Source organism: Coenobita brevimanus, chromosome 28, assembly GCF_032717465.1.
Source record: "Coenobita brevimanus isolate Jiangsu-jjx chromosome 28, ASM3271746v2, whole genome shotgun sequence".
Classification (NCBI taxonomy): domain Eukaryota; kingdom Metazoa; phylum Arthropoda; class Malacostraca; order Decapoda; family Coenobitidae; genus Coenobita; species Coenobita brevimanus.
In genome coordinates, this window is record NC_136981.1 from 36,647,878 (window position 1) to 36,708,845 (window position 60,968).

Sequence of the window (60,968 nt, forward strand, 5' to 3'; positions counted from 1 at the left end):
CCCGGAGAAATGAACAGGAATGGAGAAATGAGAGAGTGAGAGAAAGAGAAGGGGATAACAGAAGGCCAGCTGTCATATGCATAGGGCTGTCTGACATCATTGTCGGCTAGCTACCTGTTCACAAACTGACCTTATATTTACCTAGGCCTTGATCAGCCTGGTTCCACTTATCACGTCAGATTCCAGGTTTAGAATTGGATGTCTGTGATGCATAACACTGATTTGTTAGAGGTTCACCTAAGAACAAGTAGCTCTTTTTGTGTACCTATAAATTGTCCATATTCAAAAAATAATTCATTACCTGCTTTCCTATGAAGTTTATGCACCTTTTTTGCAATTTCCCAGTTCTGTTTTCAGGCCAACAATTTTAAGAAAGAAGAACACAACTCCCATAGACTTTCTTCATTAAATATGCCCCATTTTCTACGTATTCACCCACATTACTGTATTTTCAGCGCCACGCAATTGCGTGGCTTTGACAAACAAGACCCGAATATCTCCTTTCTCTACCTCTAAAATGTCCTTTTTTTTTTTTTTTTAATAACCCATAACCTATTTGCTTATGGAGGTTTCGTTATGAGATCTGCTTGCCTGTCAGTCTGTCTCTTTGCCTATCTGCTTACCATCCTGCCTGCCTGTCTGTCATCCTTTCTGCTTGGTTGTCAATGTCTGCTTGTCCCTCTGCCTACCATCCTGCCTGCCTGCTTGTCGACCTTCTTGGTTGTCTAACCTTCCTGCCTGCCTACCATCCTGTTTGCTCAGTGTTTGGTTACCCTCTTGTCTGCCAGTCTGCTGCCCGACTGCCAGAATACTTGCCAGCTTTCCTGTCAGACAAACAAGTTGGCAGACTTGAAGGATGGAAGGCCGTAAGATAAATGGGTAAGTAGTCCAGTAGACATGCCTTTAAACAGGCAGATAGTGAGATTAGTGTAGTGGTGGTGGTAGTAGTGGTAGTAGTAGTAGTAATAGCTGTGTTAGCAGTAGTGGTAGTAGTAGGTCCATGTTCATGTGGAATGTGAACTAGTGAACTACGTAGACTGCAGGCATGTGTGGTAAATTCTTTTATTATAAAAGCAGACTCAGCATGTACTAATTAATTCAAGTGTGTGTGTGTGTGTGTGTGTGTGTGTGTGTGTGTGTGTGTGTGTGTGTACGCGCGCGCGCGCGTCCGTGCGTGTATGTGCGTGCATAAGAACAAAAACCCTACCCAGCTCAAACAAATAAGGAGTGAAGGTGAAAAGTGCAATACATGTGGTAACTGTTTGGCAGGAAATGCTACCTACCGGTAATAAACATTAATTATGAAGCCCCTAGTATGGTGATGAGTGGTAATGGTGGTAGGTGGTGAAAGTAATGGTGGTAGTTCATGGCTGTAATGGTAGAATGTGTTGGTGGTTGGTGGTGGTGGTGGTGGTGGTAGCGGCGGCGGCAGGACAGGGCATGGATGGCAGGGTAAGGCTAAAAGAGCAGGACAAGGTAGGGATGGCAGGGCAGGGCAGGATAAGGATGGTAGGACAAGGCAAGGCAGGGGAGAGATGAAAGGACAGTAGGGCAGGGCAGTGCAAATCTGGGATGGCAGGACAGGGCAGGGCATGGATGGCAAGGTAAAGTGGGGCTGGAAGGACACGGCAGGGATGGGATGGGATGGCTGGACAAGACGGGGCAGGGATGGGATGGCTGGACAAGACGGGGCAGGGATGGGATGGCTGGACAAGACGGGGCAGGGATGGGATGGCAGGACAAGACAGGGCAGAGATGCCAAGACAGGGCTGGGCAGGGCACAAAATGGTAAGGCAGGGCTGGGCAGGACAGGGACGGCAAGGCAGGGCAGGGCAGGGACAACAGGGCAAGGCAGGGGTAGCAAGGCAGTTCAGGACAGGCCAGGGGAGGGATAGCAAAGCAGAGCAGAGCAGGGATAGTAGGGCAGGGGTAGCAGGGTAGTGCAGGGATACCAAGGCATGGCAGGGCAGGAGTAGCAGGCCAGGGTAGGGGTTGCAGGGAAGAGTAGGGGTAGCAGGGCGGGGCAGGGGTAGCAGGCAGGAACAGCAGGGCAGTGCAGGGGAAGCAGGGCAGGGCAGGGCAGGGGAAGCTGGGCAGGGCAGGGCAGGGAAAGCTGGACAGGGCAGGGCAGGGCAGGGAAAGCTGGACAGGGCAGGGCAGGGCAGGGCAGGGGTAGCAGGGCAGGGCAGGGGTAGCTGGGCAAGGCAGGGGTAGCAGGGCGGGGCAGGGATAGCAGAGCAGGGCAGGACAGGGGTACCAGGGCAGGGCAGGGGTAGCAGGGCGGGGCAGGGATAGCAGAGCAGGGCAGGACAGGGGTACCAGGGCAGGGCAGGGGTAGCAGGCAGGGATAGTAGGGCAGGGCAGGGGTAGCTGGGCATGGCAGGGGTAGCCGGGCATGGCAGGGGTAGCTGGCAGGGCAGGGGTAGCTGGGCAGGGCAGGGGTAGCTGGGCAGGGCAGGGGTAGCTGGGCAGGGCAGGGGTAGCTGGGCAGGGCAGGGGTAGCTGGGCAGGGCAGGGGTAGCTGGGCATGGCAGGGGTAGCTGGGCAGGGTAGGGGTAGAAGGGCAGGGCAGGGGTAGCAGAGGAGGCCAGGGCAGTGCAGGTCAGGGCAGGGGTACCAGTGCAGGGCAGGAGCAGAAGGGAATGGCAGGGGTAGCAGGGCAAGACAGGGGTACCAGGGCTGGGCACAGGTAGCAGGGCAGGGGTAGCGGGGCTGGGCTGCGTAAGGGTAGAAGGACAGGGCAGGAGTAGCAGGGCAGGGCAGGGATAGCAGGGCAGGACGGTAGCAGGGCAGGCCAGGGGTAACTAGGGAGGGCAGGACAAAGGTAGCAGGGCACGGCAGGTCAGGGCAGCTGGGCAGGGGTAGGGGGCAGGGCAGGGTAGCTTGGGAATGCAGGGTAGCAGGGCAGGGCAGGGGTAGAAGGGTAGGGCGGGGGTAGTAGAGCAGGGCAGTGCAGGGGAAGCAGGGCAGGGTGGGGTAGCAAGGCAGCGGCAGTATGGCAAGGGTAGCAGGGCAGGGGAAGCAGGCCAGGGGTAGCAGGGCAGAGGCAGTAGGGCAGGGGAAGATGGGCAAGAGTAGCAGGGCAGGGGCAGAAGGGAAGGGGTAGCAGGGCAGGGGTATCAGGGCAGGGCAGGGGTATCAGGGCAGGGCAGGGAAGAAGTAGCAGGGCTGAGCAGGGGTAGCAGGGCAGGGGGAGTAGGGCAGGGTAGGGATACCAGGGCGGGGCAGGACTAGACAAAGTAGCAAGGCAGGGCAGGACAGGGTAGCAGAGCAGAGGTAGCAGTGCAGGGCAGAGGTAGAAGGGTAGGGCGGGGGTAGCCGGGCAGGGCACTGCAGGGGTAGCAGGGCAGGGGCAGTAGGGCAAGGCTAGCAAGGCAGGGGTAGCAGGGCAGGAGAAGCAGGGTAGGGGTAGCAAGGCAGGGGTAGAAGGGCAGGGCAGGGGTAGCAGAGGAGGCCAGGGCAGGGCAGGGGAAGAAGGGCATGGCAGGGGGTAGCAGGGCATGGCAGGCAAGGCAGGGGTCCCAGGGCAGGGCAGGGGTCCCAGGGCTGGGCAAGGGTAACAGGGCTGGGCAAGGGCAACAGGGCTGGGCAGGGATAGCAGGGCAGGGCAGGAATAGCAGGGCAGGGCAGGGCACGGGCAGCAGGGCAGGGCACGGGCAGCAGGGCAAGGCAGGGGTAGCTGGGCAGGTCAGGGGTAGTTGGGCAAGGCAGGGGTAACAGAGCAGGGCAAGGATAGCAGAGGAGGGCAGGGGTAGCAGGGCAGGGCAGGGCAGGGATAGCAGGGCAGGGCAGGGATAGCAGGGCAGGGCAGGGGTAGCAGGGCAGGGCAGGGGAAGCAGGGCACGACAGGGATAGCAAGGCAGGGCAGGGCAGGGGTAGCTGGGCAGGGTAGGGGTAGCTGGGCAGGGCAGGGGTTGCAGGGTAGGGCAGGGGTAGCAGGCAGGCCAGGGGTAGCAGGCAGGCCAGGGGTAGCAGGGCAAGGCAGGGGTAGCAAGGCACGGCAGGGGTAGCAGGGCAGGGCAGGGGTAGTAGGGCAGGGCAGGGGTAGCAGGGCACGGCAGGGGAAGCAGGGAACGACAGGGATAGCAGGGCACGGCAGGGCAGGGGTAGTTTGGCAGGGCAGGGGTAGCTGGGCAGGGCGGGGGTAGCAGGGTAGGGATAGCAGGGCAGGGCAGGGGTAGCTGGGCAGGCCAGGTGTAGCAGGGCAGGGCATGGGCAGCACGGCAGGGATAGCAGGGCAGGGCATGGGCAGCACGGCAAGGATAGCAGGGCAGGGCATGGGCAGCACGGCAGGGATAGCAGGGCAGGGCAGGGGCAGCACGGCAGGGATAGCAGGGCAGAGGTAGCAGACGAGGCCAGGGCAGGGATAACAGGGCAGGGAAGGGGTAGCAAGGCAGGGCAGGGGTAGCATGGTAGGGCAGGAGTAGCAGGGCAGGGCAGGGATAGCAGGGCAGGGCAGAGGCAGCACGGCAGGGATAGCAGGGCAGGGGTAGCAGACGAGGCCAGGGCAGGGAAGGGGTAGCAAGGCAGGGCAGGGGTAACATGGTAGGGCAGGGGTAGCAGGGCAGGGCAGGGGTAGCAGGCAGGGATAAAAGGGAAGGGCAGGGGTAGCAGGCAGGGATAGAAGGGCAGGGCAGGGGTAGCTGGCAGGGATGGAAGGGCAGGGCAGGGGTAGCAGGCAGGGATAGAAGGACAGGGCAGGGGTAGCAGGGCATAGCAGGGGTGGCAGGGCAGGGGTAGCAAGGCAGAGGTAGAAGGGCAGGGCAGGGGTAAAAGGGCAGGGCAGGGGTAGCAGGGCAGGGCAGGGATAGTAGGGCAGGGCAGGGATAGTAGGGCAGGGCATGCGTAGCAGGGCAGGGCATGGGTAGAAAGGCAGCACAGAGGTAGAAGGGCAGGGCAGGGCAGGGCAGGGGTAGCCAGGCAGGGCAAGGGTAGCCAGGCATGGCAAGGGTAGCCGGGCAGGGCAGGGGTAGCAGACAGGTACAGCAGGGCAGGGCAGGGGTAGCTGGGCAGGGCAGGGGTATAAGGGCAGGGCAGGGGTAGCTGGGCAGGGCAGGGGTATAAGGGCAGAGCAGGGGTATAAGGGCAGGGAAAGGGTAGCAGGGCAGGGAAAGGGTAGCAGGGCAGGGCAGGGGTAGCTGGGCATGCAGAGGTAGCTGGGCAAGGGAGGGGTACCAGGGCAGGGCAGGGGTAACAGGGCAGGGCAGAGGTAGCACAGCAGGGCAGGGGTAGTAGTGCAGGGCAGAGGTAGCATGGAAGGGCAGGAGCAGCTGTACAGGGCAGGGGTAGCAGGGCAGGGCAAGGGTAGCAGGGCAGGGCAGTGGTGGCAGGGCAGGGCAGGGCAGGGGTAGCAAGGCAGGGAAGGGCAGCAGGGTAGGGCAGGGCAGGGCAGGGGCAGCAGGGTAGGGCAGGGGCATAAGGGCAGGGCAGGGATAGCAATGCAGGGCAGGAGTAGCAGGGCAGGGCAGGGATAACAAGGTAGGGCAGGGATAGCAAGGCAGGGCAGGGGTAGCAAGGCAAGGCAGGGGTAGCTGGGCAGGGCAGGGGTAGCTGGGCAGGGCAGGGATAGCAGGGCAGGGCAGGGAAGGGGTAGCAGGGCAGGGCAGGGAAGGAGTAACAGGGCAGGGTAGGGGTAGCAGGGCAGGGCAGGGCAGGGCAGGGGTATCAGGCCAGGGCAGGGGTAGCAGAGCGAGGCAGGGGTAGCAGAGCAGGGCAGTGCAGGGGTAGCAGGGCAGGGGTAGCAGGGAGGTGCAGGGGTAGCAGGGAAGGGCAGGGTAGGGGTAGCAGGGCAGGGCAGGGCAGGGGCAGCAGGGCAGGGCAGGAGCATAAGGGCAGAGCAGGGGCAGAAGGGTAAGGCAGGGGTAGCAGGGTAGGGCAGGGGTAGCAGGGCAGGGCAGGAGTAGTAGGGCAGGGCAGGGGTAGAAGGGCAGGGCAGGGGTAGCAGAGCAGGGCAGGAGCAGAAGGACAGGGCAGCGGTAGCAGGGCAGGGCAGGGCTAACACTGCATGGCAGGAGTAGCTGGGCAAGGCAGGGGTACCAGGGCAAGGCAAGGGTAGTAGGGCAGGGGTAACAGGGCAGGGCAGGGGGAGCAGAGCTGGGCAGGGATAGCAGGCAGGGCAGGGGTGGCAGGGCAGGGCAGGAATATCAGGGCGGGGCAGGGGTAGCAGGGCAGTGCAGGGGTAACAGGGCAGGGCAGGGATAGCATGGCAGGGCAGGGGGAGCAGGGCAGGGCAGGGATAGCAGGCAGGGCAGGGGGAGCAGGGCAGGGCAGGGATAGCAGGCAGGGCAGGGGGAGCAGGGCAGGGCAGGGATAGCAGGCAGGGCAGGGGTAGCAGGGCAGGGCAGGGGTAGCAGGGCAGGACAGGGGTTGTAGGGCAGCGTATGGAAAGTTGGGGAGGGCAGGGGTAGAAGGGCAAGGCAGGGGTAGCAGGGCAGAGCAGGGATAGCAGGGCAGGGCAGGAGTTGCAGAGCAAGGCAGGGGTAGCAGGGCAGGGGTAGCTGGGAAGGGCAGGGATAGCACGGCAGGGCAAGGATAGTAGGGCAAGGCAGGGGTAGCAGGGCAGGGTAGCAGTAGCAAGGCAGGGCAGGGGTAGTAGGGCAGGCAGGGATAGCAGGGCAGGGCAGGGGTAGCAGGGCAGGGCAGGGCAGGGGTAGCAGGGCAGGGCAGGGATAGAAGGGCAGGGCAGGGGTAGCAGAGGTGGTCAGGGGTAGCCGAGGAGGTCAGGGCAGGGCAGGGCAGGGTAGGGGTACCAGAGCAGGGCAGGGGTACCAGTGCAGGGTCGGGCAGGGGTGTCAGGCCAGGGCAGGGGTATCAGGGCATGGCAGGGTAGCAGGGCATGGCAGGGGTAGCAGGGTAAGGCAGGGATACCAGGGCAGGGCAGGGGTAGCAGGGCAGGGCAGGGATAGCAAGGAAGGGCAGGGGTAGCAGGGCAGGGCAGGGGTAGCAGGGCAGGGCAGGGGTACCAGGGCAGGGCAGGGGTACCAGGGCAGGGCAGAGGTACTAGGGCAGGGCAGAGGTACTAGGGCAGGGCTCGGGTAGCTGGGCTGGGCAGGGATAGCAGGGCAGGGCAAGGGTAGCGGGGCTGGGCTGGGCAAGGGTAGAAGGACAGGGCAGGGGTAGCAGGGCAGGGCAGGGGTGGCAGGGCAGGGATAGCAGAGTAGGACAAGGTAGCAGGGCAGGGCAAAGGTAGAAGGGCAGGGCAGGGATAGCAGGGTAGGACAGGGTAGCAGGGCAGGTTTAGCAGTGCAGGCCAGGGGTAACTGGGGAGGGTAGGACAGGGGTAACTGGGGAGGGTAGGACAGGGGTAGCAGGGCATGGCAGGGCAGGGTAGCTGGGCAGGGGTAGGGGGCAGGGCAGGGGTAGCTGGGGAAGGCAGGGTAGCAGGGCAGGGCAGGGGTAAAAGGGTGGGGCGGGGGCAGTAGGGCAGGGCAGAGCAGGGTTAGCAAGGAAGGGTAGGGGTAGCAGGCAGGGGTAGCAGGGCAGGGGCAGTAAGACAAGGGTAGCAGGGCAGCGGCAGTAGGGCAGGGGTAGCAGGGCAGGATCAGAAGGGCAGGGGTAGCACGGCAGGGCAAGGGTATCAGGGCAAGGAAGGGGTAGCAGGGCAGGGGTAGCAGGGAAGGGCAGGGGTAGCATGGCAGGGCAGGGGTAGCAGGGCAGGGCAGGGATAGCAGGGCAGGGCAGGGGTAGCAGGGCAGGGCAGGGGTAGCAGGGCAGGACAGGGTAGCAGGGCAGGACAGGGGTAACTGGGGAGGGCAGGACAGGGGTAGCAGGGCAGGGCAGGGGTAACTGGGAAGGGCAGGACAGGGGTAGCAGGGCAGGGCAGGGGTAACTGGGGAGGGCAGGACAGGGGTAGCAGGGCAGGGCAGGGGTAGCAGGGCAGGGCAGGGGTAACTGGGGAGGGCAGGACAGGGGTAGCAGGGCAGGGCAGGGTAGCTGGGCAGGGGTATCAATGCAGGGCAGGGGTATCAGGGCAGGGCAGGGGTAGCTGGGGAATGCAGGGTATCAGGGCAGGGCAGGGGTAGAAGGATGGGGTGGGGGAAGCAGGGCAGGGCACTGCAGGGGTAGCAGGGCAGGGTGGGGGTAGCAGGGTGGGGGTAGCAGGGCAGGGGTAGCAGGGCAGAGCAGGGGTAGCAGGGCAGGGACAGCAGGCAGGGGCAGTAGGGCATGGGTGGCAGGGCAGAGACAGTAGGGCAGGGGTAGCCGGGCTGGGGTAGCAGGGTTGGGGAAGCAGGGTAGGGGTAGCAGGGCAGTGGCAGTAGGGCAGGGGCAGAAGGAAAGAGGTAGCCGGGCAGGGCAGGGGCAGAAGGAAAGGGGTTGCCGGGCAGGGCAGGGGCAGAAGGAAAGGGGTTGCCGGGCAGGGCAGGGGTAGCAAGGATGGGGTAGCCAGGCAGGGAAGGGGGAGCAGAGGAGGCCAGGGCAGGGGTAGCAGGGCAGGGCAGGGGTAGCAAGGAAGGGCAGGGGTAGCAGGGAAGGGCAGGGGTAGCAGGGCAGGGCAGGGGTAGCAGGGCAGGGCGGGGGTGGCAGGGCAGGGGTAGCAGGGCTGGGACGGGGTAGCAGGTCAGGACATGGGTAGTTGCACAGGGCAGGAGCAGAAGGGCAGGGCAGGGGTAGCCAGGCAGGGTAAAGCTAGCAGGGCAGGGCAGGGGTAACAGGGCAGGGCAGGGGTAGCAGAGCAGGGCAAGGGTATCATGGCAGGGATAGCAGGGCAGGGCAGTGGTAGCAGGGCATGACATGGGTAGCAGGGCAGGGCAGTGGTAGTAGGGCAGGGGTAGCAGAGCAGGGGTAGCAGGGCAGGGCAGGGGTAGCAGGGAAGGGGTAGCAGGGCAGGCAGGGGTAGTATGGCACAGCAGGGGTAGTAAGGGAGGGCAAAGGTACCAGGGCAAGGGTAGCAAGGCAGGGGTAGCAGAGCAAGGGTAGCAGGTCAGGGCAGGGGTAGCAGGGGAGGACAGGGGTAGCATGGCACAACAGGGGTAGTAAGGGAGGGCAAGGGTGCCAGGGCAGAGGTAGCAGGGCAGGGGTAGCAGAGCAGGGGTATCAGGTCAGGGCAGGGGTAGCAGGGAAGGGGTAGCAGGGCAGGGGTAGCAGGGAAGGGCAGGGGTAGCAGGGAAGGGGTAGCAGGGCAGGGCAGGGGTAGCAGGGCACAGAAGGAGTAGTAAGGAAGGTCAGGGATAGCAGAACTGTGGTAGAAGAGCAGTGCAGGGGTAGCAGGGCAGGCCAGAGGTAGCAGGGCCGGGATGGCAGATCAGGGCAGGGCCGGGATGGCAGATCAGGGCCGGGATGGCAGATCAAGGCATGGCAGGAATGGTAGATCAGGGCAGGGCAGGAATGGTAGATCAGGGCAGGGCAGGAATGGTAGATCAGGGCAGGGCAGGGATGGCAGATCAGGGCAGGGCAGGAATGGCAGATCAGGGCAGGGCAGGGATGGCAGATCAGGGCAGGACAGGGATGGCAGATCAGGGCAGGGCAGGGATGGCAGATCAGGGCAGGACAGGGATGGCAGATCAGGGCAGGACAGGGATGGCAGATCAGGGCAGGACAGGGATTGCAGATCAGGGCAGGACAGGGATTGCAGATCAGGGCAGGGATTGCAGATCAGGGCAGGACAGGGATTGCAGATCAGGGCAGGACAGGGATTGCAGATCAGGGCAGGACAGGGATTGCAGATCAGGGCAGGACAGGGATTGCAGATCAGGGCAGGACAGGGATTGCAGATCAGGGCAGGACAGGGATTGCAGATCAGGGCAGGACAGGGATTGCAGATCAGGGCAGGGCAGGGATTGCAGATCAGGGCAGGGCAGGGATTGCAGATCAGGGCAGGGCAGGGATTGCAGATCAGGGCAGGACAGGGATTGCAGATCAGGGCAGGACAGGGATTGCAGATCAGGGCAGGACAGGGATTGCAGATCAGGGCAGGGCAGGGATTGCAGATCAGGGCAGGGCAGGGATTGCATATCAGGGCAGGACAGGGATTGCAGATCAGGGCAGGGATTGCAGATCAGGACAGGGATGGCAGATCAGGGCAGGACAGGGATTGCAGATCAGGGCAGGACAGGGATGGCAGATCAGGGCAGGGATTGCAGATCAGGGCAGGGATTGCAGATCAGGGCAGGATAGGGATTGCAGATTAGGGCAGGACAGGGATTGCAGATCAGGGCAGGACAGAGATTGCAGATCAGGGCAGGGCAGGAATGGCAGATCAGGGCACTGCCTGGATGGCAGATCAGGGCAGGGATGGCAGAGATTGCAAATCATGGCAGGGCAGGGATGGCATATCAGGGCAGGGCAGGGATGGCAGATCAGGGCATGGCATAGCAGGACAAGGCTGGAATGGCAGGACAGGACAGGGCAGGGCAGGGCTTGGGTGGCAGGATAGGGCAGGACATGGCTGGACGGGGCAGGGCAAGAATGGCATGACAGGACAGGGCAAGGCAGGTCTAGGATTGCGGGGCAGGAATGGCAGGGCAAGGCAGGTCTAGGATTGCGGGGCAGGAATGGCAGGGCAAGGCTAGGATTGCAGGGCAGGGATGCCAGGGCAGGGCTGAGATGGCGGGACAGGGCAGAACATGGCAGGGCAGGGCAGGGCAAGGATGGCATGACAGGACAGGGCAGGCATGACAGAGCAGGGCTGGGAGTGCAGGGCAGGGATGGTAGGACAGTGCAGGGCTGTGATGACAGCGCAGGGAAGGGATGGCAAGATATTGCAGGGTAAGGATGGCATGACAGGGCAGGGCATGGATGGCAGGACAGGGTAGGGAAGGGATGGCAGGGTTGGGAAGGGATTGCAAGGTAGGGCAGGAGTGGCTGTGTAATACAGTATAGGAATGGCAGGGCAGGGTTGGAAGGGCAGGGCCGCGATGATAGGGAAGGGCAGGGCTGACAGGGAAGTGCAGGGATGGTAGGAACGGTAGTGCAGGGCAGGACTTCGGCAGGAACTGGTGACTATGGGAGGGTAGGGATGGGAAGGTAATGCAAGTAGGACAGGGCAGGGTAGTGTAGGGCAGGGATAGCAGGGCAGAGCAGGTCACAGACGGCAGGTCCTGGGGGGTACGGCTGGGCAGGAATGGCGGGGGACAAGGTTGGCGGTATGATGCGATATGATTTCTTTACCATTCTTCAGACAGGATTTTTCCATACTGTTATTTTGCCCTGTAACTCCAAGATCCCTCACTGATATATATATATATATATATATATATATATATATATATATATATATATATCTATATATATATATATATATATATATATATATTTTTTCCTTTTGAGCAATGTAAATACTCGTCTATTTCACTTTTATAGCTTATGATAATTTGTTATATCTTATATTTACTGGGAAACATTTTAGCACTTAACAAGCTAGTGGAATAAGTTAGACCTTTGACGATGGTCTGCTATGTGCTTGACAGTGATTGTTTGTGTGTCAATATGCGAATATATTCTTAAGTTTTCGTATATGTTTGTGAGTGTTTGTGTTTGTTTGTGTGTATGCGTATATGTATATATCTATCTGTACGTTTTTATACACTGCCATGTATGGAAGTGAATGAAACCACGTACATACAGTATAAAATGTGTACCGGGCATACATCAGCGCCGACTCGTGAACCTGTAGTGCCATAATTTTAAGTATTAGTATAAGCTAGTATTGTAAGTGTAATCTTAGGCATTATTACAAATATAGTCTGTACAGTTCATTTAACCATTATATCTTATATTTAAGTCTTGTCTTAGTTGATATTCATAATGTGACGTGTTTGTGATACTGATAGTATTAAGTCAAGTATTGATGTGAATGTTTATGCATAATGGACCAGCGCTTGCCAACAGAGAAGTGAAATTTTAGTAGAGATTAAAAATTGCGAATGTCTTTCTTCATATTCTAATCTAGAGATTTACCTGCCGAAGTTAACAGATTTCCCTTTTTGTACTATGCAGTGGTGAATTGAAAATCTCTGAAGTAAGAATATTGAAGATAATCGTTTGTGAAGCGCGAAATTCATGTTACTGAAACGTGTTTACAGTTACGTAAGCATATAACTCGACGCGGGTAAAAAAACTGTTTGAATTCCTAATTGATTTGGCTTCGTTATGATAGTAGTTCCTGTACGCTTATCACAAAAATTTCAACACTATGTCATTTTCCTACGTATGTCAAATGCAAACGTATCTCTCGCATTCTTTAACCCTTTAACCGCGGGCATTGTTTTGCCCAGATTGGCCTCTCCCGCGGGGGTTCCAGCCTAATGTAAACAAACCTTTAAACCTTAATAACTCTGCACAGAATAAAGCTAGAGCAAAAAATAAGGTACCATTAGAAAGTACTAACCTTCAGCTTTGCAGTGATGTAGGTTTCATGACTTTGTGGACTTTCACTGGACGGGCAGTGCCGTTAGAAGTGAGCGATGTAAAATCACTATTTTTCGCCCCACACACCCGTACCAAATGCCAACCACTCTCTGATAATAGTACTATAAACATATATGAACGCTGCACATACGATAAACACCCACTTTGTGTTCACTGAGGTAGGTAAAAGGCACTGTAATTGTCCGCACGTCACTGCGGCATCACACGCTCACTGACGTTTGGTTAGCGGCGATGTTTTCATTATTTTTAACTTCTATTACTATTTTACATATAATCTGGGCAATATACAATATATTTACACTGCACTTATTACTATATTGCGTAACTGTCGCATCACAGAATTACAGCAGTGTCGCAGATTTTCTTATTACCATATCACTTATATACTGGCCATATTTACATAATTTTCTAGGTAAAATATCTCTTATTACTATATTATACAATTATTGGTAAAGCACGTCACTGTCGCATCACAGAATCACAGCAGTGCCGCAGATTTTCTTATTGCCATATCACTTATTATACTGGTCAATATTTACATTGTTTTCTAGGCAAAATATCCCCTATCATTACATTATCCCTTATACGATTATTGGTAAAGCACGTCACTGTCGCATCACTGTATATCACTGTCACTGTCAGTATTTACTCAGAGAGTGGTACTCGGTAAAGCACGGAGTCACACAGAGAGCGACTTGGCATTCCTGGCACTGGTGTGTGCTCATTTTTCTCGCCCGAGGCCTCCGTGTGGTGTTACGACACTCTGCAGCGGCCCTGTGACAACCTGCCGCCTGCGGTGAGAGGCAATTTCACAAGCTGGTGCTGGCTCATGTAATTTCGGCACTCAAGACGGTCAGGTTGTGTGTCAGAGTGTCGCCTCGGGACCAATGCCGTCACCTGACCAAATCTTGCAAGCAGCTGCTGCACGACAGTCTTGGAGAACTGTCTCAGGGATGGTTGCCTTATGCCCCCGACTTGTGTCTTGTAGAGGAGGAAGGCGTTGAGCATGCACATATCGAGCATGTGGAGGCAAGCCTTCCTGTACCATCGGGTGTTTCTCCTGAGACAGTCTATCTCGCCAATCATCATGTCCGACTTATCAACAAGTCCCATGTTTATATTATAGTTAATGACGGCATCTGGCTTCATGATTGGCTCTCCCGTCCTGTAGCTGACCTTCCCAGTTCTCTGCAATTCCCCCTTGTGGATGGTGCTGAGCATATTCACGACCTTCTTGTCGTGCCACCTGATCGCCAGAAGCTTGTTTGACTTCTTCAGGTGCACATCTCCCTTGGATGAGGATGATGCTTCAGGGAAACTTGGCCACTCTTTCCTGTGGCTCCGTACAGTGCCAACAGTGCCGATGCCGTGTTCAGCCAGGTATTTGGCGAGTTTCGGTGCTGTGTAGTAATTGTCCGTGTACAGCACATGATTCCCACCAAAATACCTCTCCATCAGCAATTTTACTACGGAGCCAAAGAAGCCAAGAGGGTCGTTCCTGTCCACGTCCATTGTGCTTGCAGAGTAGATAACGAAATCAAGGATATACTCCGTCTCACAGTCACACAGCACAAAGAACTTTATCCCAAAGCGGTGGCGTTTGCTGGGGATGTACTGCATGAATTTGAGACGTCCTCTGAACAATACCAGGGATTCATCTATGACGACTTTTTGCATAGGACGGAAAAATCGCATAAATCGATCCCTAATCCTGTTAAGGAAATCCCTCACTTTCCACAAAGGGTCAGTTTGGGACGGGTTTTCATTGTCAGCGAAGTGCAGGTATCCTAGCAGCTGTCGGAACCGATCTCGTGACATGTACTTGCCGAATGTTGGGGTTGAAGTGATGTCATCAACCAGCCAGTACTCCTCCAACTCATGTCTCTTGACATGGAGCATCAAGAACATGAGAGCAAAGAACACATACAGCTCTCTGATCCCTACAGGCAACCACGACACTTGCTTTGGTGAGCCAATAGGTCCCAGCCCTTCTGTTGCACACTGAGTTGCATACCTATTGGTCTCATCGCCGACAAATTGCACGATTTCGTCATCCATGAAGGCCAGGAAGCAGTCCACAAAGTCATCTTCGCTGCATGGGAAGGCAGGCTGTATTCCGGCGTTTGTCATGTCAAACGGCGGATAGTGTGGCTGAAAATCAGCACCGTCAGACCACACAAATGCATCCACTTTCCCGGTGCGTGGTTCAGTGGCAGTGTCAGGTCGCATTGCACTCTTTTCCCGGTGAGGAGTTGAGGTGGAGGCAATGGGTGAGGCAGGAGGTGAGCAGGAGGGGGGTGGTGAGGGGGAGGGAGCTGGGCGGGGGGCAGGCGGGTGGGTTACTGACCTGGTGTGTGGTGAAACCTGACCTCCCTTTCTTCCTCGCTTATCACCCCGCTTATCACCCCGCTTTGCCCTCCGGCTGCCACGCATCCCCTTTGTTCTAGCCCGGCCTGCCCTGCTTACCCTGCCTGCCCGGCCTGCACGGCCTGCCTTCCCTCGCTGTGCAGGCTCTGGGAATTCATATTCCTCAGATGATGTTGACTGAGGAGAGGGCACGACAGAAGATGAAGATGATGTGAGGGCAATAGGGCTAGGGGAACGGGAAAGTGGTGGGAAATGCTTGCTAGGGCTGGGTGTAGGAGACGTAATTTTCCGCTTCACTCCCTTCCCACGTGCTACACCCATTTTCCCCATGGGCGCCTTCCCTTTTCCAGAGTAAGTTGTGGGCGGTGGGGGGGAGACAACATGTTCAATTTCATCACTGTCACTGCCCAATTGTTCAACCATAAACAGTTCCCCAGCAATAAGTGCATAATCACCACTACTTGTGGTAAGTGTATCACTCTCACTGCCACAATCCATAGTTGTACTTACAGTTTTATCCAGCTCTGTCCTAATTTCTGGGGTGCTCAACCCCTTCTGCCTCACCGTCGGGAGTTCCTTCTTCGGTGTAGAGGTCGAAGGCACACTAGCACTAGGAATTTCCGAGGAGGAAGCGAGCGATGATGACTCGGGACGGAGCGCCATTGTCACACACAGAGCTGGACAGATACTGACTGATGCGTGTCTGGGCAGGGGTGGGGGAGGCCCCCGGGGGGTGGGAGGAGGGAGGTGTGGGAGGGCTGGCGTGAAAGAACTCGACAGCTACTCTTGCGTGAAACAATTTGCGCACAGAAAAAACGTGCGGTGTTCAAAATATTCACGAGCATTCCAGAATGACACCCGCAGTTTGGTCCAGTTTTTTCAATGTCATTCTGGAATGACACCCGCGGTTAAAGGGTTAAAAAGCCTGCAGAGTCGAAAATATTACAAAGTAATTAGTTAATGTTTTAGCCGATTCCTGGACACTGTCTTGGTTTAGTATAAAAATCCGCGAGGCAATGGTCTGGTTCAAGGATCATCCTGATCCTCCACAGTTCAAACACTATCACTCGTATAGAAGATATGAAGGTCACGGAGTTGCCATATACACACACAAATCACACCCACAAACGGAAGTGATTCTAAATTCTACTCTGGAAGCTGTCGCGTGCAGAGTAAAATTTAATAACACGTATCTGTCTATTTGCTCTCTCTACTGTCCTTCACATGGCCCCATTGATAGTGATGCTTTAAATTCACTTTTCGAACATCTCTCTGGGAATAAGTTAGTGTTGGGCGACTTTAACGCCCATCACTATCAATGGGGTAGCTTGAGGATTGATGGCCGTGGGGAGCAAGTAGCCGACCTAATACTACAGTCCAACCTCTGTCTTCTGAACGATGGAAGAGCGACTCGTGTAGATGATCGTACTGGTAACTTTTCGGCCATTGACTTATCTCTGGCCTCCCCTGGTATACATCAAGATTTCTCATGGAACCCTTATGACGACTCCTCGGGAAGTGATCATTTACCCATCTGTCTTTCTTATACTCGCGACATTATTTCGGACCCTCCATCTCCAAAATTTAACTATAAGAAAGCAAATTGGGGATCCTTCTCAAGGATTGCCAATTTAGACATATCTGGGGAGACCATAGATGTTAAGGTCGAAAATGTAACAACTTCCATATTACACGCAGCTGAGGCTGCTATTCCCAAGACTTCTACAGTTAATGCGAAACATAGAGCACATTGGTGGACGCCGGATTGCCGACAAGCATTAAGAAATGCAACAGGAGATACAGGATTTTTGATAGCCCACTGAGGAAAATTTTATTGCATACAAACAGGCACGGGCTGAGGCAAGGAGAATAATAAGAAGGGCTAAACGTGACTCCTGGCAGTCCTTTGTGTCCACGGTGACTCGTACAACACCATTAAGTAAAGTCTGGTCCACCATAAGAATATTAAATAATAAACGCCCATATTTCCCTGTGACCACCCTGCAGGTGAATAACACCATCTATGACGAGCCCGTGGACGTTGCTAACATCCTCGCCAGGAGTTTTTCTCATGTAAGTAGCTCAGCCAATTACGAGCTGCGTTTTCAACAGCATAAACGCACGGCTGAGCTACAGATCATAGACTTTGCCACATAAGACGTAGACTCCCCGTACAACCAAGAGTTTACACTAGATGAACTGCTCCTTGCCCTTAAATCCTGTAAAGACACCAGCCCTGGACCAGATACCATCATGTACGGTATGATCCAGCATCTTAATCAGGACAACCTGATTAAGATGTTAGCATTGTACAATGAGATTTGGGCGTCTCGAACGTTCCCAAACTCATGGCACTTTGTGCAAGTCATACCGATACCCAAAGAGGCTGGTCGTCTTATGAATCCCACTTCATTTCGTCCTATTGTGCTGACTTCTTGTCTATGTAAGGTCATGGAACGAATGGTAAACAATAGGCTTCTTTTTGTTTTAGAGTCGAAGAATTTGTTAAATGATCCACAATGTGGCTTCCGTAAATACAGAAGTTCACTAGATCATTTAATGAATTTGGAGCATTGTATTGCTGAGGCACTTGCCAATAAAGAATTCATGATAGGGGTGTTCTTGGACATCCATAAAGCCTATGACATGACATGGCAACACGGTATACTAATGAAGCTCTATGCTTATCGTTTAAGAGGAAATTTGCCTATTTTTATTTCAAATTTCTTAAGGGACAGGACTTTCTCTGTCAAATTGCCCCGTAACATAACATCGGATATATTTATCCACGAAAACAAGGTGCCGCAGGGAAGTGTGCTTAGTCCTATTTTATTTAGTATTATGATCAATGATATTCTGTCATCAGCTCCCATCCCCAGGAATCTTTAATACTCTCTCTATGCTGACGATTGTGCAATATGGCACTCCTCCCGTAATGCACAAGTTTCGACTGGGCGGATTCAAGCAGCCCTTGACTCCGTCCACCAATGGGCCTTGCAGTGGGGATTTAAGTTTTCCATCCCTAAGTGTGCCGCGGTAGTTTTTACAACTCGTAACGTTCCCGGTTTGCGTTTATTTTTGGATAATCAAGCGGTACCTTTTCAAAATTCTGTAAAGTTTTTGGACCTCCACTTTGATCGCAGAATGAATTTTAAACTTCACGTTAATACTTTGCTTGCTCGTTGTGATAAACCGTTAATGTCCTTAAGTACCTAGCGGGTACTACACGGGGAGCCGACAGAAAATCTTTATTAATGGTGTATAAGTCCCTTATTCGATCGAAGCTAGACTAAGGCGCACAGGTGTATGGCTCGGCATCCGATGCCACGCTGAAAGGATTGGATATGCTACAGAATAAATGTTTGCGAATGTGTCTTGGAGCCGTCCGGTGTACCCGTGTAGCTCGTATGGAAGTGGAGGCGAATGTGCCTCCCCTCCGTATTCGCCGTGACCACCTGGCCTTTTCGTACGGCATACGAACATATAGGAAAAGTAATATCGGCAATGTGGCCTGTACCCCCCTGCGTCAATACCACCATCTCATGCGGGGGGTGCGTCGGCCACTTGCCGTTCGCCTCCACTTACTGACTCAGGAGCTTGGTGTGGACCCCAGTGACTGTGACAAGTTGGTGCTTAAAAATATAGCGCCTTGGGAGCCACCCGGCTTTACTGTTGATGTTACATGGCTCCCTGCACCAAAGGCCAAGGCGCCAGAGGCGGAGGTCCACCACTTGTTTCGTAACATCATCGTTCGTCACTTGGGGTCCCATCAATTATACACCGACGGCTCCAAGTCGAGTGAATGTGTGGGTGCAAGTGTGTGGTCGACTGAATGTGCACTTTGGTATCGGTTGCCGACTCATAAATCTGTGTTTACCTCCGAACTTTTTGCTATTGACAAAGCCATAGACTATGCTCTCAATTCTAGGCATGACTCATTTGTCATATTTTCCGATTCAAAATCAGCCCTTCAGGCAATTGCATCTTGTACTACGGACTCTTACGAGATCCAGGGCCGCATCGTTAATAAGTTGCATTCATGCAACAGGTCATTCACGCTGATCTGGGTGCCTGGTCATTGTCGTATCTACGGTGTTATGCTGAGTGTTTTTAGGCCGACTCCTCGTACTAAAAACACTAGCTACTGAGCGGGGTCCTCTTTCCGGACCGGAAGTAATGCACTAACAAAGGAACAGGACATAAAAACTAGGCAGTCCACCTTTAACACATCTATTACCTTAATTCTAACACCGTGACAATATTACATAAAATGATATTCTGGACAGAGGATACAGATATACAAAGTTACGTTAATACAACACGGGATATTCACACACACAGTGGGTTAAGGGTCCACAAGTGAATGAGACTAACTTTCATTAAAGTCCAAAAGGTCTTAGTGTACTGGTGCAATCGAGATGTCTGGGCTTGATGAGCAGGGGAAGGATTACTACTATAAAAGAACAAGGGGAGCAGATCACTATAATTTACTGTTTGGACTTGGCGTGGCAACCCTCGCCCACGCGTGCACTGGTAAGGGGGACTCCCCTAGTCTGGGCTGGGGAATAACACTAGTTTCACAGGCCCAGAACTTATAGTCTCTATCAAGGGAAAGTATTTAAGGACACTTATAGGTGGAATCCCTCTGGTTCACTTTGTCACTGTATCACTATCTCTGTCTCACTGCAGGAAGGGAAAGTCACTAATCTTGCCCGATTTTCTGGGGCGATATCACTCTGTCACTATAAGGGGACCTCCGGGGGCTCTACCCGTGGCGGCAATCACCGTACCCGCTGGGGGGAGACTCAACCTGGGTCCGATCCCCTGAGGCGCTGCAGGGAGACCCTCTTGCCTGGGGTCTCGACCTGTTGTAGGTCTTCACTCTGGTCACGGTGCAGGGAGACCCTCTGGCCTGGGGTCTCGACCTGTTGTAGGTCCTCACTCTGGTCACGGTGCAGGGAGACCCTCTTGCCTGGGGTCTCGACCTGTTGTAGGCCCTCGCTCTGGTCACGGTGCAGGGAGACCCTCTTGCCTGGGGTCTCGACCTGTTGTAGGCCCTCGCTCTGGTCACGGTATAGGGAGGCCTGTCTATGTTGGCCCTAGGGACTGGGGCCAAACAGGTGAAGCAGACGTGTCCGGCGTCGGAGGGTCTGCGGCAGGGGGAGGTCGGCGTTGGTAGGCTGCTAGGCTCGCCTGGGGGTCCGAAGGCTGTGGAGGTCTGCCAGGAGACGCGCTGTCAGGTGTGGGCTGCGGCCTCGTCTCCTGCTGGTACCTGGGGAAGACAGGAATTTCCCGGGGGTGGGAGGTAGGTCCTGACTGGGACCGGGCCTCTGCTCGGGTGACACTTTCGGGGCAACTCTCCCGGGTGGTGTCCGGCTACTCCTGCAGGAGTTGGCTGACTTTAGAGGACAGACACAGGCCGTGATCTCTCTTGTACTCAGGGAGGGTAGCACAGAGGCGACTCTCTCTCTTGTCTCCAATACTGCCGTGGCACCAGGTTGATCGGTCCTGGGACCCACTTGTGGCTTTGTGCAAGGGGCTCTTACCCTTGGGGTGGCTAGGGGTGCTGGCCCCGTATAGTCCACTATTGGGCCTCCTGCCCTGTTTGTTATAGAGGGTGCTTCTCCCTCATTAAAGGACCTCCTGTCCTGGTCGTGGCAGAGGGTATTTCTCCCTCGTGGCTCACGGTGGCAGAGGGTACTAGCCCCTCGTGGGTCACCAGGGTTATTGCGGCAGAGGATGGTACTTCCTCGTGGCTCGCGGTGGCAGCAGGTGTAAACACCTCGTGGCTCACCTAGGGACCTCCTGCCCTGTTGGGGTGAAGCTGTGGTCGTCACCACAAAACTACTAGGGACTGATGTTATATCAGTCCCACCCCACTGCTGTCGATGGTCAACCCGCCGCGTAAGTTGTTGCGGATCTAGGCTCACCTGGTGTTGAGGCAGTTGCGGGAAGAAGGGGCACAGGTCAGTGGTGGTTGGATGACCCTCTTGTCCCGGGTCACTAACCTGACCGTTATCTCCTCCTCGGGTGGCGGGGTGGTGGTAGCCCGGTGGTGGTGTGGGGGGTGGCGGGGCGGAAGGTCCGGTCGCGGGCATTTTATAAGGCAATGAGCAGGCTGACTTACTTGCAGTGTCGGCTGTAGAGCTCGAGGAGACTTGGGACGTTCCTCTTGATCTACGGTCGAGTCTCTCTCTCGGAAAGAAATCAATAAATCTTCTGTGGCTAGTTCAGTGGACCAGACTAAATATTCCAACTTGTAAGCCGCACCTGGGCGACTGGGACACGGCCAACCGCCCCAGTCGCCTTGAAGAAAAAGTGTTCGCACGGCTACGGCCCAATGCCACCATTTTAACTCACATGAAAGACGCTTCCCACCGCACTGTGACATCTGTAATGCGGTGTTATCTATCAGTCATATCATCCTGCGCTGTCGGCGATTTATTCGTGAACGTGCTTCACTTATAAATTACTGCGGCGCAGTAGACGTCCCCTTCACCCTTTCCACCATCCTGGGTGATGGGGACATTGTTATGACTGATAAATTGATGGCTTTCTTGAGAGAGACCGGACTGATCAGAGTGATGTGACTTTTTTATTGTGTGGTTATGGTTTTTATCAACGGTAAATATGTATATATTGTAATATTAATTAGGGTTGACAGTTGACATATTTGAAATAGTTCCTCCTCCCACTGATCTATTTCTAATATAGATGTCCCCTACATTAAGCCAAGTTCCTCGCCTGACAGTCACCAGCTGATGAGTGCAAGTGTGCAATATAGGAAGGTATTGGGCACCTGCAGTCGATGGTGGTCTGCTGGGCGAAGTTCTTCACTTTTTGTACAAATTATGTAAATACATTGTACCATCTTGCTTAAGTTATTCTAATTAGGGACGACAGCTGACGTATATGGAAATGTTCCTGACTCGTCTGGTTCCCTTTCATATATTGATGTCCCCTATATTAGGTTGTGCCTCGACTGACAGTCACCAGGTGATGAGTGCAGGTATGTAATGTAGAAAGGCATTTCATATCTGCAGTCGATGGTGTTTTCTTGGTCGAGGCTTTTTTACTATTAGTGTAGGTCTAGCTATTTGTCTCTTAGGATTTAGTATAGGTTAGCGATTTGTCTGTTAGGTGGTTAGTTTTAGGGTATTTAGATTGGGTATTTTTGATTATAAGGAATATAAGGTTAAAAATAAAAAAAAAATAAAAAAAATACAAATACAAATACAAAAAATAAAATAAAAATTATATATATATATATATATATATATATATATATATATATATATATATATATATATATATATATATATATATATATATATATGTACGTGTGCATGAAAGTGTGTATGTTCATATACATGGATGTGTGTATGTATGTATGTATGTATATATATGTTCGTATATATATGTATATATGCGTCAATTTATATACATATATATATATTTTTTTTGCCTTAATGACCAGGGGCTCCGGCCTCAATGGTCGATAGGGAAAAAAAAAAAAAAAAAAAAAAAAAAAAAAGGCCCGACTTTCACTCCAGGTGAAGAATATCTTAAAACAAACTAACGTGACACTCGCCAGACCGCCACTTCTCTTCAACATTGCAGGTTAGTGTCGAACTCATCCTATCCCCCCCCAGTTTTTCTCCCTCGTGTACTAAATCATCATATACATTCGTGAGTTAACTTGGTCATATTTTCCCCTGATCCCTCTTGTACTGATTAACCAGACCGACACTTCTCTTCAACACTGCAGATCGTCCGTTTCAACTACTGCCAAAACACCTCACACACTCACACCCCCTCCCCTTTTTTTACCTAGTTCATGTAGCCTAAATAACGAATATATCGGCTGGTCCATCTGGTTTACAGTCCATTTTGATTACAGTTTATTAGATCAGTCCCTGTAATATCTGTGACTTTACTGTATGTAATTCTGAAGTTATACGAGTTCAATCTTAAGAGAGTGTCTAAGTATTCTTCGATTCTTCCCGCGAGTCCAACTGTGACCACGGGATTAATATATGTGTATCAATATTCTTTCAGTATTAATTTAGCTTGTAAAGTTTCATATTTATAGTGTAGATCCTCATTATTATTTAGTTTGGGTTCATTCCCAGTTTAAAGAGTAAATGTCTCAGTTCTTAGTGCTTAGTAAAACTTAGGTTGTCATTATGAGTTTGAACTTTGCTAATCTCTAAGGAGTGGTATGGAACAGACGAGATTGAGTCCCTCGCAAAGTGTGCTTAATATCTAACGGCTCACGACCTCTCAAATAAGCTCACGCTACCACAATTCCCATAAACTCAAATAAGATCACGCTACCCATTTTCCATAATCTCTAAAATTCCCTGCATTACACTGGTGGTTTTCTATTATCTCCTTCATTACACTGACTAACTCTCAGCATCATATTGACGGTGGCATTGGTGGTGGTATCAAAAGTTCCTTGCGTTACACTGATGACTAAAATTTCTTGCGTTACAAACCAACCTACCGTTAATGGCGTAGCGACCTGTACCGACCATCCTTACTGCATAGACACCTGGAAGGGACAGACGATTTACATATATTAGCCACGTCTTTGTACTCCGAGGTTTATTTAAGGAAGCCTCCACGTTCCAATATCCGACATAGCAAGAGGGAGGGTAATGCATGCAGATCAGTACAGTATTAACGTTTGACAAATGTAAAATTGTATATTGAATATATACGGTAATACTTATCAGCTTCAGTGTGTGTGTGTGTGTGTGTGTGTGTGTGTGTGTGTGTGTGTGTGTGTGTGTGTGTGTGTGTGTGTGTGTGTGTGTGTGTGTGCGCGCGCGCGCGCGCGTGCGCGCGAAGTTAGAAAAAAGGTTAAAAAAGGGTTTGGTTGAAAAACTGTTGCCTACTTTCTTGCCCCACTGTGTTTTGAAAATTAATGGTGTCATACTTTTCTGCCAAAACGCATTCGAGTCGTGCCAAATTTTGTACTATTCCACAGCGTCCTGGCACGCTTAGCACGACAGGGAGGGGCACGACAATAAGGCAGGGTAAGGCATAGCAAGAAAAAGGGAGGCAGGATAAGGCATAACAAGGAAAAGGGAGGCAGAGCATGGCCACGGCAAGGCATAGTAAGACAAGGGCAGGCCATGGCAGGACCAGGAAAGGGTAAGGCAGGGCAGGACCAGGAAAGGGTAAGGCAGGGCAGGACCAGGACAGGGTAAGGCGAGGCAGGACCAGGACAGGGTAAGGCGAGGCAGGACCAGGAAAGGGTAAGGCCAGGCAGGACCAGGAAAGGGAAAGGCAAGGCAGGACTAGGAAAGGGTAAGGCAAGGCAGGACTAGGAAAGGGAAAGGCGAGGCAGGACTAGGAAAGGGAAAGGCGAGGCAGGACTAGGAAAGGGAAAGGCAAGGCAGGACCAGGACAGGGTAAGGCAAGGCAGGACCAGGAAAGGGAAAGGCGAGGCAGGACCAGGAAAGGGAAAGGCGAGGCAGGACCAGGAAAGGGTAGGGCAAGGCAGGACCAGGAAAAGGTAAGGCAAGGCAGGACCAGGAAAGGGAAAAGCAAGGCAGGACCAGGAAAGGGAAAAGCAAGGCAGGACCAGGAAAGGGTAAGGCGAGGCAGGACTGGAAAGGGTAAGGCAGGGCAGAACCAGGAAACGGTAAGGCAGGGCAGAACCAGGAAACGGTAAGGCAGGGCAGGACCAGGAAAGGGTAAGGCAAGTTAGGACCAGGAAAGGGTAAGGCAAGGCAGGTCCAAGACAGGGTAAGGCAATGCAGGACCAGGAAATGGGTAAGGCAAAGCAGGACTTGGGAATGGGTAAGGCAGGGCCAGAGAAAGGCAGGACAAGGTAAGACGAAACAAGGCAGGGCAGGACAAGGGCAGTGTAGGTTAGGGTTTAAATGGGCAGACCAAAAATGAAAAGGTAGGGAAGGAAGGGTTGGGATGGCAGGGTAGGGAAAGAAGTAGGGATGGCAGGGAAGGAAGGGTAGGGATGGCAAGGTAGGGATTGCAGGAAGTACAGGAAGGGCAGGAATTGCAGGGTAGGATAGGGATTGCAAGGTAGGGATGGCAGGGTAGGGAGGGAAGGTTAGGGATTGCAAGGTAGGGAAGGGTTGGGACGACAGGATAGGGAAGGGTTGGAATGGTAGAGTAGGGATGGAAAGGTAATGATGGAAGGGTAGGGAGGGAAAGATAGGGATGGCAGGGTATGGGAAGGGTTGCGATGGCAGGGTAGGGAAGTGTTGGGAAGGCAGGGTAGCAATGACAGGGAAGGGAAGGAAGGGTAGGGATAGCAGGGGAGGGATAGCAAGGTAGGAATTGCAGGGAAGGGAAGGAATGGCAAGGGAGGGAAGGAGGGATAAGGATTGGAAGGTAGGGAAGGGTTGGGATGGCAGGGTAGGGATGGAAAGGTAATGATGGAAGGGTAGGGAGAGAGAGATAGGGATGGCAGGGTATGGGAGGGGAGGAATGGTGGGGTAGGGAAGGAAGGGTTGGGATGGCAGGGTAGGGAAGTGTTGGGATGGCAGGGTAACAATGGCAGGGAAGGAAGGGTAGGAATGGCAGGGTCCGGAAGGCAGAGAAGGGAAAGAAGGGTAGGGATAGCAAGGTAGGGGAGGGATGGTAGGGAAGGGACGGAAGGGTAGGGATAGCAGGGGAGGGAAGAGATGGCAGGGAAGGGACGGAAGGGTAGGGATGGCAGGGTTGGGATAGCAGGGGAGGGATGGCAGGGTAAGGAAGGAAGGGTAGAGATGGCAGGGTAGGGAAGGCAGGGTATGGAATTAAAGGTAGGGAGGGAAAGATAGGGATGGTAAGGTAGGGATAACAGGGAAGAGATGGCAAGGTAGGGAGGAAAGAGTAAGGATAGCAGGGTAGGGATGGCAGGGTAAGGAAGGATGGGTAGAGATGGCAGGGTAAGGAAGGATGGGTAGAGATAGCAGGGTAAGGAAGGATGGGTAGAGATGGCAGGGTCAAGATGGTAAGGTAGGCATGGCAGGGCACAGCATGACAAGGGCGCAGGGGAGGAGAGGGATGGCAGGGCATAGCAAAGGTGCAGAAAAGGGAATGGCAGAGTACAGAAGGGTGCAAAGGAGGGACTGGCAAGGTATAGCAAGGGTGCAGGGGAGGACATGGCAGGGTATAGAAGGGTACAGGGGAGGACATGGCAGGGTATAGAAGAGTGCAGAAAAGGGGAGGACATGACAAGGTATAGCAAGGGAGTAGGGGAGGGCATGGCAGGGTATAGCAAGGGTGCAGGGGAGGTCATGCAGGGTATAGCAAGGGTGCAAGGGAGGTCATGGCAGGGTTTAGCAAGGGCGGAGGGGAAGACACTGCAACGGTGCAGGATACGAAATGACAGGGTATAGCAAGGGTGATGGAAATGGCAGGGCACAGAAAGGGTGCATAGGAAGGACCATAGGAAGGGTACAAGAGGAGAGGAATAGCAAGGGTGCAGTGCAGTGCAGGGAAGGGCAGGGCAAAGTACAGACAGGGATGGTAGGGTAGCGTAAGAACAGGGCGGGGCAGGATGGCAGGGCAGCCTAAGGGCAGGGTGGTAATGGCAGTGTAACATTGCAGGGTGAGGCTGGCAGAGCAGGAGTGCAGGGCAGGTCAGGGCAAGGGTGCATGATAGGGCAGGCCAAGGATCAAATGCAGGGCTGGGCAGGGCAGGGTATGCAGAACAAGGCAGGAAAGGAGTGCAGGGCAGGGTAACGGTAAAAACATGGTAGGACAGGGAAGGACAGTAAAATGACACAAGCACAGAAGCTGGGCAGGGTAGAGGGTAGGGTAGCACAGGGTAGTGTAGGCATGGGAGATGGCGGAGTGGTTGACAGTATGTGCAGGGCAGAATAAAGGATAAGGGACGAGGCAATGCTGGGTAGAGGCAGGGCACGGCAGAGGACAGGATAGGGAAGGGAAAAGGACAAGACTGGATAGACAGCAGTGTAGGACAGGGCAAAAGCGCAGTGGGGCAGGGCACAGTACAAGGCAGGGTACAGGGCAGTGTAGGTCGAGGGTAGGGCAAGGTATGACTGGTAAAACAGTATGGTGGTGGTGGTAGGAAGGGTAGCAAGGTAGTGGTGGTGGTGGTAGAAAGGGTAGCAAGGTAGTGGTGGTGGTGGTAGAAAGGGTAGCAAGGTAGTGGTGATGGTGGTGAAAGGATGGGTACCAAGTTAGTGGTGTGGTGGTGGTCTAAGGTCCCCTGCATCCTGATTTACTAAGTGAAGATTATAAACAGTTACAACGTTGGCGTAGGCTATAGCAAGATTCTCAATGTTTTACACAAAACGCATTTTCATCTAATCCTGACAGGTCCGGAGTACGTTTGTTTCCTCGTCAAGAAATGGACGTTTCCCTGATCTTTTATACATGTATTCTGATTTACTGGGTGATTAGGATAAAGACTCATTACTGTTGGGCACAGCAAGAGCTAATTAGGTCAAATTTCGTCTAGAATCTCTCGTATCACCTAACAACGACTGCCAGGATTTCACCGACGCTAAGTGCTGTTGTGTGAAGGAAATCCAAAGTCTTCTTTCTTTCCCTTTCATATTTACAAGTCACCCGTATCTCTTCTTTATATCTCTTCTACACAATAACTTCTGTTATATATCCAGCCTTTGGTCTAGTCCACGACGGTGACTAACCGTACCCAGCCCTTCTTCCCTCGTTACCTCTCACTAGGCATTATGGGTAATTATCCTCTATATTTCATGTAATTCAACCCCAACCCGTACGTTTACATAAATACACCGTACCCTAGACGGAAGCTACACGGGAAAGTATCTCCTAAATTGGCATACTCTCATAACGTGCTATAAAGGAATCATTACATCAGCTTACCAAATCAATGCAGGCAAAGAGATACCACAATACACAGCAAAAGACTGGAAACACTGATGAACAATCAGTCCTTGCCTCAGCAAGTCTTGTTAAATGAAACAGATACTTAACTCAGTCGAAACAACGAGCCTACATAACTCAGAATCGAAACAACGAGCATATAATCCCGATAAACAAGAAAAGTACACACTGCTTGCCAGTGTGAGTAGCATTCATACATATAAACGAAGACATGATGAGAAAGATAGATCACATCATTCACCAGACCATCTCTGGAGTATGCATGCTGTAGTCTGGAGTCCACATCCCAAAAAACAAGTAGATAAGACTGCAAAGGTAGCCTACAGTACAAAGGGCCGCAACAGGATGGGCACCAAGCTTAAGGGATCTATGCTAAGAAGAAAGACTAGGAAAATTAAACCTACCAGCATTACAAGAGAGAACGAAAACAGAAGACATTATGCTATATAAATGCCTCACAGGAAAAGAGAAAATAAACGTAAATGAGTAAAGAACCTATAGGGAAGCAACATCAAGAGGACACTACAAATAAACTGTACAAAAAAAGGCGATAAACACGTAGAAAATTCTGCTTCCCAAAGAGCATGCACTACACGCCAAAACTATTCATCAGTTCAGTGATATGTATGATAAAAATGGTTCAAAACACGGGGCAGTACGAGTAAAGTTATTTAGGTAAGAACCACAGACACAGCTCAGTAGTGATTCATTCTTTGGAGACATAAAGCTCATGATGGACTATTAAAAAAAATAAATAAACGAGAGGCACACGTCCCACACATACCTTTGTAAAGGAACACCCACACTATAGTAGGTTACCGACTGATTGCTGATCAGCAAATGAGCAGTTTCTCACTTCTCAGACAGTTCTACCCAGTCAGCGGTAACCGCTCCCGGAAGTCCTTCACAATCATTTTACAGCTAAGGTAAAAACGGAGCTAACGAAAATGATAGTCCCAAAAAATAGTATTATCCATTTTCTGAAGCCAAATTTCATTACCATACATATTATCAATCGGTGATAGCAAAAACGCGGAAATATTAATCCGTTGCGCTATGCGAACGGTGGGATGAACCAAAACACGCTAGCAAACGCATCCAACGCATCAAAGCGGCCTTAAGTATGGAGGTGATAGAAACAAACTACAAAATCCCGTAAGTTTGTTACGTTAATACGTTTGTAATGTTGTAGTATAAAGGATAAGTGGCATAGGATGAGGCAGTCAATATGTACAAGATATTATGTCCGAAATGTAACAATACTTGGTTTGTTTTCATCTGACATCTTGCGCTTTTGAGCACAGTTTATTGCAAGGGTAGGTTGGAGGATAAATTTGACCAGTAAACAAGAAGACTCATTCATACCTCGAAACGAGGGCTCATTCAGCTTCATTCTGCCACAGTTTGGCATTCGTGCTGTGGCAGTGACCTAGTTCTGTCAGCCCAGGCTTAACTAGTATATGGTAAATTTTCGTACATGAAAATTGATATTCTCATTGCAGAAAAGGCATTTCAAAGCACGTAATCTTTTACAAGCATCTGTCGCTGATTATTTTTATGCACCATCCCTTATAAGCATCTGTTGCAGATAATATTTTATGTAGCTACAGGACCATACCGGTACTTAAAAAGTACAGGTATGGGATGGGGGGAGGTTCTCCAGCTCCTATAATCATCATTTATTGCACACATGTTATATTTAACTAACCTAACCTAACCAGTTTTAATACAGAAGAGGGAATAGAAAGGGCTACTGTATATAGTTTTATGTTACCGTAGGAATTATGTTTATTTTCATTTTTATTTGCAACCATTCACTTTTCCAATACTAGGTACAGGTACAGGACAATAATCACAAACTTCCCTTAGAATAGTTTTAAAATACTAATGAAAGTTATTAAATAAGAAGATACAGTTTCATCAGTTATTTACAGAATGCCTAAGGGTGCTGACAATGAACCTGCACATGGTGCTGCTATGCATCCAGGGTGGAGCAGCTGTGAGGTTCACCTGGGAACCAAACCATCCCATATTTACCATATGCTGTGGGAAGGACGTTGGTCCAACCCTGGTGAGGTGCTAACGACCACAAAGGGTATCGGATCCCTGCTTGGTGTATGCACAGTACTGTACTGTGCCTGTAGGACAGCCCGACAGAAACAGTTGCTTACTTATGGTTGATGGGTCTGTTTGGCCAGACATACTAGGGTTAAACAACAACAGCATGCCTAAAGTATGTTTGGTTTTCAGAAATTTAGTCTGGGATGAAGAGGGAAACGGCATCATCGATGAGCAGTTGAACAATATTAGATCTGCTGATGACATAATTCTTTTTAGTGAATAAGGAGGAGCTTCAAGAAATGATAGATGCTATAAATATGGAGAATCTGAATGTTGGTGTGAAAATTAATATGAATATTGGTAGGTAAAAAATTATACTATATATATTTAAAATACATTATATGTTCTGGACACTCCAGCATAAGGAGGAGATAAAAACTAGAATGTATGGAGGATTACATAAATGTAGGACAGGTAGTTCAGGCAGATGCACCCCATGAGAGTGAAATCAAGTGAAGAATAGGAATGAGGTGGAGAGCTTATTGTAAACTAAGTACAGTATCTGGTAACTACATGAAGGATGAGCAGATGTCTTTATGTCAAAAGAGACAGTTATATAATCATTGCATCCATCATGTTAACTTATAGATTGAAAACTTGGTCTTACAAAATCTGTGGAACGTAAACTTAGGAGTGCTAAGAGAGGAATAGAAAGGATTATGATAGGGGTCACCAGGGGAGAGAAAAAGAAAATATATAAGAGATTAGAGGATAGCTTTAGTCACTACAGTCAGAAAGCAAAAATGTTTATGGATAGGGCATGTACTGTGTAGAATGGATAACAGATGGACAGCCAGGATAATGGAATGTCAGTCCAGAGATGGAGTGAGAAAGGGGCATACAGAGAAGAACATGGCTAGGTGAGATTCAGATATTCGCTGAGATTTGATGAAACAGACTAATAACCAATAGGTCAAAGTGGAAAAGTTGGGAGAGACCTTTGTCCTGGAGCAGACATTCAGGCTGATGATGATGATGATTAGGTATAAAGTGTTTGTCTTGTTGCAGAGTTGGGTACCAGCTGGGATGTATGACTTGCCAAGCAGTGTTCAAGGATGTGGTTTCAGCCGCAGATCACGCAGTGGTTTGTGATGATGCACCGACACCCTTTGATGACATGAGTCCAGTGGAGAAGAAAAGGAAATACCCATACAAAGTCCGCAGACCAAGACGTAAGTACGGTATATTAGCTGGTGTGCTCCCACTTTTTTTTTTTTTTTTTTTTTTTTTTTTTTTTTGAACAGAGGAAGGAAAAACAAATGAATAGGAAAAAAAAAATCCATACACCATATTACATGTGTCCTCCATTCCCCCCAAAAAAAATCTGTAACAGTTGGACCTGAACAGCTGTATGTTGAAGTTTGGGGGGAAACAACTCTGGGGAAGCAGGTTCCAAAGAGATGCAGTTCAGGGAGGAGCCTTTGCAAAGGGGGATGGAAATAGATGTGATATCCACTATGCATGTAGTGTGGTGTAGACAGTTGAAGGTAGAAGTATTATGAGAGTACCAGTATGCTGGCCTACACTGAAAATGTTCAGCAAAGGGAGATGGTCAGGAACAGGTCCTGAGAGCTGGTGAAACGGGTGCTCCAGCTCTCCCTGTCACCAGCTTGCCATCCACCTCGGGAGTACCACCTTGTTCTACTGGTGCTTCAGTCTGCCCCTTAACAACCTGACAGAACACTGCTACTTCTCCCCATGAGATGCAGAGTTGCTTTTGGAGATGGGTAATTAATTAATGTTGCCGGCAGTGAAGGAGTGTTGAGAAATTTGGGGATGAATGACAGTACCAGTGTCTCATTTTGCCATTGAATGATTGGTACAGGAATCTGCTGAAAGAAGATGCAAATCTTTCAGGTGTCATCAAACTGATACAGTAGCTCAGTGATTTGTGAAGAGTGAGAGAGGAATATACTTTACTCTGTACTGGTGCCATATGAACTTTTATAGTATTGAGGAATTTTTTATGACTATGTATAGTCTACAGGCGTTTTGTCTGCGGCCACCCTTTGCGGGATTAGGGCGTCGGGCTATAGATAGATAGATAGTCTACAGTACCTGGTACTGGTAATTCTTATGTATTGGCTGTTGTGTTTGACTTTGCAATAGCCAGTTACTGTACTGTATCTTAAATGACTTAAAGATTTTATCTTTACTGTTTGGCGTTGGTGCAGTGCAAAAATGTAGCTATGGAAGACAGTGTAAACTAGGCAGTTGTAATAATTTATGAAAGTCTGTCCTTGATTTAACTTTTTCAACTACCTTTACCTCTAAGGACACTGCTTTAATTATGACAACACTATTGCTACTGTTGTTATTGTTGTTGCCCCATGCTCATTTGATGTGATACCAGTTAAACTACACTGCATTGTGAAGGTGTCCTTTTGCAATCCACCATCCCCCTTGTGGACAACTGGAAGGGGGTTGAGGGACATTTGTGTAACCAGCCAGAGGAGTCTCCCAGTTATATCAGTACCACCACAAGAAAGCACCCCTCCCCAGCACTTGTGACAGTACACAGTAGTGATTACAGTATTGCTCTTGTATTGCAGGAATTCGAACATGGACAAGGGAATACGAGGCATCAATGTTGGCATGTATGAGGAAAAATGTAGTCATTATCGGCCATGCCCGGGCACAGCAGGGCATTAAGCACTATACTACAGTGATGGAGCTGCTCACTCAGGAAATGCAGAAATCGGTGAGAATTGGCATAGAATGAATATAGTACACAACATTTTGATTGTGAAATGTTGTGCAGTGTTATGGCACAGTATATAATTTGGGACTTAAATGTTGCCATTTATAGTGTGTATAGTATTGTGCTGTACTGTAATGAGTGTGATAAATGCAGTATATTATAGCAGTATAAAGAAAAGCACTTGTAATACATGGTACAGGAACCATAATGTTGCTGTTTGCAGTACAGTACACTGTATTTCTAAGTTAATAAGATATGTTTAAATTTTGTGAAGTTTGGTAGTTCAGGCTTAACCAAGGAATGGAGCTCCTGTGGCCAGTGGGTTATGGTAGCGTAATTATGTGCTGTATCTTTATACTGTAGCAATATGTTAAACACTGATCACAGCTTGCAATATAGCAAAATGGGAACACTGACTTTTACAGGCAAATGACCGACATCCAGGTATTTCATTACAGAATTTAGTTGATCCACCAGTCAAGTAAGAGGTAAAGATTGTGTGTGTGTGTGTGTGTGTGTGTGTGTGTGTGTGTGTGTGTGTGCATTCTGAACTATAAAGAGAAATATTGTGTAATTTACAGATTGGTGATTGGCTAGATCGCAGAGCAGTGATCAAGAAATGGCTGAGTCTTCTGCGTCGAGTGCGGGACTACGATGCATTACACAGCAGCAACTTCAAACATGATGTTATCAACTTTGACCCACCAGAGTTTTATGGAACGATTAAGGAAATTGAAAAAGGTTGTGGCCACTATCTATACTCTGTTCACTTTAACCAGGTGTATAATTGTCATCTCTCCATCTTGAATGCAGATTTATATCAAAAGTGTAGCACTGGTCACAAGGAAATGCTGTGACAGGACTGTGGAGTTGTACTGTCTTATTCAGCCATTGAACCAGGGGAAATAAGCTGCAAAAGGATGAAAATCCTCACCAAGATAAGTGAGTGAACTGTGGTCATTCAAGAAGAATAGAGAATTTTTGTTCCTAACCCTCTCAGTCCAGTGATTTATTTATTATTTTAAGATGCTGTATGGTAGTGAGACCTGGGCAGTAAAGGAAGAGGATATATGCAGGCTCAAACTTACAGAAATGACAATGATTTGGTGGATGTGCAGTGTGTCCCTCAGTGTGAGGCCTCGGTGGGGCTAGGTTTGTGATGGAAGAGTTGAGGGGTAGGATGGGAGTGGAGTATATTGGTGTTGTGATGAGGAGAGGTAGACTGAGTTGGTTTGGCCATGTGGAGAGGATGGGGGATGATATCTGGGTGCAGAAAGTGAGAAGTATTAATGTTAGGGGTAGGGTTGCGAGAGGTAGACTGAAAGGACCTTGGACGAGGTCATTGAGTCTGACCTCAGGGATAAGGGACTGAATAGGGAAGCTGCCAGAGATCAAGCAACGTGGAGAGCTGCCATTAGGTGACCAAGGCTGACGCATGCAAGCGTGTTGGAGCCTTCAAAAATGAAACGAAAATTACCACCCACAGACAGTGCCATTTACCTTCAGTTTTTTTTAATGGCTTTCATTAACATGTTTAACCCATATGTTACCATTAGACGCAGGCTACGCCCTACCACAAGCAAGAACTCGGGAGGCAGACCTTGGCGCCCAAGGCAACACACTGAGAGAGAGAGAGAGAGAGAGAGAGAGAGAGAGAGAGAGAGACCCCCCCCCCCCATCACCGAACTATTCCCGCGCACTTGATAGTTCATAAACAATTTATCCTCACACCTTTATTTATCTGTCTATCTATCTCTTGCCAGACACCTCAATCCCGTGGCCACAAACAAAACACCTCCACGTCGCCCTGTCCCCCGCCATTTCACTGCCCTGCTCACAACTCACACCCCCCTCTCTCATATACCTCTCATCCTTGGCCTCCCCCTCCCTCTCCCCCCCTCCACCTCACTCACATACACTCTCTTCGTCAGTCTTTCACCCTCCATCCTCTCCACATGGCCAGACCACCTCAGTGTGTTCCTCATAACGCTTCCTATAACATCCACATCCACACCACAATACTCCTTTATAACCTCATTCGTCAGCCTGTCTCTCCATGTGACTCCACAGGTTCCTCTTAAATAACTCATTTCCACTGCTCTCACTCTTGACTTGTGTCTTTCCAACAACGTCCAAGCTTCACTTCCATACGTTAGAGTTGGTATCACAGTACTGTCATGTAGTATCTTTTTCACTTCTGTGCTCACTTCCCTGTTTCTTATCACTGCTTTCAAAGAACCAGCAACCTTTCTTCCCTGCTGTACCCTTTCAAGCACTTCACCTTCCAAACCTCCATCCTTACTCATCACACTACCCAAGTACTTAAACGTACTCACATTTTCCAATTCCTCACCATCCAACCTCACTGCACATTCACTGACTTCACCTCTCTCAAAGACCATCACTTTACTCTTCCCTACATTCACCTTTAGATTCCGTTTCTTACACACACTCCCAAACTCATCCACCAAGCCTTGCAGCTCCCCTTTGTCTTCACTCAACAACACAGTATCATCTGCAAACAACAGTACAGGGAGTTTCCAGACACTATCCTCTCACCAGGGCCACTCCAACATCCACTACCATACCTTGTACCTCTTTTATTACCCCATCCATGTACAGATTGAACAACCATGGAGACATGACACATCCCTGTTTCAACCCAACCTTCAAAGAGAAAAATTCACTTAGTTCACCATCCACACCCACTCAGCCTTAGCGCCATCATACATACTCTTCACAGCATTCAACAACTTCCCATCTACTCCATATATTCTAAATACTTTCCACAATCCTTGTCTATCCACCCTGTCATATGCTTTCTTCAAATCCATGAAAGCCGCATACAACTTCATTCCCTTCTCTAGAAACTTTTCCACTGAAGATCTAAGAATGAATATCTGATCTACACAACCTTTTCCCTTCCTAAAGCCTCCCTGTTCTTCAACTAATTCCTCTGTTCTTTCTCTAACTCTGTCAATAAGTATCCTACCATACACTTTTCCTATTATACTAAGAAGACAAATGCCCCTATGATTACCACACAATTCTTTTTCCCCTTTCCCTTTGTACAAGGGAATAATTATACCTGACTTCCAATCCTCCGGGACTCTACCTTCCTCCCAGGCCAATCTACACATCTTCCACATCCATTCTACTACTATCTCTCCCCCATGCTTCAGCATTTCACCACACACTCCATCTATTCCAGGGGCTTTCCCCAATTTAACTTTCTTCTTTTCTTCCACAACTTCTATCCTACTGATTTCTTCCTGTCTTCTCACCTTCCTCCTTCTCCCAGCCATTCCCCAGCCACTTATACTCGCATTACTTCCATCCTGTATGTTCAACAATTCCTTAAAGTGTTCTCTCCATCTGCTCACTTTTTCTCCCTTCTCCACTAGTAATCTACCATTTTTATCTTTCACTCCCCTGCTAACCTCACTTCCACCATGTCTTACTCTCTTCACCTCTTTCCAGAACATTATCTTACAGTCCCTCCACTTTACACTCAAATTCCTTCCAAATTCCTCATCCATTCTCTTCTTACTCTCTCTTACTAATCTTTTCACTTCTCTCTTTCTTTCTACATGTAACTCTCTCTTCTGCCTCTCAACTTCTTTCACGCCTCTGTTTCTCATCCATTCATTGTATGCTTTCTTCTTTTGTGCCACAGCCTGTCTCACCTCTTCAGTCCACCACACTGTTCCTTGCACCCCCCTCCGTCTTCTCTTCCTCCCACACACCACATCACATGCTGCACATATTTCTTCTGTAAATATCCTGCACACACCTTCCACATCCCCCATCTGCTCCAGTTCATATTTGCCCAATCATTCCTCCACTTCTCTCTTGTACTGTGCCTTTTTCTCATCCTCTTGTAACCTTTCAACTCTTGTTGCAACTACTCCTTCCTCTCGCCTTTCCTTTCTTCTATTTATGCTTTGATGATAATTTTTTTTTTTTTTTTTTTTTTTTTCACTGTAATCCGGAATAAATGTACTTGCTTATGGTGTTGTAAAAAAGATCAGCCGAATGTAAATTATGCCTTAATTTAATTTTTTTTTACTTCAGTTTTATTTTAATTTTTTTTTTTCTCATAGAAATATAATTTTTATGGTAAATGTTATTGAGAAAAAGTTATAGGAAATTTATTTGGCTACATTTTGATGTATAAAGAATTACCGAAGGTCAATTAGGGCCAATTTCACAGAACACGAAAGGAAATTATCTTACACTCAAGCATGGCTTATAGTCCACTGACTGGGGCAGTGGGCAACGCTGGGTTTGAAGTTGTTTCAGCGTGGTGGAGGGATACACGGGGACACAAGTAGTGCTTTGTTCTCGCCCAGAAATCATTCCATAACCAAAAAAACGGGGGCCATATCGTTCGATTCAACTGGTGTCAAATGGTAACAAGCGGTTGAAATGTGCGCAGACGCAGCCCGCGTCAGATTGTAACGAGTGCATGAAATTTGCACCGCACCCATAAACACCAAAGAGTTAACGTGAGAGACCTTTCCTTAGCTGTATAGAGTCATCTAGAAATAGCAGGAATGTGATTTTAAAAACATGTCACCTTATTTTAAATCACTTTCATCTCATATTTTCATTAATGTCATTTAGTTTTTTGTGTGTGTGTGTGTGTGTGTGTGTGTGTATGTGTGTGTGTCTTTCTTCATAATGAAAAACTGCATAAACCTATATTTCAGAAGTGGGATGCAGACCTCAAAATTTTGATGATAATGGAACATAATTGGCCTTCTAGTATGGTTGCTAACTGCCTTGTGTAGTAGTAGTAGTAGTTGTTCCCTAGGCAGTCTGGCCGAACAGCCCCGAGTCCCTTAGGAAGGCCATGGCCGAGACCGGGCTTTCCCACAGAGCTTTCAAAGAGTGTATGTCGTGTTGTTGGCGTAGGTGATTGTGTGCAATGCAGTCTTCCATAATGTGCTTAATAGTATGGGGTGCTGTGTTGCATCCTGGACAGGCATCAGCGACGGAGTCATCCAGCCTCTTCTGGTAGCTTAAGAGGGCTGGATGGTGCCCACATCTCAGCCTGGCCAGGTGGACCCTGTTCTCACGAGGAAGATAGGATTCAGAAGGGTGGATGTCAGGAGGCCGTGCATGCAGCTGTGTGTTGTCTTTAAGTGACTGAATGGAGCGGCGAGTGATCTGAGTGTGGATATGCTTCTGGAAGCTGGTCTGAGGTGGGCGAGGGGGGAGAGATGACAGTATTTGTGAATGGTATCGTGTGCTGGGTGTTGTTTTGATGTTCCTTGGTGTGGATGGATGTGCTGCCATGTATTGTAGTGGATGTTGTGGGTTTGTGGAGGCTGCAGCAAGAAACTGGGTGCCTCTCATGTCTAGGTGATCCTTGACCTTGAGGACTTTAGTTTCTTGAGGTAGGTGGTCTGTGGGTGTAGTAGCTGTGCAGCCTGTGATTATTTTTAGGGCCTTGTTCTGTATGGTCTGTAGAGTGTTGTAGTGCGTTTTGATGAGGTTAGAGGCCCAGGCAGGGCTTGCATAATTCATCACTGAACGTATGTATTGTTTGTATACTGTGGTGGTGGTTTCTTTGTTATGTCCGAATGTTGTATGGGCAAGTGACCTCAAAGCATTGAGTCTTGGTGTTATTTTATTTTTAATGTTTGTGATGTGTTGTTTGAATGACATTGATATATTGTATGTTACACCAAGGATTTTGGGTGTGTGTGTGTGTGGTAGTGGAGTGTTGTTTATGGTGAGGTGTGGGATGTGACTATGTTCTGCTGTCCAGTTTATGAGAAGAGCAATTGTAGATTTGGCTGGGGCTATTTTGAGCCTGTTTGTGGTGAACCATTCGTGTAGTGTGTTGAGGTAAGGTTGAATGATGTGTGCAGCTGTGTTTGAGTTTTGGTGTGTACGTGTAAGTGTTATATCATCTGCATAGGAAGCTATGTGTATCTGTGGTGTGTGGGGAGTGGGTATGTCGTGCATGTATAGATTAAAGAGTGTAGGGGACAAAACAGATCCTTGGGGGACACCGTTTGTGAAGTTTCTGATGTTAGAAGACTGACCGGCAAATGTTACGTGTGCCTTGTGTAGTATGGGATGCAGGTTGACCATATGTAAAACCACAGGCATTCCATAAATGACCCTAAACAAATTAGCATTTTGCACGCCACTTTTCAGTTTAAGCCCATCACCTTTAATTTTCTTGTCTGTCCCCTCTTTCTTTTTTTATGCAAATCAGTGATGTTGATGTAGATGTGCCAGGAGGAATTAGATGAAGTAATGGTGTTGATGTGGATGTGCCAGGAGGAATTAGATGAAGTAATATAAGATGTTTGGCTTTGTGCAAAGGATGGAGAATGAGAGACTGACAAGGAAAGTGTATGTGAGTGAGATGGGCAGGGGGGGGGGTAGGGACAGACCAAGGATGAGATGGAGGAGGGAGGGCAAACTGAGTATGAAGTGGAGGGATGGGGTAGAGCAGGGGTCTGTGAAAGAGAAAGAGGGGAAGGGGTGAGTTGATGAGAGGGCAGTTGGATGACAGAGAATGGGATGGTGTGGAGGCATTTTGTTTGTGGCCACCTGCAGTGGGATTAAGGCATCTGGTGAAAGATGGATAGATGGACCACCTGTGATCACTACTGAATCTATCTATCTATCTACTGCCAGACGCCATAATCTCATACGGGGTGGCCATTTGACTCTGAGTTATTTGTTTTACAGGGAGGGGCACTAACCCTCCACCAACCCACTTGACATGTAGGGAGTACGTATGGTTTGATTATATGGTTACCACCCAGCATTGTAAATGGTTTCTTGGCTTACAGGAAACCATTTGGCTTGTCACGCAATGTAAAGCCACCTGTAACGGAAAGAAAAGCATTAAGTAGTGACAGGAAAGATGGGAGAAATAGGAAGAGTTGCTTTATGTAATTTGCTGGCTTTGTTTTCAGTATCATAGTTTTATATTATTCACTTTTTTTCCAGAAATTGAAAGAGTGAAACAAATAGAGCTCCAGAAGATAAAAAAGAAGGAGGGAAGTGGTAAAGAGAAGGCAGCGGTGGCCAGGAGTGCAGAGAGGGGTCACATAGTTAAGGTAGGTGATGCTAAGGTTAACCCCATGAATTTAATGTGTTTTCTTGATATTGTTGCCTTGGTACCAGTGAGAGATGCCTTTATGTGGTGGCACTGATATGACTGGTCAACTAAGCTGCCTGATTACAGTATACAAGTACAATATCCCACATCTACTTCCCTATTCCCCAGAAGGAGGATGGTAGACTGTCAAAGAAGGGCAGTTTCAGCTGGCAGTCTACCAGGTTCTCACACATAGATGAACCTACGGCTGCATTTACTACTACACTCTGAATATTATGATGTGTTTTGTTGATTTGTCATTATCTTGGTGCTGAAGAGGGATGCCTTCATGTGGTGGCATTGATACAGCCAAACTGCTCAGCTCCTTGCTTATACAGATGTCACTCAGCTCCTTCCATGTCCCGCAGTAGGAGAAAGGAGGAGAATGGACTGTCACAGAAGGGCAGCTAAAGCCTGCAATCCACTGGGCTCACATTTCAGATGAACCTGGAGTTGCAAGTACTGCAACAACAACTGTTACTGTACTGCTATTCATGTTACCTCCAGACAGTTTTATTCAGCTTTCGAGACACCATTTTGTAGTGAAAGGGTTAATGAAGGCTTCATTTAACCCCTCCAGCTTAAGAAAGTCAGTCATAAGTTGAATAAAACTGTCTTTATATAGCAAAAATATACCCAGGGTTTTTGTAGTCAGAATCAGAGTCGGAAGCAATTATGGTGATGTCAGAGTCAGTAAAAAAGTTCCTACTCCAGCTTCGACTCAGACCACCAGTAAAGAAATTTTTAAACATGATGTAGATGTAATGTGTGGCTGTCGCTTTTCAAACAACATCTCCTTCGGATTTATTTCTTGTTAATGCTGCAGTCTCTCTCTCTCTATAATTTTCCACATTTTATTTAGGACTTGTTTGTTCTCCTGTTCTTCATTTTTGTTGAACATAAACATAGGTGCTGCCATTTGTCGACAGAACTCTTTTTGTCATAATGTAGCTAAAGCCATTAAAGTCAAACCTATAAGGACATAAGTTTTAAAAGTAACCAGACGATTCACATGGTTGAGATGGAATGACGTCTTGTGTTAGTCATCATGGCAAATTTATTATGGAGAAAGTCTAAGAGGTTGGTGTCAGAGTTGGACACATAAGCAATCAAGGAGTTGGAGTCAGGTGTTTTGCGTACCAACTTCACAGCCCTGAAAATACATTACCGGAGGGAAATTTTAAAGTCATTGGTAGGTTGTTGTTGTTGTTGTTGTTGTTGTTGTACCATAGGTTCCTCCTTATCCTTCAGCATGTAGAATTAGATCTTGTAGTCATAGGCCTAGTCTACTCTGTAACAAGCAGCCTCGGAAGGACCATTGCTGTTTGCTTTCATTTGTATTCCTCCTCCTCCTCCTCTTTGTCGTCGTCTTCTTGTTCTTCTTCTGCTTCTTCTTTCCCCGAAGTAGAGTGAGATATGGTCCAGAGAGCGAGAAAAAAACTTGATAGATACAAGCCAAAGTTTAACCAGTTGAATGAGCCACACTCTCATCCACTCACATTCAAACCCCCTGGAATCCTGTATATGCATGTCATTATTTGAAAAGTCTTTTTCTCAGCAGTTTCACTTTAATTACTGTATAGTCCACTTTTGCCTCAACCCATCTTTACTTCGTAGGGGAGATGGGTTGGTTGATAATGATGATGCATTATTATATTACAATAAGATGATGATGATGATTTGTCATCAAGTTTGTTTTGTGTCTGCAGTCAGAGGAGCCGGGTGATTTTGTGGTGGAGCAAGAGCAGAAATTCATTGAAGTCATTGACATCGGCAGCTCAATGGTTCACAAGAGTGTTCTGGTGTCTGTGCTGAATCTCCTTGAACAGGAGAAAGTCAGTTCACTAGAAGTTGGCATGAAATTTGGTATGAAGGAAGACTTTGTGGACTTAATAAAGCAGAATAAGGAGTACCTTTTGCAAAGGTAAGGGCATTCTTAAGGCAATGTGTGTGTGTGTGTGTGTGTGTGTGTGTGTGTGTGTGTGTGTGTGTGTGTGTGTGTGTGTGTGTGTGTGTGTGTGTGTGTGCGTGCATGCTTGCATGCATGTGTGTGTGTGTGCATGCACACATGCATGCTTGTATGTATATGTGCATGCGTGCATGTGTATATGTGTGCATGCACACATGCTTGCTTGTGTGTATATGTGCATGCACACATGCCTGCATGTGTGTGTGTGCATGTACAAATGCATGCTTGTGTGTGTGTGTGTGTGTGTGTGTGTATCCTCAGTGTGCTGTAGAGCCAAAGTTTTTTAGTTAGGGAAATGAATTATGTGCAACAGTAGCTCTCCATCTTGCCATTTAAATTACAGTACAGTCGTAGTTCTAGACATGGGAAAATGAGATCCGAGGTTTTGTCACTGTAGGTAAGACTGAAATTGCAGGTACAGGTATTGGATATAACCCTCAAAAAACACAGTCACTAAAAAATGTCTGCTGTATATTTTAATTAGTTTGGAGAAAAGTGGATTAAAAGTAGAAATACACCTCTGAAGCAGAGGAGCTTTGGTTGTCCCCAAGATTGTCCATTGTCACGTATTTGACTTGTACTTCCCAACTGGCTCTTTGTTCTGCAGCCAGGTACAGCACCTTAATGCTACACTTTGTCAGACAAAAAATAATTAATAAATGCAAAAATAATAAATATAAGGATAAAAATAATCAGTCTGTGAGGAGTTTGTGGACTTGTATTTAACATATAGGCTATACTGTACATATACAGTACTGTTCTTGTGGACCATATTGAACCATTCTTGCTTATTCTAATGTGGTTTTATTTGAAATACCTAGCATTTTGACATATTTAAGAGACTTTTTGTTGAAGTACTGGCAGTGTTAGTGGTGCAAAGGTAAACTAAGATGTGTTTTCCTTTGTTCTTTTCAGACTAGAGAGATGTTCATTGTGTCATCAGTTGCTGGAGAACAAAGAAGAACTGGTTAATCATGAACTGCAGTGCTCCAAGAAGAACAAGTGGCTGAGTTTTAAATACTGTGAGTTATATATTTGATGCTGCAGAGAGAGAGAGAGAGAGAGAGAGAGAGAGAGAGAGAGAGAGGCCTTCATGTGGTGGCACCAATATTGCCAACCAGCCTCACTGATTGGTTATACAAATGTCCCCCTGCTCCCAGACCCCTAAAATGAGGATGGTGGACTGCAGGAGAGGGGCAACTTCAACCTGTAGTCCACTGGGTTCATATTTGAGGTGAATCTGGGTCTACAACTGCAACTATGTGATATTTTGATAAAGCATTAATTTTCACTGGTGTACTGTTCATCCATATATATGAGATTATTTAAATATGGTAGAGGTAGGTAAGTTATACTGGGGTTTTGAGAAAGTTAAAAACATGATTTGTGGAGAGAAGGATAGAGATGGTAATGGATGGTGAAGGGTGTAGTATCTCCAAAATGGTGTATGGAGATGATGCTGTGGTACTTGCTAATAATAATAAACAAGAGCTTTGGATACTGGCATAGAGATTGGTAAAGTATGTGACTCCTATGCTGGAAAAGGAAATGTGCATGAGGGTAAAGTGATGCTTTTTGGGACAGGTGAGTCTCAGCATGATGTTCTGGTGAATGGAGAGAGACTTGACTTGGTGAGGAACTTTAACTCCTCTGTGCCAGGCTGTTTATTGCGCTGTTGTTCTCTCATTATGGAAATTTTTCTGAAAATAGCCTGTTTTCAAACCTTAATATCTCGAAAACTATAGCAGTTACGGAAACAAATTAAAGACCATATCACTCATCAACTCATCGTCTTGCAAGTGAAAATATCCGTAGGTCTGTAGGTCATCGTATCAACGAGTAATGATGTGATGAAGATGACTAATTTTTGGCACAAGAGTTAGGCTGTATTCGTGCATTAGCACGTGGCCCCGATTTTGGCTTTGCTCTCAGCACGATAACTTTTCCATTACTGTACTAGAGAAACTAGACGCAGCAGTGTCCAAGGCATGTCCTATGGCACTATCACTGAGTCCTTTCCTAGTATCCTTGGAAAGAGGCTTGGCAGGGGTGGATAAGGCAAAAGTTCACGTGAGGCAGGAACGGAATCGGCTAAGAAAGGTTAAGAAAATATCGTCTTACACCTGGCAGTCACAAAGATGACTGAGGTATGGCTGGCTCGGCTAGTGGGAGTCCCTCCCTAGCTTTTGGTGACGAGACAAAAAGGCGGTTATTTCAAACTGTGCCGGGAAAACAAGTGTGGTTCCTACCGACACCCGGCAGTCTCACCCACCTCTTTTGTGTCGGTCCATACTGACGTCCAGCGGTTAGGGGTTAAGTACCTGGGTATAGTGATAGGAAAGAGAGATACTGTAAATACAGTTTCCTCCCTCCCTCCCCAGACACAGACAGGATGGAAGACTGCCAAGAGGGGGACAGCTTTCAGTTCCACCCAGCCACTGTGGAGAAGCTTATACAGTTGGTGATTGACATAAACCCACGAGAAAACAGGAGGAATGCGTGGAAGAAGATTGCGTACCGTCTCAGCAGTCTTGTGAGTCTTGACTAAAATTATTTCATCCTTGAATGATATCCTCTCGCTTGATAACAGACATTACCGGGGAAAGTATCTTTTTCTTAGTGCAGATATTTAAGGCATATAAATTGTGCATGTGTGGTTTAATAGGTAATTACGGTGCTCCACTCGGATTGAGCTGGTAAAGGTTTATATCCAAGGGGTGGTTGGGGTTTATTGCTCACATAATGCCACTCAGGGATGAGTGAGGCTGGTCACTCTCATCTTAAATGTCAGGACCAACTTGCCTATCCCTGGGCTCCTACGCTCCTCATGGGACAATGTAGGATTGGATGATGGATGGCATGCTTGTGTGTGTGTGTGTGTGTGGGGACCTTGAGATAGAGCCAGGATTCCAGAGGCTTGAGTGATATGCAAATGAACATCTTGCCTATTTTGCAGAAAATGCTGTTCACAGTACTTCTTCATTCATGCTTTGTCTTTCCTTATTTTATAGACCCTCTCTCTCCACCTTATCTTTTGGTGGGAAGGTCAGGATGATGATACCAATATATATATATATATATATATACAGTATATATATATATATATCTGTGCTGTAAAACTCCCGAGTAATGGTCCAGCTAAACTGAGCTATACTAATGTCAGTGTTTACAGACAATCTGTTATTCATGAGTTGTTTGAGCAGTCTTTGAAATTATCCTTGTCATACTCTTGTAGTCAACTAGTACCCTTGTCAGAAGCTGCCCAGTCTGGACCAGCTGGCCTACAGTACTGCAGTTATCTGTCACAATATCCTTATGTTCTTTTGTAGAGTTGTATGATAAACCTACGCATGAATGATGAGTGAATGCATTAAGTTCATTTCACCAAGCACTCAATTAATAATTTTTGTACTGTTGTGCTCACCCACCCCTGTTAATGGATCCTTGGCAACCCATCTGTATATTTGTGTGAAGCAGGGTTTAGATTATATTAATGACAGACACAGAGATTGTCCAGTAAACCCTCACTATATCGAACCTCGATATAACGGATTTCAGATTTATCAAACGTCTCTGAGGCAACCAAACTTGCATCGGCTATAGTGAACTTGGTTGATGAATGGGGCATACAGTACAGCCTCACTCCAGTGGACTAACTGGGGCCCAAGCCAGTCCAAACAAAGCGAAAGTCCAATAAAAGCTACATCTGGACTTCCCCCTGCTAACTCAGACTTTTTCTGACATATCAGACATGAGTCCGGATCACACCAACTGTTTTCACTACCATTGCAGTACTGTACAGTACAGTATTATACATTCACTGCAATAATTAAATGGTATAATATATATAATGATACTGTACTGTATGCTGATACAGCATACTTTCTTTATTAAAAAAAGGGGAAACTCCTGGCGTCACTGGTCTGGACTGAAGTTGTATTTAGTGGACTTTTCTTGAAAAATAAGAGTGATGCTACAGCCCCTCTGGTCTGAGGTCAGGCAGTCTGGAGCGCTTCTGGCTTTATTAGACTTTTCCAGATTTATAAGAATTTGGTCTGGTCAGCTCCTCAAGTCCGATAAAAGTGAATTCCGTTACCATATATTGAAGTCTGTTGTATCGAGGTTCCAGTCCTACCTTTTTGGCTCCAACCTGGCCTGAAATTGCCTTCTTTTCATCGTGATTGCTCAGCTCTAATTACAGGTTTTGGTGATACTATACTAGTAATGCAGAAGTGCTATGACAAGAATGTGAAATAAGAAGTAAAAGGGTCAAATTATGGGCCGAGTTAATGTAAAATGAGTATAGGTTTCATTTACAATACTGTACTAGAATATACTGTAGTCATTTACTTTCAGTCATATATTTGAACTTCCACCTGGGGGGTTGGCTGTCAGATTAATGAACCTATGGCCTTACCAGACCAGGCCTCTCCCAATTAATTTGATATAGCGAGGGTCTGCTGTATTAGTTTATGTCATTGCTGATGGGGCTGTGTATATTGTTGCAGCAAGAGGGTGTGACTGTGAAGAGGTGCAGCCAAAAGTGGCGGAACCTGGTGAATCAGTGCCGGACCTACACCCAGCTATTGAAGTGGGCGGAGATTCACAATTTCAAGCACTCTCGCCCCCCACCTGAACACTACCAGCAGATCATGCCCTTCCTGGCTGTATGGGACCTCAAGAAGCCTCCCTCTCAGGACCACATCAGTGCCCAAATGTCCAGTGAGGACGAATTGGAAAATGATGATGATGATAATAATGAATGTGATGACGAATGTGAGGGCAGTCCAGCAGCCGTGACAGAGCCAGAGGAGAGTGAGGAGATCAGCACTGTAGAGACACCACAAGCTCATTCCAGTCCTATTACAGTCTCGGTGAATGCTTTGGACTCGGTAAAGTAGCTCTGGGATTTTGTTACTCATGGATTAATGATTTTTAATTTTATTTTTTGGTAGGTGGTGGCAACCATCATCCACTTACTTGATGTAGTGCTGCCTACTTCTTCCTTCATCTTTATCATTCGTTTTCTGTGCCTGTCCTCCTCTCTTCCTGTTTCTCCCATCTTTCCTGTCACTTTTTATTACTCTTCTTTACTTTTCAGGTGGTTTTATATTGAACAACAAGCCTAATGGTTTCCTGTAAGCCAGAAAACCATTTGCAGCACTGGGTGGTAGCCATATAACCAACCCATACTTGTTCCCTACGTATCAACAAGTGGGTTGCCAGAGGGTTAGTGCCCCTCCCCGTAAAACAATTAATTCAAACGGCCACCCCTTACTGGATTATGGTGTCTGGCTGTAGATAGATAGATAGATTTTTGTTGGATTTTTAAAAATTTTCTTATAATAGATTTCATATAATAGATTTCTTATAACAGAGGCTAGGTAGGCCAAGGAGAAGGTGGAGAGATATAGTGGTTGAGTGTGTGAGGAAGAGAGGTTTGGAAGTTGGTGAGGCAAGGGAACTGACAAGGGATCGAGCTGGCTGGATGAATGTTGTGAGGAGAAGTGCATGATCAGGGATTTGGCACCCCTTTATAACATGGCAGCATCCAGATTGACTCAATCAGATACGTTTAAGTGAAGCTACGGAACGTGGTGAATGTTTTTGGCATATCCAATAGAGCCACGATTCCGGGGGCCTGAATAATGAGTGAATGGAAGCGTGGCCCATTGGATTGGGCAAACTCTGGGCTGTCTGGATATTGCTACTCCTCACCCTGCCCTTGAGTGGGAGAGGAGGTCCGGATGATGATGATGATAATAGATTGCAAGGCCTTATCTCTTTCTTGTAAGTAGGATGTCATGTGGAGAGAAGGGAGATTGAGATTGACTAGGTGACCGCATGTGAATTAGATGGACGGGGTTATGAGAGGGGAAACCAAGGATGGGTCGAAGGGATGGGATAGAGAGGTATTTGAGTAATGGGATGGGATGGAGAGGTATTTGAATGAGAATATGGAATGGAGAGGTGTATGGGTGAGGAAATGGGGTGGAGAGGTATTTGAATGAGAATATGGAATGGAGAGGTGTATGGGTGAGGAAATGGGGTGGAGAGGTATTTGAATGAGAATATGGAATGGAGAGGTGTATGGGTGAGGAAATGGGGTGGAGAGGTATATGAGTGTGTAGTGTGTGGCAGGGGATACGGTGACATGTAGGCAGTTCATTTGTAGCCAGCCATTCTGGGACTGAAGGCATCTGGAAATAAAGCCAAAAGAAGAACGCACTAAGCTATGTATGTTATATCCAGTTTTTCTCCTATAGCATTTCAGCATCATCTTTATTGTGTGAGATACCGATGTGATCATTCCCAGATTTCATCAGTAGTCAGAACATTTTATTTATGGTCATTCCTTACCTCAGCACAGCAAATAGTCTCATTGCAACCAACCTTTCTGATAGTGATGTTTTTTACTGTGCCTTTTTATTATGTGGTTTTAAATATTGATTGCAGTGGAAGAGTGTGGTAGTGGAGGAGGATGAGAGGAGTGATAGCAGGGCAGAGGAGAGAGAACAAGACACCAGCTCCCCCATCGACACCAAACCTCCCGCTGACGTGCTTGCTCTCCAAGGCAGTCACATTTCCAGATTAGAGAAGAAACTGGATAATGCTCTAGGTAAGGCCTGTAACCTGGAGACTCTGAAGTAAAAAGCACAAGACATTACAGCTTTGAATCCAGCTAATTTGCCAATACTTGTTAAGCGAAGAAGGACATTTTTTAAGGCTAGATCATGTGATGCAAAGTTACCCTGAGGTGTGTCTGCCTTGGGTGACATTCAAATGGTGTCATATAGTCTACGAAACAATTTACTGTTTTGGATGATAACCATATGACCAGCAGTTGGATATCTGGTGATCTAGTGGGTTAAGATGCTCTAGATGTAGTTGCCCATAAGGGTTTATATCTGTGGGGTGGTAATTTTTTTTCTTTTTTTTTTCTTTCCCAGTCAGGTCATGTTCAAATAATTGCCTGGACTGAGTAACTTAACCTCAGGGCTCAATAAAGGATTGGGTGGTGGATGGTTAATGCTGGGCTGATTTCACATTCAAATAATTCCCACTGAAAATTTTGGTGCGGGAGATTTTTTTTAATGTGAATTAAACTTGATCACAGTGAAAATCTAATCAGCTTTCTCCGGGTCATTTGTTAAAACATAAATGAATCCATAATGCAGTTTGATACTATATATGTTGCCATCCCAGTAGCTAATAATAATTCAATTATAATGATAATATTTTTTTCTTCCCAGCATTGCTTGCAGATCTGTCCAGGGAAAACCAGCGACTAAGTAAAGTAGTTGAAACCCAGAGTGCATTTAAAGTGGAAAGCATGGTCAAGAAGGTGACCAACATTGCTGAGGTGCAGTCCGAGGCCAACATCTATTTTGGGAAACAGCTGGAGACTCTGATGAAGATGTGGGAGCGTCACCACCAAGACCACCTCAAAGCCATGGCACAGGTCTCATGTTACCTTGAAGCTGGTAGGATAGAAAGAGCAGTTGGCACAGATCCAGAGTGTTCTGTAAGTGACAAAAAATTGATAATGGTAAAGGCGCCAAATAAAAACTCAACACCTATCAAGCAGTCTGTGCAGCCACCAACAAAGCAGCAGGTGACTGTTATCACTCCAGTTATCAATAGTAAATCTGTGATTAGTGGCAAATCTCCTGTCATTGAATGTAAATCACGACTGATAAAAACACCAGTTAGAGTAAATACATCACATGCAAAAATAATATCACCAGTTAAATTAGATATTCCTCAGTCAAAAGCATCCCCAGGTTCTGTTGGTACCCTAAAAGGAAAAACAACATTTAAAGTGGTAACAAAGCCATTGCCTTTGGATCAGCCTCAGAGGGAAGCATTAGAAAAAACAGGGGGCAGTAAAGATATTGAAGAAGCAGGAGACAGGCAGAGTGTGAGTAGCTCGGAGAAAGAACACTTGCTGGCTGCACAGAACACAAGTAAAACAGAGGCAGACTACAGTATCCCAAAACCTACTGTGAGAGTGAAGAGAGATGGAATACCAGAAGATACTGTCATGAGAATTACAGCTAAGAGAAGAAGAATGATTGCTAATATTAAGTCACTATCAAGATGAGGTGTTACATAATAGTATGTGATATAGCGATGATCGTTACAGCAGCCAAACCTTAATACCTGTTAAAAAAGAGAGGTGGATATGATTTGCAGATCTTCCAGTAAAGAGAAGCACAAAGCAGGAGGATACCTATTAGCAGAGTGCCCAGTGAGATGGAGTACACAATCATTCGCCCATCATCGTCATCATCAGCAGCAGCAGCATCCTGCCCCTTTATACCATCTGGGTGATGTGGAGCCTAATATGGTGCCCCTGTTAACTGAGTGGAGATGCAGATGCGGCCTTCATTCAGGAACCGAACCTCTACACTCTTCCCCTTACCTCACTCTGGTGAGGTGTTGTCCGTTGCAAGGGAACATTGGTTCACTGCATGGGATGGCCCTACAGGGGTGACTGATTAGCTGTGGCTAATGGGTCTGCTTGGCCAGACAGACTGGGGTTACTCAGCAACAACAGATGGGGCAAAGTAGAGCCCAGAAAGCAAGGAAAGGGAGAAAAATATGATAGTGGGAGAATTCATCAACTGTGTGCCCAGTGAAATGGACCACAAAGTCATTCACTTACCACTCAAACCTTTGAAATCCTGGCAGCTTTGCCTCAAAGGCAAAAATTGCTAACTTTTTTTTTTTCTTCCCACATATCACTCCCCTCTGTATCACTCTCACACACATTCTTTGGCATCCTATCTGTGTGCATTCTTTGTACATATCTGTACCATCTCATTCTATTTGAAAGTGTATATAAATTCTGCCAAATATATTCAGTACTTCTGTTGCATAAGAACTGTACCAGTAGTTGTTGCAATAAGATAGTGTAGTAATTTTATACAGTGGAACCCCGGAATTCGTACACAATTCGTTCCTGGAGGCTGTACAAGTTGTGAATTGTTCAAAACTGAATCATTTTTTTCCATAAGAAACAATGTATCTTGCATTAATCTGTTGTTTAGTATGGATGAAACGGTAGATTTTGCCATACCATAATGAATGGCAAGATCGGAGACATGGCTTCCACTTTCAAACTTTGCAATGAGTTCCTTTTTCAGCTCAATTGATGTTCTCAATGCTTTTCTTTTAGCTCCAGCTGACTCACTAATCTTCTTAGGGCCCTTGATTATGTACAATTTTCTAATGAAAATACGTAATTTATCACAAAGGTGGGGGCGCTCACCATCCACTCACTCGATGTAGTGCTGCTGTCGGGTGTCTGCCCTTTCCTCTCCTCCAACCTTCTTTCCTTCCATCCTCTTCTGTCTTTCTTTCCTTCATGCTTTCCTTGTCCTTCTGCCTGCGGGTGACTTTTCACTCCCTTTTCTGTCTTTCTTTCCTTCATTCTTTCCTTTTCCTTCTGCCTGTTGGTGACTCTACACTGAGTGACAAGCCAAATGGTTTCCTGTACCTATGCTGGGTGGTAACCATATAACCAAATTTTGGCATCTGGTGGTTTAGTGGGTAATTATTGCACTCCAATCGGATTGAGCCGGTGAAAGTTTATATCCAATGGGTGGTTGGGGTTTATTGCTCACGTAATGCCAATTAGGGATGAGTGAGGCTGGTCACTCTCATCTTAAATGTCGGGACCAACTGCCTAGCCCCAGGCTCCTAGCTCCTCATGGGGCAGTGTACAGTAGGATTGGATGATGGATGGTTTAATGGAGCCAGTATGACTGATGTGTAGCTGGTGGAAGACAAAGTGGGGTTGGTGACCACATGGCACCTATGACGCTGTGTCTCTTAGTGCAAATAGCAGGTTGCTGTATGAAAACTAGAGTGATTTTTGGACGAAAAAGCTGTATGAAAACCAAGTTGTATGAGTAGAGCGGCATACGAATTCCGGGATTCCACTGTATATGTAGTTCTTTTTTTACGGTACATTTACACCCATCAAAAATAGTACTCTACTGTATTGCAGCCCTAGGATATGATAAGTGAGATGCAGTTTGGAAATGCTTTGGTTGGTACATTTCACGTAAAAGTGACCCTCCTTGATCAGTATCGTTGTTGAAATAATAGTTTTATCCAACTCAGCACTTGAGGGAACACTGTAGTAAGAAGTGCCTGTAGATTTATTTGTGGTATATTACAGGAAAATAGGGTAATTATAAAAATCGAAGGACTACAGAGTTCCCATTTTCCAAGTGAAATGTATTTTGAGGAAAGTAAAACCTAGAATTAAATTTCACTAAAGTATTATGGTAGTGAATATGTATAATCCCTATCCATATAGTGGTAGGTGGTGGTGACCTCATCCACTCACTTGATGTAGTGCTGCCTGCTTCTTCCTTAACCTGTATCATTCTTTTTCTGTGCCTGCCCTCCTCTCTTCCCATTTCTCCCATCTTTCCTGTCACTTCTTATTGCTTTTTTTTTCCTTTACAGGTGGCTTAACATTGAGTGACAAGCCAAATGGTTTCCTGTAAGTCAGGAAATCATTTACAACGCTGGGTGGTAACCATACAATCAAACCATACGTGCTTCCTACATGTCAGCAAGTGGGTTGGTGGAGGGTTAGTGCCCCTCCCTGTAAAATATATAACACAAAGTCAGATGGCCACCCCTTACAGGATTATGGCATCTAGCAGTAGATAGATGGATATACCTGTATCTGTCAAGCTGCTTGAAGTGTACTGTATAATCAGGTCCTTTCTTACAGTTAGTGACAGCCAGACTTATACTGTTCTTGTGCTGGCCATATAAAAATCAGGAAGGTGTGTTTGTAGTGAGAACAATACTCGTGATGTCAGAGTGGATGTGTTGTTATCTCCAGCCTTTAGCAAGGCGGAGCGATAATGTTTTTGCCTGTGTGTGTGTGTGCGCGTGTTTATCTGTTCCCATTATATCTCATGAACAGCTTGAGCTGTCAACACGAAACCTTCAGGGTATCAAGATATGGTCAATATCTTGGACGAGTTCAAAAATGGGCACTCAGAGTCAAGGTGAAAGTCACCAAAATGGCTGCCAAAGGTCAACTAGTTTTTATCGCCCACCTTTAGCACCATTATACGGTATCTCATGAACAGCTTGAGCTATCATGAAACCTTCAGAGTATCAAGATATGGCCAAAATCTTGGATGAGTTCGAAAATGGGCACTCAAGGTCAAGGTCATGGTCACGAAAATGGCTGTCAAAGGTAAACTAATTTCTATTGTGCTGTGTTAGCACCATTATATCTCATGAACAGTTTGAGCAATCAATATGAAACCATCAGGGTATCAAGATATGGCCAAAATCTTGGACAAGGTAGAACACAGGCATTTGGGGTCAAGGTTGAGGCCACCAAAGTGGCTGTCAAAGGTCAACCACCTTTTTTTAATATGGATTAGCTTTTTGTGAAACACAATGACTAAATTCTGTAGAGTTCTGCAAATTTTCCTCATTTGGTTTGTAAGTATCTCATAACTTGGTCAACAGTATATTTTGGTGGGCAGTTAGCATTCGGCTCCCGAATGCTTTTCTTTCATTACAGCTGTGTTTGTGTATATCGTTAGCATTTGTGTATTTGGCATTTAAACGGACATAGAGTACTATCAGAACTTGCCTTAAAAGCCTTTACCAAGATTGGATTCCGGCCCAGATTTGGAACTCTGCAAATTGGGAATTAAACATGATAACTTCTTAAGCCACTGTTGCCCCAAATATTTAATACCTGTGCTCAGATATATGGTCACATAAAATAAATTCAATGCTTGAAATCCATTATATACATAATTTTATTATTAATACCAGTATCATATAAGGTAAGAGACATGCAAAGAGGGAAGCATAACCGTTATCAGACTAAGTAAATCAGAGTAATGTATGGCAAGAGTTGCAGTATTGTTTTCATTGGGTGTACACTGTACTGTATCATGTATTGGGTTTAGCATTATGGTATACTAGTGTGTAGGTGAGGTCAGTTCCTTCTACTTTATATGTTTAAAAAGAAATCTGTTATTATAGTTGTAGGTCACAGTAAGGGTACAGTATAATATTTTAACTATACTGGAATGATCCAGAAATATATTGTACAGTACTGTTAATAAATTACTGTATTTTGTCATGGTCATTTATATGCATTTCAACCTTATTGCAGAATGTCCGGTAGTCTCACAGGCCTTCTGGAACCCCATGGGAAAAATAATGGATTGATTAGTGTTTATTGTTGCTACTTGGTGCCTGTTGAAACATGGTAAAATTATAACAATTATCACCTGTGATCATCCTTCCCCAATTTGCCATTATTTCAAAGGGATCCAGAACAGGGGAAGTAAAGAAAAATGTGGAGGTATGAGAAGCAATGAACAGTGTCTAGGCAAAAGGGTTATGCAGTCATTCACTTATCCTTCAAGTTTTCATTATTCTGAACACAGCTCCATCTTAGCACTTTTTTTGACATTGCGTTTAGATTCTGTTGAGGGTCATATACAGTATTAATGGAGTGCAGTCTTCCATATGTAACTCCCTATATAATGTACATCATCCGGTCACATTTGTTAATTCCTATCTCGTCGTCTCAAGTTCTTCTTCTCCCAACTTTTCTATACTGTATCAAGCCTTCTTCACCACCCTAGTCATGTGTTCTCTTCAGTCATACTTTCGAAGCACACTTTTTTTAGAGCAATACTTCCTGACTCCATATCATTAATCATCATCATCATTGGTCCCAAATTGACCCTTATAAACAGGAACATAGCAGCTCAAGGCTAGACGACTCAGTCCTGGCATTTAAGGTGATATTGACCAGCTTCTCTTCTCACTGATTGACATTACGTGAGCAAGAAACTCCAACCACCTCACGGAATCCCTTACAAACTCCATCTGGTCAGAACATCTCAATTCACTAGACCACCAGGCATCATCTTGTTATATGGTTACCACCCAGCGTAGTAAATGATTCTTGGATTACAGGGAACCATTAAGCTTGTCCACATCTTTCACATTTCTCTTTATCACATTTCTAACCCTGTCCAGTACTGTATACTCATTCAGCAATTATTCTCCAACAGTTTCTCTTGTTCATCATCATTATCATCATCCAGACCGCCTCTCCCACCTAAGGATGGGATGAGATGGGTCCAGAGAGCAAGGAAGAACCTGATAGAAGGAGAAACTAACCAAAATCCAGTCACCATTCGAGCCCCTGGAACCCTGACTCTATCTCCCCGTGATAATGAGTGGAGTGATGAAGCATGGCCAGGTAGGATGATGGATGAATGGAAGGATGAGTATGATGTAAATATGATGATGGATGGATGAAGTACTGTACGAGGTAAATATGGATGGATAGATGAGTTTTAGTATGATGTGTAAATAGTCTGAATCGGTTGATGGATGAATGGATTGATGAAATGTGACTGGATAGCATGATGGATGGATGGATGTAGTACGACTGGAGAGAATAATGGATGGATGATTCATCTCTGTCAATAGACTGATTGTTAATGAATGGACGATAATGATACGTTTGTGGAAACAGTGATGGATGGATAGAGAGATGAGGTATGAGTGGACTGGATGGTGGTTGGTTGACCTCTCCTCGCTTAAGGTAAGTAAGGGCCCCCATCATCCTTTCTCGCTATAGTGCTACTTTCAATGCGTCTGCACTGAGTGATAAGACAAATGGTTTCTTGTATCTCAGGAAACCTTTTTGTTGGACGGTAGGTTAAATGGAGGCAGAATAGTCTAAGGGATGAGTGATTATTCTTGCCTTAAATGTTTTGACTGAGTTGCCTACCCCAGGGCCCCTATGCTCCTGATGGGGCAAGTAAGCACTGGATATTTAACAGACAGAAAGGTTACACACCACCTGATTTAACCCAGAGCTTTCTCATAGATACATCTCTCGACAGCTAAGAAAGCTCTCCTAACACGTTTTCCTGAGCATTTTATTATGCTTATTACAACACCTTCTTGTCCACTTCTGTATTATATAAATCCTCCAAACATTTCCAGACTCCGCATAAATAATGCACAAAATAGATATTAACCAGCCTTATCTAAAAGGAAATCGATATGAAAAAGGTGCTAGGGAACCTTACCCGACGAAATTACAGGTCACAGACCTCACACTTATCCTTACCCCTTCTTCTGTTTCAAAAGAGCTTTAGACACACAGGTCAGCACATCCAGCCCGCAGCTGGAAGGAACCTGAGGTTGCTTCATGGACTTTGCTGTTGCCGTGGTAGCTGCAAACCTGTAGGTGCCAGGGTTTGAATCTTTGTGCAAGCAGCTGGGGAGTCCATCCACCCTTTGTGGACTGGGAGTTACAATGGATACCTAGGGTAACACCAAGACGAGGTAACAGCAGTAAGCTGCATGATGCAGTAGCCTTGTATCCCAGGACAGTGGGTGATCAAGCCACCACAGGTGATACAGTAACTGCTGGCGACCATCATCGACTCAATGTTGTGCTGCCTACTTCTTCCGTCACTGATTGTCATTCTTTTTCTGTGCCTGGTTTCCTTTCTTCTTATTTCTCCCTCCCTTCCAGTTACTATTCGTTACTTTTTTTCCACTCCAGGTGGCTCTACACCGTGTGACAAGCTTAATGATTTCCTATAACCAAGGAAATCGTTGACAATGCTCAGTGGTAACCTTATAACCAAACTGCGGGATGAAGAACCTGCAATATGCCCTTGTTAACTGGGTGGACAGACCAAATGTGGCTTAATTAGACCTACATCTGGAACTAAACCTCCGCAGTTGCCACTGTCTGCAGCTAGGAAATACCCTGCAGGGCAGTTGCTTGTCTGCAGGGTCTACAGTTGATGCATCAGCATGGCCAGACACCGGGGTTTATTCAGCAGCAACGTTACACTCTCTGCATCATGGGCCAACTGGCCTACTGCATTTATTCACTCTTGTTACATTGTTTTGTTCTTATATTCGCAGGCTCAAAAGCGTAAGTTTAGGAGATGAGCACCGTGGCTAATTAAGCGGCTTATGGTATCTGCCCTAATCTTTACCCGACCGGTGATCAGACCATTGTGGGTCGTGTTTCAAATTTGGGGGAACATTGTGAATCGGCAAAAACTGACTGTCTGTCTTAAGGGCCCTCGTGTTGCCAATAGGCATTAATCCTGAAACAACTTATTCTCTCGTTTATCTCTTCTGCGTCTGTACTCTGGTTGTTGGAGATGGATACCTTCATGTGGTGGCCTACAAATCTATCAGCTCTCTCGCTTCAGGTGGAGGTCAGTCTTATCCTGTAGTCTACTGGGTTTGCATTCTGATGAGCCTGAGGTTGCAACAATATCTACAACAACTACTATATTTACTACCACCACTACTGCTACTACAACTATTATCACCTACCATCTCTTTTCTGAGTTATTCTAACTCTCTCTTCTTGACCCTACTCAGTTATAATATACTCCCACCTCACCTATCTTCACTACATTTATTCTTATCTCTTCCCACCTCTACTTCCCTGCCATCTTTCCGAAATAAATAATTGGTATACGTAAATGGCCTGAACATTTCTAAGGCCAGTCTTAGGTTAGATAAGGATGGTTAGATCAGGTTAGATGGATTAAATAGGATTGGTGCCGGGTAGGGTACGTTAGTAAGGTAAGGTATTGGTTGATTATTCTTATTATTAGCTTTAACTGGATTGGTGAATTATTATTAGTTTTGACAGGGTTGGGTTGCGTTGATTATTATTAGCTTTAATTGGATTGAGTTTGGTTGAAGGCAGTGATAAGGGAAGTGAGCTTGGAAGTAAAAAAAGTCACTGCATGACACTCTAACCTAAGGAGGTGAAGCTTGGACCTTGTTGGAAGGACTGAAGTCAAGAGTGAGAGCAGTGGAAATGAGTTGTCTGAGAGGAGCATGTGGAGTTACGTGGAGAGAGACTGACAAATGAGGAAGTGAAGGAGAGCTGTGGTGTGGATGTGAATGTAATAGAAAGCGTTGGGAGAAATACATTGAGGTGGTTTGGCCACGTGGAGAGGATGGAGAGCGAGAGTTAGACTAACGAGGAGAGTGTATCCGAGTGAGGTGGAGGGGGGGAGAGGGAGGGAGAGGCCGAGGATGAGATGTAGGAATGGAGTGGAGAGGTGTATGAGAGAGGGGGATGTGAGCTGGGAGCAAGGCAGTGAGGTGGCATTGGACAGGGCAACATGGAGGCGATTTGTCTGTGGCCACCCTTTACGGGACTGAGGCGTCTGGCAAAAGATAGATAGATGGTTATTAAGAGTGTAAATTGGATTGAGTTTGGCTGATTATTATTAGCTTTAATTGGCTTGGGTTTGGTGGATTAACATCAACTTAAGCTGAACTGGGTTTGGTTGATCATTATTAACTAAATTTAGCTGGATTGGTTTAGTTTATTATTAATTTTAGCCAGATTGGGTTTGGTTGATTATTATTAGTTTTTACTGAACTGGGTTAGGATGGACGTGTTTACGGACCACTGGTAGATGTAACATGGAATAGCTATAATAAAGGTATGTTTACATTGGCCTTCAGGTATTCATCGCCATTACAGTCCTGATTCTCACCTAAATGAGCATCATAGATAGGATCAAGAAAAAAAGAAAAAGAAAATTCACAGTCGTAAGTTTAATTTGCATTTGCATGAAAGATTAGGAACAAGAGAAGATCCTGCACTCTCCCATCCTAGTCCTTCCCACAGAAAGGAGATACAGCCTACGATGATTTTCCTCTTGTAGCTAACTGTACGTTTGGGTTGGAGGAATGGAAAACAAGGTAAAGACACTGCACTCGCTTTTCCTTGTCCTTCCTCAAATACAAACCTACGACAGGGAATCGATCGTAAGTTTATTACACTGAGTTCAGAAGGAAAAATAAATAAATAACCATCAAAGCAAATTTCACCAACTGTAATTCATTAGGTATTTACTAAGGTAATAGGAAGCAATACACAAGTGCGTTTGTCGGCCGCCTGCTCTGCGTCACGCCAATAAAACTAAGAAGGGGTCGACTGTTAAACAAGAAGGGGTACTGAGCAAATGAATGGTTGGGATGGGATGGAGGGTGGTTGGTGGTGGGAAGGGGCCATGGCAATATACCCTGTGAAGTAGGTGCTGCAAAATTAATGCTTTAGGTGTAATGAAGGTATATGTAAAATTATTCTTCAGCATGATAAGCTGGCGTTGCTGTGGCGTATTGTAACGCAGACAAAAGGATAACCTGAGAGTTGTCACACAACAACTGCTAATGCGTCCCTTCAGCTCCTAGTCTATACTCTGTGGGGCTATGGGATATAAACCATTTTCAGTAAAATGAATATTTTGGTGTAATCATGATAAAAATCAATTCCATTTGCCCAGTTTTCAGTTCACTTTCATTTTTAAAAAATGGTTTGGGACGGTGTAATATTGACCTAAAGATTTAAGTTTTCCAAGGGCAAAATAAGCATATCCCCAGACCCCTATAGGAAGTCAGCTAGATTACTGTACTTGATTTGCCTCTGTCATCTTACAGAGCGTATAGTTATATTACAGCATTGGACATCCCTCACTATTTTATTGTTTACACCACCAGTGTACCACCACCACCGCCTCTTTTTGGCCAGTCTCTTGCCTGCATCCACGGTGGTGGCGTGAAGGGTTCAAGAGTGCTCCAAAAGCTCAGAGGATCAGTGTGTGTGACGCCGTCGTGAGGGTCGTACCTCAGTCTCTCGATATGAATCACACTCACGTCTCCTTGTCCCCGCCACACGCCACTGCTCGCCACCGCCCCGCCTGCTGCACACTGCAGCCAGAGACAACATCTGTGTCCGACCAGGACGACATCACGGAGGCACATGATGAGGACGCCGCCAGACCCCCATGGCAGTGTGCAGGGTCGGACCGCCAGCAGTGCCACACTGACTGCTGCCCCCAGGATCTGTCCGGCCCCGCCCCAGGCCATCCACACTGCCCCACCGTCCTCGCCACGGACACGGTGTGGGAGTGGCAAGACGACGATGAAGACGAGTGGTGGTGGGTGGAAGGGCAAGACGGGTCCACGGACGCCAGCAGCCAGCACCTGTCGCCTGAGGACAGCGTGTCCCTGGCCTGCCTGCCTCGCCGGGCCTCCAACCAAGACCACGACCGTCACCAAGAGGACCAGGAAGACCTCGGATGTGTGCAATTGCGGCGAGCCTTCTCTTCCTTGACCCTGCGTCTGCACCACACGGAGAAGCAGCGGCCAGTGCAGCGCATCCTGCGGCAACCTCGCCGTCGCCAGACCATGCGAGGCCTGAGTGGTCTACCCATAGAAGCAGCAAACCAGTGGACCGCCACCACCGCACTGGACGGCTAGGTGGCAGCCACCAACATTCACTACACACTCCTGACAACAGCACCTTTATCATTTGTGTCAACACCATCATCTCTGCCACCACGGCCACGTGTACCTTTAGCCTACTACTTCATCGTGATGCCTGCATTGCTCGGTGCTATATGCACCAAATTACCCTGTGCACTACACTACCCCATGCATATATTCCTAAATACGTGATTTCCTTTTACTGACCGAGGGATAGTTTGATTTTTACACACTGACTGTCCATCTATGTATGAAAACGAATCACAATAGTTAGAAGTATATGAACAAAAATAGAGATATGGTGTAAATAACATTGTGTATAAGGTACTGTGTCCAGGCACGAACTTGTCCATGTGACACCGTTATCAAAAACCTGTATAATACCGGTTCGTTCAGGGTACCTAATACCTCTTCCTCGGCTATTTATTTTGTCTGTTGCGCCTTAAGACCCTTTTACATCACTGATATAAACTATGTCGACCTTAATATGAAATAGGAAGGAATATATGAAAGCAGTAGGTAAAAATAAATCGCTAAGAAAGAGGTGAAACGAAGCCTCTATTCCACCAAAATACGACTCACTGCTCCATAACTATGTATATTTTCTTACCAAAATTTTCTCCATCCTTAGTAGTAGTAGTAGTAGTAGTAGTAGTCACAAACTTACTCCACATTCGCCCACCCATGCTACCCTTGCCATCACTACCACTACTAACGCTACCAAAATATTTATCAATCACCTCAAAAGCTATACATCTTTCACCTTAACTTGGCACAGATTTCCATTCCCCGGCAACTTATACCGTATAAATCAGTGGCCCTACATCCTCTCCACGGCATTTCTTCGTGACTAGTATCATATTCCAGTGCTACTATATTGTCACAAGTGTGCTTTCAAGATGGAGAGATGGCAATTTTAGGCCGTTAAAGTAAAAAACGTATATAGCTATCTCCACTACTAACAGCCGTATTCTGGTTGGTTAAGGAAGCTCCCTAACACCTTTTCCTAAGCGACTCATATTGGTTCGTACACCATACTGTCCTCCGTATTACATGAATCATTCTAATATCGCCATACTCTGCATAGATAAACTGCAAAT

The 60,968-nt window shown here is 47.4% G+C and overlaps 1 protein-coding gene across 1 annotated transcript; it reads left to right on the forward strand.

Annotated features, from left to right (window-relative positions):
• The first annotated feature begins 28,714 nt into the window (after positions 1-28,714).
• LOC145394778 (uncharacterized) lies at positions 28,715-59,862 on the forward strand. Its single transcript, XM_080268558.1, has 13 exons — positions 28,715-28,746; positions 30,721-30,884; positions 32,265-32,413; positions 32,995-33,154; positions 39,392-39,501; positions 41,252-41,466; positions 42,427-42,521; positions 43,893-44,044; positions 46,020-46,403; positions 47,968-48,130; positions 48,765-49,036; positions 49,364-49,516; positions 59,101-59,862. The coding sequence occupies exons 1-13, from the start codon at positions 28,715-28,717 to the stop codon at positions 59,860-59,862; spliced, it is 2,811 nt and encodes a 936-aa protein (XP_080124684.1).
• The last annotated feature ends 1,106 nt before the right edge of the window (positions 59,863-60,968 follow it).

Bases quoted from the DNA above. Each gene is read 5' to 3' on its own strand.
- LOC145394778 (XM_080268558.1), top strand. From the start codon at position 28,715: ATGGAGGTGATAGAAACAAACTACAAAATCCC. The intron at 41,467-42,426 runs GTAAGGGCATTC...TGTTCTTTTCAG, and splicing joins AAGGAGTACCTTTTGCAAAG to ACTAGAGAGATGTTCATTGT. The intron at 46,404-47,967 runs GTAAAGTAGCTC...TATTGATTGCAG, and splicing joins CGGTGAATGCTTTGGACTCG to TGGAAGAGTGTGGTAGTGGA.